General features: G+C 48.6%; 2 protein-coding genes across 3 annotated transcripts; both read left to right on the forward strand.

The window, feature by feature from the left end:
- The first annotated feature begins 1,832 nt into the window (after positions 1-1,832).
- Positions 1,833-28,449, forward strand: KCNJ5 (potassium inwardly rectifying channel subfamily J member 5). 2 transcript variants are annotated; one of them, XM_040483523.1, is made up of 4 exons: positions 1,833-2,061; positions 18,677-18,760; positions 23,084-24,022; positions 27,126-28,449. In XM_040483523.1, the coding sequence occupies exons 3-4, from the start codon at positions 23,086-23,088 to the stop codon at positions 27,446-27,448; spliced, it is 1,260 nt and encodes a 419-aa protein (XP_040339457.1). In that variant the 5' UTR covers positions 1,833-2,061; positions 18,677-18,760; positions 23,084-23,085; the 3' UTR covers positions 27,449-28,449. The 2 variants fall into 2 exon arrangements, with proteins under 2 accessions (XP_040339457.1, XP_040339456.1); XM_040483522.1 differs by lacking the exon at positions 18,677-18,760.
- Positions 28,450-51,032: 22,583 nt separating this feature from the next.
- Positions 51,033-54,013, forward strand: LOC121035336 (uncharacterized). Its single transcript, XM_040482857.1, has 5 exons — positions 51,033-51,050; positions 51,603-51,949; positions 52,517-52,671; positions 53,468-53,740; positions 53,946-54,013. The coding sequence occupies exons 1-5, from the start codon at positions 51,033-51,035 to the stop codon at positions 54,011-54,013; spliced, it is 861 nt and encodes a 286-aa protein (XP_040338791.1).
- The last annotated feature ends 16,900 nt before the right edge of the window (positions 54,014-70,913 follow it).

Here is a 70,913-nt window from a genome sequence, read left to right on the forward strand (position 1 = left end):
CCAGTCTCTCCCCATTTGGCAGAAGAAATCCCATAGTTTTTTACGCTGGATCCAAAAGCAACAGTTAGGCTCGTAGGCTCACAGGCTCTCATAGGTTCGGTAAATGTGTATAAAGGATGTCATCCAGGCCACAGGGCTATACAGTCAAGGCTTCTCCCAAGAGCTAGGAAATTAAGGAATTAAGAACTGTCTTCTCAGAGTGTTAAACTATTAGATCAACGTGTAATGAATGAGCAGGAAGACAGGCTAAATCCCCAAGGGGACTTCGAGATATCCTACTCAGTGAGGGTTAATTGCAGCCACACTGAATGACCCCGCTATAGACAGAAAGGAGGGGGGCGTCCAGCATGTAAACCCCGGCAGGGACCCTCCGTGCTCTAACTCTGGGTAGTGGGCCGTGTGCACGCTGGCTGCTGTATGCCACAACAGGAGCCCCCGGGGGGGTTGCCCTCATGGCTCCCAGTGCCATGTTGCTGTCACGTTGCTGTGCTCTCACTGGAGAGGAATGACTTGGTGCACCCCCCCCCCACCCCCGCCCAGTCCCACTAACAACCGATTGTCTCCTTGTGATTTAATAAACCCGCTTTCCTGTTGTTCACAGTGTTCACTTGATACATATTCATTGAGCACTCGTGCTAGGTGCTGGGGACACAGCAGAGAACAAGTCAGTCACAGTCATTGCCCCAGCAGAGGCTACAGTCTCATGGACACCAGTCTCACACCCTTGATCAAGTGTGCCTGCTGGCAGAGAGGAGACAGGCTCAGGGCCTGGAGCAGGTGTGCCGAACCCCATAGGCTGGGCTGCCCCGAATGGACGGTCCTCAGAGAAGCCTGCCGGCGCCTCCCCAGACAGCAGGCCTCTCTGCAGGGGATGATGGCCCATCTGCAGTTGCCTTTCTTGCAGCTCCCACTAACTAAAGAATAAAACATGCAATCAGCCCTCCAGGCAGGGAGAAACCCCAAAGGGCAGGCAGTGGCTCTACTCGGCCTAGGTGTGCATTCAGCTTGGGCTCTAAGTCGGTGGGAGACTTCTCTGAGCGGAGGGAGCATTTCCCCTTTCCCGCTATCCCTACCCAGGCCCAGGTCACATGTCCCCGGAAAGGCTGGTTAGACGGTGAGCAGAGAGCCCTGAGATCAGAGCAGACCTGTTTCCTGTCTCTGGACGGGACCACTGCCCTCCCTGCGCCCACAGGAGCGGTAGGGCGAGGAAGCAACAGCAGCGAGGTGGCTGAGCAGCCCGTCCGGGGCTCTGATCCAAGATTTCTGCCCTTCTAGTTTCTTCCTTTCCTCTGCTCCACCGCACCCACTCAGCACGCGCGCGCTCACACACACGCACAGGCGCGCTCACACACAGGCACACGCGGCGCTCACACATGCACATGCAGGCGAGCTCACGCACATGCACACGCGGGAGGGCGCGCGCGCGCGCGCACACACACACACACACACACACACACACAGGCTTGCACAAGATCTCCATCCTTTGCCTCTCTGCACGGCCAGAAGCACCCCTAGTACCACCAGCCCGGACGCGGCAGGGAGGGAGCGCGAGGGAGGGGACAGCTGCCCGCCCCCTCTCCTCGGGTGCTCTCCGCACCTCCCAGATCCGATTCATTCAGAACCGCTGCGCCCCGGGCCGCCCGGGAACCCCGCCCCACCCTCCCGCCCCTCCCGCCTTTGCCTGGGGCCCTTTAAGTCGGTTATTACACGTTGTTACACAGAGTCCTCCGTCCTGGGGCAGAAGGGGAGGAGAAGCGGGGGAGAGAAGCGGGCGGAGGTAGGAGAGGGGGGAGAGACGGAGGGGAGGGGGGAGCGCGCGCGAGAGAGCGAGAGCGTGAGCAGAGCCTCTGGCTGCCGGAGGAAGGGAGTGACTGAGGGGCTGGCGCGGGAAGGGACAGGATGGCTTAGCCTCTGGCCACAGGACCCCACGCCAGGGAGAAGCTCTAGGCGGACTCCGAGGCTGTGGTAATGGCTGGGGCTGGAGGGTCCCCGCGAGGGCCCTGAGCGCCCCTGCACCCAGAAGTTAGCATCAGTGGGACTTGGAAGCTCCCATCTCAACAAGTAAGTTGCCTTCTTTTCCTTCTGCATTTTTAACCCCCGCCACTGGTTCTGGAAGGCGGGATGGGTACCCTCAAGGTGCCCCTTGCCCCTGGCGGTTAGCTTTTGCCAGGCATCTGCCACTTTGGGAGCCCACGGGGACAGTGGAGGGCTGAGGGCCGGTTTAAAGTTCAACCAGGAAATCCGAGCTCCCCAGAGCCGGCAGGTGCCCCAGGCATTGGGAGTTCAGTCTTCAGAGGGTTGTAAACATCTCAGTGCAGGTGCTGCAACAGGGTTACCTGGGGAGGGGGAGGGGGAGGGTCCCCAAACCCCACCCCCCACCCCCCTGCAGTGGAATGAGAAGCCAAGGCAGGGTGGGGGCATCATCTACCCCCCACCCCCTCCCCGGGGTGAGGGTTCTGCCTTCATACCCGGGTGTAGAGGGCTGGGGGGAGGCGGCCAGCTCCCTCAGCTTTTGACTCTCAGCTGACTCTTGCTTTCTTTTAAGTCTGGCCACATTGGAAACGTGGCCTTGCTCTTTCTGCTCTCCTTGCCACCTGGTCACTTCCTGGAAGCTGGCAGGGATGGCTCCTGGGACCAGGTCTGGTCCCCAAAGTTCCAGGGCCTACTCTAAACACCAGGTCGGGGAAGGCTAGCCCAGCACCTGTTCTGAGAGCCCTCTGGAACACCAGAAGATCAACAGGCACATGACTGTTTGCTCTGTGTCAGAATGGGCCAAGCGCTTTGCTCTCTTTTGATCCTTTTAATGGAACCAATATTCACATCTGCCTTCTCGGGCTGAGAAGCTGCAGCTACGTGGGGCTGTGTAACTCGCGGGAGGTACCCAGCTCACAAGTGAGATTCTCACCTGGCCCTGACTCCAAAATGTACCTTTTTCTCACCGCTAAGCTAACCACATCATAGGGCTTTCTGGTTCACAAAGCACTTTTCCCAGTGGGAGAGAAGCAGTGAAAAAAAAAAGCTAATATTTATGGAACCAAGTACTGAGCCAGACACATTCACATGAGTTCATCTGGATGCCTGTCCCGCGGGGTGGAGGTCATTCGCCGGCTTTACAGATGAGACCACAGCTTTAGAGTTCTGAGCGGGAATAATGGCAGAGCTATTATCCCCTAAACCCTTGTCCTCCGACTTCAAAGCCAGACTCTTTCCACTATTAAACAGTAACCCCGAAAGGTACGCTGGCCTTCCCAATCCGTACCTTTTCCTCAAAGCCGGGCGTAAATCCTATCAGCTGGCTGATGAGGCTCTGGGGCGCCCTAGAATCTGGTGGAAGAACCAAGCAGGGTGTGGATGGTGTGGAAGTTAGGGGGAGGAGGCCTTCGTTTGGGCTCTGGCACGAAAAGCTTTGTCACCTTGCCTGGGATTTTAAACTATTGATCTGACCCTAGATGGCCTCACGCACTCAGGGTGCATGCTTCTTGGCCGTAATATTAAGGAATTGTCGTTTATTGAACGCTGACTACGTGACACTGGGCATTTTGTGTATGCGATGGGATTGTCTCTTCTTCCATCGGCTGTTTCTCCTACTTTCCCCTTCTCACCTCTTCCCATCCCCTGTACCATTCTGGACCCAGACAATCTGAAACGGAGTTCACAGAGTAGAGACTTACAGCCCGAGGCTGGAAAAAGACAACCTTTTTTTACCTTGGAAGGAGTATGTTGGGCCATTTGTTATGTGTTTATTACTTGTCAGGCTCTGCATATTAATTATGAGATTGATATTATGTTATTACAGCAGCCTAAATTATCAGAACAGCACCAGGGTCACCACCGAAGGGGGAAACATCACATAGAGAGCGTGTCTGCACATTCCACAGTCCTCCCTATCTCCCCGAGCCGTGTTCTAGATACACTATCTAGCTCTCTGGCTGAAAGGGGACCACTCACACAGACTTCTGTCCTCTCCAAAAGCCACTACAGTCTGCCAGTACTCCTCGCAGGCAACATGTCTTATTGAAGTAGCACGCCTGCATTAGACACGGGATGAATGAACTAACTCCATCCAGCAAGCAGTGGGGACAGGATAAGCGATAAGCGTGAGCAAGGAGAAAGGGCTGGTCCGAAAACTCTGCTGCCTTCTCTGGGGATGCAGGCAGATCTCAGCGGGATTTCCCAACATGGGCACCCCTGAGTCTGCGGGCACATGCTGAGCAGAGCCCAGCTCTCCCACTGTGGAAACATCAGCATGGCTCTGTCACAGACATTCTCTCTGCCCCAGTGTCCCCGGCCGGCTGAGTGGCAGCATCCCTTTGGGGCTTCCTGCAAATGCCTGCCGGGGTTTCCTGTCCAGAAATTCAGGAGACTCCAACACTGCCGTAGTCCCCTGTGATGGAGTTAACCCCACAGCAGGGAAGAGACAACCAGATCGTCCATTCTCCACTTAGCATTTGCTCTGAAAGTGACCTAGTTCCCCATGCCTTCTGTGGGCAAAGCCACAAATAGGTGTGCTGGGCGCTCACGTACTTGAAAATGGCATCTACTTCAGCTTCTTGTTTTTAAATCAGTTCAACAACCATTTATTTGATCACTTAGCATGTGCCAGGAACAATTAACCTTTGAGAGCCTTGGAACGTGGTCCTTCAGGCAGGGTTATGCCTTCCACGTCGGAGCATGAGAGCAAAAGCTTGCATTTTCTGGGCAATACTGATTGAGTATTTCGGCTGGGGGTGGGAGTACCCTGGGGAGAAGGGAGGAGTCCATTCGGTGGTTTGAAGGAGCCATGTTTAGATTCAAATTTTCACTGTGTCTGAGCTACAGGCAGGCCATTGAGAGCTGGCAGCGTTTCTAAGAGAGGGGCCATCATCAGATGTCTCCTGAGACAGCTGTCAGCCATGGAGGAATTTTTCTCTTTTTCCTAAAGAAAAGATAAGAAGCATGGGAGATCAAACACAAAGGAGTGTAGTGAGGCATTTGGAACAAACAAACAAACAAACAAACAAAAACCACCTGAATGTATTTCTCTAAGAGACTTGTGGGTGGCTTTCTCTGGGATTATTTGGAAACGGAGGGGACGGCTCCCCCTTCCTGAGACCCTGGCTGCTGAGGAACGGGGCCATGTCCCTGCCAGTGCAGCAAGCTTATCTAGTTCCTCCTACCTTGACATTCTGATAAGTGAGCTATTCTAGTCAACAGAGCCCCGGATGGCAGCAAGCCTTGCCAACAACCGTGTTAACTTAAATGTCAGAGCCAAACCTTTAACACATGACCCTGGAGATCCTGGCTGGTGCGCAAATGTTAAGCTCCGTTATCATTCCAGGCCAGAGCACGCTGAGGGGCAAAGGTCAGGGATAACCCGACCAGTCGGTCAGGTGGCAACAGCGCTTCCGGGTCACCGAGGGTCAACCCATATGGCGGCCAGAGAGGCTGGTGGCCGGGGGTGGAGAAATAAATGCAGAAGGAGGGAAGGAGAGCCCACGAAGGGCTTTCAAACTCTCATTCTCCCCAAACTCTCATCCTCAAACTTGGTTGTTTGAGGCTGGGTGTGCTGTCCGCCTCTTTGTCCTGTCCCACATCTCAGGCTTCTTACTGTAATATGAGGTAGGCCCTAATGCCATCTTCCTACATTATTTCTTGCTGCTCAAAACGAACAGTGAGGAAGTAGGGCAGAGAAGTACCATCAGGGGGTTGAACCCGTGTCCTGTGTGTTTTGCCCTCCGAGTCTGTCCCTCCCAAGATCGTGCTGTTGAGCACTGGATGCCCAGAGTCTGGCCGGGAGGAGAGTCATAAGAGCAACAGAGACTAGGTCCTGCCTCCTTTCCAGGAAGCTGGCCATCCAGCAGCGATAACAGACCCTACAGGTGCCCAGGTTTATAAGAGCCCCTTACGAACCAAAGTTATGCCAGTCAGCTAACCTGGACTATCACAGAGCAACCCCACTGGACAGTAAGGTATGTAGGCCTTACAGCGCCAGTCAGGGTGCCTGAGTCACTTTGGAAAGTGTCTTTTATTGGACGAACTTAAATGTCACTCACGTATTCCTTTAAAAATGCATATGGAGGAGCCCCTGGGTATCTCAGTTGGTTAAGCGTCCCACTCTTGGTTTCGGCTCAGGTCATGATCTCGCAGTTTCGTGAGTTTGAGCCCCGTGTAGGGCTCTGTGCCGACAGTGCGGAGCCTGCTTGGGATTTTTTTCTCTCTCTCTCTTTCTCTCTCTCTCTGCCCTTCCCCTGCTCACGCTATCTCTGTTTCTCTCAAACTAAATAAATAAACTTAAAAATATAATAAAGATATAAAAATAAAAATGTGTATGGAGCTCCTACCACAGGCCAGACCCTGTGTAGAAACCTTCGCTACAAGATTGGGTCATTGACACACCCTGCCTGCCCGACCTCTGTTGACTACCCGAGGAAAGCAGACGTGTCCATGAATACCTCGCGGCATCAGAGCAAAGAGCCATCACAGTGAGGCAAAAGGGCCTAGGGAAGGCCAGGGAGAAGCAGGAAAGCTTTCCAAGGGGGCTCAAAAATTCAGTGAGGTGGAAGAGAGGAGGGAGCCCAAGGAAGGAGCCCAGTTCCAGAGGCCCTGAGACTGACCTGGAGGGGGGCAGGGTGGGGAGGGGCGGGGCTTGCATTTGCACTGGTCCTTCTTCTCATCCATTCAGATTCCCCCTGAATCTTTACCTTAAATGTTCACTCACTCAACAAAACAACATTTCCCTCACAGCCAAGATCTCTCATGCTGCCCCTTTTTATAGCCACGCCTACTTCCCTCCGGTCCCACCTCTTCCTCACCCCCTGGCAGCCATTAACTTGCCCTCATTTCTAGTTTTTTTTTTTATTTTTTTTATTTTTTTTTAATTTTTTTTTAACGTTTATTTATTTTTGAGAGAGAGACAGAGCATGAACAGGGGAGGGGCAGAGAGAGAGGGAGATACAGAATCGGAAACAGGCTCCAGGCTCTGAGCTGTCAGCACAGAGCCCGACGTGGGGCTCGAACTCACGGATGGTGAGATCATGACCTGAGCCGAAGTCGGACGCCTAACCGACCGAGCCACCCAGGCGCCCCTCATTTCTAGTTTTTATCAGCTCAAGAATGTTATATAAATTTAGTCATACAGTATATAGCCGTTTGGTTTTTCTTTTTTAAAATATTTTTTAATGTTTATTTATTTTTGAGAGAGAAAGAGACAGAGAGCACTAGAGCATGAGAGGGGGAGGGGCAGAGAGAGAGGAGGACAGAGGATCTGAAGCAGGCTCTGCCCTGACAGCAGGGAGCCTGATTCTGGACTTGAACCCATGAACTGCGAGATCATGACCTGAGCCGAAGTCAGATGCTTGACCAACTGAGCCACCCAGGTGACCCTACCTTTTGGCTTTTCAATCAGTATAATTCTCTGGAGATTGATCCAGGGATATGTGTGTGTGTGTGTGTGTGTGTGTGTGTGTGTGCATGAGTATATGGGCTGTGTCATATCTCAGTGTGGATGTGGAAGTCATTCAAACATTCACCCCTCGAAGGATATCTGGCTTGTTTCCAGTTTGAGGCTATTATGAATAAAGCTGCTATAAATATTTGTATACAGGTTTTTGCATGAACATAAGTTTACATTACTTTGGGATAAGTGCCCAGAAGTGCAATTGATGGTTCACATGGTAATTATATGTTTAGTTTTTCAAGAAACTGTCAAATTGTTTTCCATAGTGGCTGTACCATTTTACATTCCCATCCACAGCGTAGGAGGAGTGATCCGTTTTCTCCACATCCTTGCCACTATGTGGTGGTGTCACTATTTTTTATTTTAGCCATCCTCATAGGTGTGCGATGATATCTCACTGTGGTTTTGCATTTCCCTAATGGCTAATGATATTGGCCATCTCTTCATGTGTTTGTTTGCTCCCCATATGTTCTCTTTAGGAAAATGTCCTTTCGTGTCTTAGACCCATTTTCTAATTAGATTGTTTGCTTTACTGTTGGATCTCGAGAGTCCTGTATGCATGCCAGGTACTAACCCTTGCCATATACATGGTTTGCAAACATTTTCTCCTACTCTGGAGCATGTCTTTTCATCTTAACAAGGTCTTTTTCAGCAAAACGTAAACTTTTTAATTCCGACAAGGTCCAGTTTATAGGTGTTTCCTTTTATGGATGAGGTTTTCTGTGTCAAGTCGAAGAATTCTCTGCCTGCTGTAGATCTTGAAGGTTTCCGCAGGTTTTCTTTTGTTTCCTAAAAGTTGTACAGCTGTCTCGTTTATACTTTGTGCGTGATTCATTTTGAGTTACTTTCTGTATAAGGTCTGAGACTCAGTCACGTTCATCTTTCTGTCTGTGGCTATTGTTCTGATACCATTTGTTGTAAAGACAGTCTTTCCTCCATTGAATCCGGTTTGTGCTTTTGTCAAAAACCAGTGGGGTATATTTGTGAAGGTCTATTTCTGGGTTCCGGGTTCTGTTCTATTGATCTATGTGTCTGTCTCTCCTCCGGTTCCACTTAGACTTGATCACTTAGCTAGACAATAAGTTTTAAAATGCACTAGACTGATTTCTTCCACTTTATTCTTTTTCAAACTGTTTTACAAGGATAGTCTAGTTCCTTTACCTTTCCATAGAAATTTTAGCATAATCTCTCTACCTATGAAAAATCTGGTGGGATTTTGATAGGAATTGCATTAAGCCTGCACATCAGTCTGGGGAGGATTGACATCTTTACTGTTATTGAGTCTTCCAGTCTATGAACACAGTATATTTCTTCCTTATTTAGATATTCTTTAATGTCTTTCATTGACACTTTTTTTTTAAAGTTTATTTGAGAGAGACAGTGAGAAGAGAGAGCGAGGGAGGGGCAGAGAGAGGGAGAGACAGAATCCCAAGCAGGCTCTGTGCTGTCAGCACAGAGCCCGACACAGGGCTCGAACTCAAGGAACTGTGAGATTGCGACTTAAGCTGAAACCAAGAGGAAGGCGCTTAACCGACTGAGCCACCCAGGTGCCCCTCATTGATATTTTGTAATCAACAAAATGTCTGATCTCCCATAAACCAACTGTGTGACCTTGTGTATATCACTTCTCAGACCTTCACTTTGCCTTCTGTAAAATGGGTATAGTAACACCTACCTTGACATAGCATGGAAAAACAAGATAGCAAAGGAAAAGCATCGGACAATAAGCACTTGATGACTTATTCCCCTTGACTGATCATCTCTGTTCTTTCTTTTCTTCTTCTTGCCTGTATTCACTTTCACTGTTTTGTCTTTTCATCCTTTGTTTCTTAACCTACTTTCACTCTCAAGTCTTTTATTCTTAGGCTTTCATCTTTGTCATTTTCTCGCTGACTTCTCCTGTCTATTCTCCCTTAATATTTGTCATTCCTCTCATTTGGGGCATTCCCTGTTTTTTGTCCTTGGACTCTGAGAATGAGCCTAGAGCCAGTTAGCCTGGGTTTCAGTCCACACAAACACTAGCTTCGGGGCAGTTGGCTTACCCTGCCTTGTGCCTCAGTTTCTTCATCTGTAAAATGGGGGAAACAGTATCTATCTCACACCTGTTCTGAAATGATTACGAGTTAACACATGTAAAGCATTTAGAGTCCAATGTGGGGTATGGTGAGCCCCCAGTAGGTTTCAACTATAACTTTTGGGATTTTACCTGTCTGGTCTTTTCTCCCCATTCAGTTACCTGTCATCATCGTCCCTTCTTTTTTCCTCGCATATCAGTACGTTCATATTCACATGACTCTGCTTTCTCGTGGTTGTCTTCTCTGCGCCCCTCCTGCCTCCTAGTCTCTAATCATCATTGATAAATTGGCACCAGCCCAGGAAATCTGTCCCTTGGGCTGTAGACAGGAAACAAGTGGTTTTTCATTTTGATTTAATTATTAATCTCCTTTATTATTTAATGCAGAATGCATACAGTGCAGGGTTACGATGAGGAGAATGTATTATAACCGTGCTGCTCGCTTTCAAAGGGACAGCAGGCTTAAAAAGGAAAAGTACTGGATAGACAGATACAAATGTGGGGGAAATGGAAAATGAATTAATTTGATTTTCATGCCCTTTTATTCATGATTTTTCATACATCATCTGCAGGGGGGCTGGGTGGGTGAATCCGCATTGTGGCCGGTAAGCCACGGCTAAGTATTAGGAAAAATAGACAGAAGGGCCCCTCGAGTGGCCCACAGCAGCCTGCCGAGAAAGGCAATGAGATATTCCATCTTAAGCAAATGAGGGCCAAACGAGTTGGGAACCTCAGTCACAGGCTTCCAGGCCTGCTCCATAGAGGCACTGCTCGATAATTAGGGACATATGAAATGTTCAATTGCTTGAAAAGTACTCACACCGTGATTAAGACTTTCAAATCTATATTCCATACCTTGAAATAAGCCTAATATTGACCTTTTAAAAATTGCCGGGTGTATTTGGACTCAAATCTACTCAAGGAAACCTTCTCAATACCATCAAAATGATCTTTTTGTCTCTGTATTTTCTCCAAAGAATTGAACTCCACCAGCAAGTGCCAGATCTGCCTGCTCCCGTTTCGGACAAGAACTGTGTCTTCCAAAACAAAACAAAACAAAACAAAACAAAACCTTGGGTGAAACACCCTTTAATCCTCCTCTCCTTGCTTTTTATCTTTATGGTGAAGTGTCAGTATTTTTGTTTCTTTAATGACAAGTAACGGGATTAGTCCACAGCACTTCTCATAGAGTACATGTTTCTCTCCAGATACCATAAACTAACGCACAAGTTTGTATTACTTCCTTAGAATGTTGGTGCCAAAGTCTCCAAAGATGCGGTTTGAAAGACAGCTAATTATCTTCCCTTGTCTGGGCTGCCCACGGCTCCGAAGGCCCCAGACTCAACCTTCTGGTGCCCCTTGTGGCATTGACTGGCCCCCTTCACCAGAAGTGCAGCCAGAAGTCAAAGCCACCTGTTAAGCCTTTGTTACATTTTTCAGTGTTTATATGACATAAAACTTCACACTCAGTGTTGCTGTGTCTACAGTGTCATCATCTCGGGACGGAGTTAACCAGCAGTTGTGTGCCCTGTGTAAGCCACAACTATGCAACTAGCAAGTGAGGTTAATATTATAGGATTCTCATGAGCCAATCCAAGAGTTCTGAGAGACCCCCAACAGAGATGCCAATTACTATTATTATTCCATCCTGATGACATATACCGATAATAGTGGTATTATTTCATAACTTCGTGCCTGCTCTTAGCCTGTAACAATTCAGGTTAGGGAACAAAGTATATTATACTATTATCTGGTAGTGTAGAATTTCCCTGAAACAATGGCAGCTATTTCATTACCATTATGATTCCCTTGGATATTTCCATTTCTTACATAGGAAAGAGACCCCAGATAGGGAGCTATGCAGTAATGTGTAATTCAGAGCCAGATATGCGGCCAGGAAAGTCAGGATTATAATTCAGAACCAAGATCGCACTCTGTTTAGTGCTCTGGACTTGGATGGGCTTCACGTGGGAGAGCAGGAGAGCACCAGCTCTGCAATTCGGCCACGGTCAGTTCAAAACCGGGTTCTGCTGTTTAGGAGCCACGTGACCGTCGGCAACTTCTTTACCTTCTCTGACTCTCAGCCTCCTTGTTTGTCTAACAGACACAGTCCTTCGCTCTAAAATGTTGTTGGGATGGTTAAGTGAGCTGATTTACACAAGGCACCTATTCGGAGTAGCATATGCATGCACATTTCACTCCGACGGCTGTTCTGCGAAGAAAAACAAGAAGTCAGCGTCACCAGCTACAGGAAATAAATCCAGCACACGTTTTAAACGATAGCAGAACGAGAGGAAAGGGCAGAGGGAAGGTGGGGTGCAGACGGAATAGATGCTCTGAGTGGAAACGAGGCACAGCTGAGTTATTCTAGGAGCAGCCTCAGACCTTGACTTGGCTGTAGATAATAATCACACTCGTGCCGGGGGGCCAGATTCAAGGGCTCCCCTTCCTTGGAAGGGAGAGAGGCTGCCCCAGGATGGAGGCCTGGGATGCCTGGGCAGGGGGAGATGTGTGAGTCTGTGACCGCTCTCCAGGAAGGGGCAGCCTGAGCCAGGCCGATGCCGTCGGGAGGTGGGGGGGCGGGGCCCTCGTCGTCTGAGGCCTCCTCACCTGCCTTCCCCAGTGGCTCCCTCGCAGTGGCCTTGGCAGCCGAGCTATCAGGAACAGGGTGTGCCAGAACATCTGCAGTGATGAAGTGTCCTGACACAGGCGGTTCCTCCCACCACATTGTCCCCGGCTCCGTGTTTCAATGAAAGCCCTTGACTCTGCTCCTTCCACATGCAGCCCCCACCCACCCACAAAGCCATGGGAGACCTCTGCACTCCAGAGAGAGGGGTGCCCAAGTTCACTCTGGCAATGGCAGATCTTGGCAGAACCCCCTTTACCGGGCACTCTGCTCGGAGCAGAACCAACAGTAGGCGCTCCCCAAGCCCTTGCGGGCCCACGAGAGCGAGGAGCAGCCTGGGCCTCAGACCAGCACAGGTGGTCAAACCCTACCCGCGTCAGAGCCTCGCGGTCCCATTGTTCTAGGGTACTGTCATCGCTGGTGATCAGTATCCATTACCTGGGAGCCAGAAACGAGCTCGGGAGTTGACCTGCCCCATGCTCCTGTCCTTACAGCCCCCCTCTGGAGAGGGAGCTCCCTCCACCTTCTCTGAGGCATTTATAGACATTATAGAATTTTCTCCCCGCTGAGAACCACGTCCACCGTGACTGAGATGGCGGGCTGCGATGCTTGTCCGAGATTCTGCTCGTGACGGCGTACTTGCAAAGGGTGCAATTGGAGAGGGAAAGGCAGCTAGACAGAAGATTCACTGTAGGAAGGCGGAGGGGTCGCGACAGTCGCCTGCACAGTGGAGGAGACTGGGGAGGACAAGGCTGTCGGTGAGGAGACAGGGCTTGTTAGGACCATAGGAACCGGACCAGTGGGCAGGGAAGGACAACCCATTTACCCCTCTCCTTGCTGTGATGTGAGTCCCAGATGGGCCTTCTGGCTTCCCGTGTACTGAGGGCTGACAGGCCGTGTTCACAGAAGACCTGTTAGGGAGAATTTTCTGGTGCCACCACAACTCTTAACGCCATGCTCAGCATAACTCAAAGTACAATCCAACGCGCCCATGTGAGGAAAAAGCCTCTCTCCGACTCAGGAGCCCAGGAGTATAAATTGGCAGCTGACAGACTGAATCTGACTCATGGATCTATTTTCTTTGGTTAGCTTGCTGTTTCAAAAATGGTCGAATTCGTTGTCAACGTTGAAAAAAAAAAAATCCCTGTTTAAAAGTCTTCATCTAAAAAAAAAAAAAAGTCTTCATCTCTTGCTTTTCTGAAAAAAGAAAGTGGAAGGTCTTACGGCACCAGCTCCACAGTCTGGCATGGTAACAACCAGCAGCGGCTGAATAACAGTTGTTCCCGTTACGATTGTGTGTGTGTCCTCACCTCACTCCCCACCGCTCCGTATTGTGCTCCCGAAACCCAGAGCAAGTTTTGGTTGCACTTATGTAGTCATATCATTGCTTTTCCCAGGATAAAGAGAATTAAATCTTTTAAAATCCTTGTCTCTATCAAAAACATGAAAGTGAAGGCCTCGGGGCGCCTGGGTGGCGCAGTCGGTTAAGTGTCCGACTTCAGCCAGGTCACGATCTCGCGGTCCGTGAGTTCGAGCCCCGCGTCGGGCTCTGGGCTGATGGCTCGGAGCCTGGAACCTGTTTCCGATTCTGTGTCTCCCTCTCTCTCTGCCCCTCCCCCGTTCATGCTCGGTCTCTCTCTGTCCCAAAAATAAATAAACGTTAAAAAAAAAAATTTAAAAAAAGAAAGTGAAGGCCTAAAGAGAGCTTCTATTCAAATGCAAAATGGCAGAAAGTATATTATCTGTACGTGGCCAGTGAGCTCAGAAAGAATTCAGCCGAGCACCTCCGCTCACTGAGCTCCGTGGACCGCGGAGTCTGGCACCAGCCTCATGGGTTCTGGTTACTGCAGGCTGCACGCCCCACTCAGCTAAGAAATTCAGGAATGGTGGGGCGCCTGGGTGGTTCAGTCGGTTGGGCGGCCGACTTCGGCTCAGGTCATGATCTCACAGTCCGTGAGTTCGAGCCCCGCGTCGGGCTCTGTGCTGACAGCTCGGAGCCTGGAGCCTGTTTCAGATTCTGTGTCTCCCTCTCTCTGACCCTCCCCCGTTCATGCTCTGTCTCTCTCTGTCTCAAAAATAAATAAACGTAAAAAAAAAAAAAAAAGAAATTCAGGAATGGCAAGGTATTCACCCCACTCCTGGCAGAAATAGACACACCTTAGAGGCAGGAGACTTACTCTTAGAGGAATCGGTGACTGCCGGGAAGTTGTGTCTTCCCTGTATGGGGCCATGTTGTGCAAACCCTGACATTTCTGGGAGTGGAAGGGGCGCTCGGTGATTATACCTGAACAGGTGTCAGCTGGGACACACGGACCCCCCCTCCCCCCGTCTCTTTGGAACAGTTAGGGACCTGTGGGGGCAAGTGTTGCCGTTGTTAGAAAAAGTCAAGGAGCAGCTGTAAGCCTGAGCAGGGGGCCTCTGAGGGCAAGTAGGAGGGTGGATGGAAGGTACAGTCCCCTCGGGGGGGAAAGGAAGGTGGCTCCGGGCAGCCTGGGGACGTGGGGCTGCCCAGCAGCAGATCCTGAAGTGGTTGCATGGCACAGACCAGGCGCGTGTCCATCTGGCAGTCTCCTGGGCCAGATATTTCAGGGTCGGGTCCCCCCTGAGGCTCAGAGCCACTGAGAGCCTGGTCAAACCCCGAGGGCCGAGGCCGAGTAACCTCAGAGGCAGCGGCAGCCGCTTTTAGAGGTTTTAGAATCAGACACACGCGGTCCAGCCGCTTAAGAGCTCAGTGACGTTCAGCAAGTTACTAAATCATCTGTAAATTAAGGCAGGCTTAATAGATCTATGAATATGAAATGAGACAGTGTGTAAACATCACCTGGCACAGAGATGGCTCATGACAGGTGCTTAGCCCACCAGCGTCTCATGGCGAGCAGCTCACTCCACCTCACTTGCCGGGTACCTTCCTCACCAAGTCGTTCCTGGCCCTTCCTCACTCACCCTGGCCAAGCCAAATTAAGACCTGTCTCTTGGTCTGGCCATCACTCTCTGCTACCCTGACTGTTTGCCGTGTGTTCCCCAGCAGGCCGTGACTCCTAGAGGGCAGAAAAGACACTAGTGGTCCTCAATCTTGGTTGCTGTTAGAATCCCCTGGGGTCAGGTTCTCTGGGGGCGGGACGTAGGCATCAGCCTGGTGTCCAGCTCCGGGCTGATTACAATGTGCGCCTGCAGGGAAGTCTTGCAACTCCAAGAGGACCAGCAGGGGGCGCATGGGTGGCTCAGCTGGGGAGGCGACCACCCAAGAACAAGGGACTCTGGATACCCGCTTAGGTTAGGATCTCAGGGTTCCTGAGACCAAGCCCTGAGTCGGGCTCTGCGCTGACAGCATGGAGCTTTGCTTGGAATTCTCACTCTCTCTCACTCTCTCTGACCCTCACTCACGTGCCCTCTCTCTCTCTCTCTCTCTCTCTCTCAAAATAAATAAACATTAAAAAGAGAGAGAGAGAGAGGGGCGCCTGGGTGGCTCAGTCAGTTAAGCGTCCAACTTCAGCTCAGGTCATGATCTCACGGTTCATGAGTTCCAGCCCCATGCCGGGCTCTGTGCTGACAGCTCAGAACCTGGAGCCTGCATCGGATTCTGTTTCCCCTCTCTCTTTGTCCTTCCCCTGCTGACACTCTGTCTGTCTCTCTCTCTCCCTCTCAAAAATAAAATAAACATTAAAAAAAGGTTTTTTTTAAAAAAAGAGAGGATCAGCAGCATTAACATGACTGGAAGCTCCTTGATAAAATGCAGACTCTGGGAACCCCAGACCAGCCGAATCAGAATCTGCATGTTAACAAGATCTCTGGGACTAGAAAGCACAAGAAAGGTGGTAAAGTGCTCATCTACCTCCTCCTACCCCCAGGGCCCAGCACAGTTAAAGCCTGCAGGGGGGTCAGTGGAGGTCTCACGGATTGGATGAATGACTGAATCTGCGCATTACAGTTTTCAATGGGCTTGTACGCCTAGTCTCACACGTGCTATCACCCAGATCGTTTTTGAACTTAGGTTCAAAAAATAAAACCACAACACACTAAATTAAAGAATAGGTTTCCATCTGAGTGAACAAGAACAAATAGCTGCAAAATGATTGCGCTTTAAAATAAAATACCTGATGGGTTTTTAAAGATGTATTACTACTGTGCTCTTTTGCCATTAAACCACAGAATGCGCTGAAGTTTTTCTTTTTTTCTTTTTTTTTTTTTAAGGATGGTTATTTTGAAAGCTGGGAGAGCGGGACTGGCCCCCTGGCAGCAGCCAGCCCATCAGTGTGGTTTGGACACAGGCTCTGGGGGTTTGGGGCCGCTGACCCCCTCCTTGGGGAAGCAGGGCTCAGACATGGATTTCTTGGGCCAGCCCCACCCATCCAGGGGCCGGGGCCGGTCTTGCTCTCCCCTGCCCCCCCCCCAAGCTTCTCCAGCTGCTTGTGCGTCGGTCAGGAAGGGCAGCCCGGGGTGGCCCCGAGGGAGCTATAAAGGCAGAGGCCAGAACTGCAGTTTCCAACCTTTTGTCCTCTGGCAGCCTGCTGAGAAAAGAAGGGTCATGGAAAGCCCCCTGCGTCTCATTCCAAGAGACCAGCAACGGGAGAGTGGCCGGGGTCATGCTGGACACGCCAGGGGACCCCGACCCCATGCTCCAGGCCCCCCCTCTAGGGATTCCCAGATCCCCGCCATGCTCGTGCTTGGGGCTCCCCTGTCCTGGTCACCTCCCCTCCCCCTCTTTGTCCCGCTCTTGCCCCAGGAGGGCAGCTCACCGGGACCCAGGAAGAGAGGAGCAGAAGAGTGAGCCACCCATATCTGAGCCCCAGAACAGCCTCTGCCTCTACGTGCAAGGGCCACGGGCGAGAGAGTTCTTAGAAAGTTCTTCAGGCCTAGCCGCTTGGGGACCCCAGAGAGACGGGAGCGAGGTGAGAGCTCCTTTCCAAGCAGCAATGACTCATCCAGCACAACTACTGTGGGTTCTAGAGAGCTTCTCCACAGTTGCTGTGTGACTGGGCAAGTTATTCACGCTCCCCCCCCAGTGTCCCTCTTTGGAAAATAAAGACCGTGCCTCCCTGTGGAGTGAAAGAAGCTGCTGGAAGCATGATGCTGACACCCAGTAGACACTAGGGGCTGTTGGCTCTTTCTTCTCCTGAATTGTTTGAAGCCCTCCTGCCCCACCCCCCCAACTCTACCCTGGATGGAAAATAAGTACTGGTCTCAACCTTTATTCAGTCTTCACGGCAGCCCTCCCTGGTTGGTCCCCTCATCATCCCCATTTTGCAGAAAAAGTAACTGAGGCTCAGAGCAGTAACTTCCCCCAAAGTCCCTCAGCTCCAGGTCAGATCAGAAGCTGGGTAATCTGATGCCAGGGTCAGCTTTCCTAACTACTTACTACCTGGTTCCCCCTTCTAGTCTGTGTTAGTGGGTTTTTTTGGTTTTGTTTATTTTTGTTTTGTTTTGTTTTGTCTTATTTTTTTCTGCACAACAAACGACTGTAGACTAAATGGCTTAAAACAACAGCCAGTTTTAGGCTTAGGGTTAAGTAAGAGGTCCAAGCATGACATGACTGTGTTCTTCGCTCTGAGTCTAAGAAGACTGAAATCCACGTGTCAGCAAGCTACGCACTCCTTTGGAACTCAAGCTCCTCTGGTTGTGGCAGAACTTAGTTCTTGGTGGTTATTAGGACCGAGGTCCCTGTTTCTTTGCTGGCTGTCACGAGGGGCTGCTGTCAGCTCCCAGAGGTCACTACTTTCCTTGCCACTGGGCCCCCTCCATGTTCACAGCTAGCCAAGAGCCTCTCCCTCTCATCTAATTCTGCTCATGCCTCTAAGCTTCTGCTTCAGAAAAAGCCCCAGTCCCTTTACAGGCTTACCTGATTAGGTCTGGCTCACCCCAGGTGGTCTCCCTTTCTTAAAGTCAGCTGTGGCGTGTCATGGGAGAGAGTATCCCTTCCCCAGATCTGGGGGAATTACAGGGAGTTTCTATGGGGGGGGGCAGGAATAATGGGAGCATCTTAGAATTCTGCCCGCCTGCATGTGCCTTCTCTATACCCAGCACATACTCCATTGGTAACACCTTTAATGCTCCCTGCTAATCTTTCTCTCTTTTTTTGGATGTTTATTTATTTTTGAGAGAAAGAGAGACAGAGCACAAGTGGGGCAGGGGCAAAGAGAGTGTAGGCACAGAATCTGAAGCAGGCCCCAGGCTCTGAGCAGTCAGCACAGAGCCCGACGTGGGGCTTGAACCCACGAACCTTGAGATTATGACCTGAGCTGAAGTCGACACTTAACCGACTGAGCCACCCAGGGCCCCTACTCCCTGCTAATCTTGAAGGTCCTCAAGAGCATTGGGACAGCCTATTCATCAACCATTTGGAGCATTTTCATATTTCAGTAATAGCCACAGAGATTCATGTAGAACAGTATACAAATATTTAGCCTGAAGTAGGAGTATGTTCTTCATGATCCCTCCTCCAGCCTCATCCCATATCTCAAATCTCCGGGAAGACACTGACTCAGCATATGTAAGAGAGAAAGGAAGAAATCGTGAAGGATATCTGCTCTTCTCCTTTTCACAGTAGGGAACCAGTCTGAAACAAGACTCCCAGCCTAGTGCTCCCTTCCGGAAACCCTGACGACTTCCAAGTGCAGCTTGTACCGAGGTACTGTGTCCACGGCTCCTGACTTTGTAGAAAAAGCATCCCCATGACACAGGACTTTGTTTACCGTGTGTGTCCAGTGGGGGAGGGGTGGGAATTCTTAATACAGAGGCCCCTTTAAAAGAATGTCAGATTCACTCAGGCATCATCTAAACTCACAGTTTGTGAGTTCGAGTCCCGCATTGGGCTCTGTGTTGACAGCTCGGAGCCTGGCGCCTGTTTCGGATTCTGTGTCTCCCTCTCTCTCTGCCCCTCCCCCCCTCGCACTCTGTCTGTTTCTCTCTCAAAAATAAATGTTAAAAAAAAAATTTTTTTTTAAGTACAACTTCCTTTGATTGTGCCTCCTTTCATTCTTTCTCCGTTTGTGCTTTTATATCAAAGAGTTTTCACCACTTTGCTGGACTTCAGGCTCTGTCTTTCCCAAGAGTTTTAATCATGTCTGGGCACAGCTTCCTACTCACAGACACAGGAAAGGATTACAGATGAGTAGCGGCACCAGGCCTGATGGGGTTTAATGGGATTTGCTCAAGTCAGTGCCTTTCCTGGTCCTGCAGAGAGCAGCTCTCTTACTGGCTTGCCTCCTCCAGTCCAAAGCCTCTCCCCGGCCCGGACCCCTGGGTTCAAAGGGGGCAGTGCTAGACTCTAAAGGGCATGGAGGCTGGGTCTGTATCACCTCATTCACTACTTACTCTCCAGCTCTTAGCACAAAAGCTGGACTGGTTCCTCCACTAACGCTTGCTGAATGGGTGCATGAGTTAATAGAATAGATCTTGAAAATCTGATTCAAAAAGCTCATCTCCATCATCCCTAAAAATTCTTTTCATGTTATGGGCCCATAGCATTGGAGGCCAAGATTTCCAGAATGGGCATTTCACTTACTCTTAGGAAGAAATCCGGGTAGGAGAGGTTCTATACCTGTGAGCGTGGTGCCTTGCCCAGCAGATGGCCCACCGGGGCCCTCCGGCCCTTGACTTAGATGCTCTGTGTCTCTTTCTTCATCCTTCAAGTGAGGGTTAATGGGACATTGAATTAAATTTCAATTCAAGGAGAGTTTATGGACCTATATTTATATTCACACTTCTGTTTGTTTTCATATAGTCTTTCCCTAGATCCCCATAATGGCCCCCAGAGCTGGAATGGTGGAAAATATTATCTGGGGTTCATAGCAGAGTAAACTGAGGCAAAGAAAGTTAACACTGTTTTTCCTTGGGTCACAGAACAAGTTTCTTGGAAGCTGGGCTAGAACCCAGATCTCAACCTGGGCTGAGCAAGAAAATGATTCTGGCAGATGATTTTAGTACACTTGGAGAACGGATGCCAATATCAAGTAAACCCTTTCCCTGTCTGCTGAGCACAACGAATTCTCAGATCTTGACTGAGGGGTCCTAGAAAATCTTTCTCTGTTTCTAGTACAGAGCAAGGCTTTCTCCTACAAGAACATACAAAAGTATGTTTCAAAGTAAAGAAGGAAACAGTGCAGAAAATCAGCAGAAAAGCTGTTTCTCCGGAAGAGCTGGGGCAGGAGAAGGTGCTTCCCCAGGTGCCCTAGCCAGTGACTCATTCTTGCCAGCACTGCACCTGCCCTTGCCCAGAGTCAGTGGCATGGGGAGTCCATGGACAGCCCTCCTATTAGACCCCTCTCTGGGTTCCAACAGCTGGAGTCCCCAGGAGCACACAAGGCATTGGAATTAGCAGCAATTCTCATTGTTTCTGGGTATCTCTGAGTGAGTCGTCAGTAAACAGTCTCCTACCAAGGGGCAGAGTGACATCACGCTTGGGATTCTGCAAAGCAGCACCAAGCACTTCGCTCCTGGTTTCATTTATCTTTGTAACTGCCATGTGAGGGAGCAGGGAGCAGGTGGCCCTCTGCAGAATGGGAAATGGCCAACGGATGTCTGAGACAAACAGCCTTCCTGATGACCCTTCAATGTGATATTTTAAAGGTTACCTTGAAATTGCTGCAACCACCAAGGCAGCAGAGAAAAAGGTCTGCCAGGATCATCTGACTTTTTTTGTGATGGGTGAACTCTTCCTCCATGGTTTATAGAACACGCATCTGGGATTTGCTACCAGGGACCCTGCTTCCTCGGAATGGTGGGGAGCACCTGTGAAATCAGACAAGTTTACTTGTAAAGGTGAAGGGCTGAGTAACAGCATCTCCTGAGGTGAATTCCCCCAGGATCAGAAGCTCATAGAACTTTCCAGACTAGGCAGCTCATTAGTTGAAGCAGGAGCCATAGAACATCAATGTCTAGAAGCCATTGTATGGTGGGTCCTGTGAGACCCCAGGCTGGAGCTAAATAAACCAAGATTCAAATCCTAACACAGCCACTTAACTGAGTTTCATTGTCCTTGCCTGAAAATTGGGGGGATAATAACAGTTCCTGTCTAATAGCTTTGTTGTGAGAAATGAGCTAATGGATGTAAATTTCTTAGCACATGGCCTGGTTCATGAATGCTCAGAAATTTAAGCTGTGATTATTAACTGTAGAGATTCTCATGGTCGTTCCTAGTTTCAGCAGAGTCTTAAAGTAGTTGTTTTTTTTTTTAAGTTTATTTTTTTATTTTGAGAGAGAGAGAGGCAGAGAGAGAGAGACAGAGAGAGAGAGAGAAAGAGGGAGCTGGGGAGGAGCAGGGAGAGGGGGAAAGAGAATCCCAAGAAAGCTTCATGTCGTCAGCAACAGAGCCTGATGTGGGGCCCAAACTCACAAACCATGAGATCATGACCTGAGCCAAAACCAAGAGTCAGACGCTTAACTGTGCCACCCAGATGCCCCTTAAAGTATTTTAAATGCAAGGGGGCAGAATATCCGAAAAATAGCGGACTATTACAGGTATCTAGATGTTTCTTTAAAGTATGGCATATCCTCCAAAAACATTTCACAGCCCTTTCTGAGAGTTATTTTTTGAGATATTTGAGTAAAATATTGAGATATTTTACTGAGATAATTGGCATGTAACGTTGTATTCGTTTCAGGTGTATAACACAATGGTTTGATAGATGCATACATTGCAAAACGATCACCACAATTACTTAACATCCATCACCACATGTAGTTACAATTGTTTTTCTTGTGACAAAGACTTTGAAGACTCGCCCCCTTAGCATCTTTCTGTTAACTGTAACCGCCGTGCTGTACATTACATCCCCAGGACTTATTTTCCAACCAGAAGTTTGTACCTTTTGACCACCTCACCCATTTCGCTGCCCCTGTATCTGTTCTCTGTATCTGTGAGTTTGGTTTTCATGCATTCTTTTTTGATTCCACATAAAAGTTTGCAGCCCTTCTGAAAACCTTAGGGGCATTAATGTCCTGTCCATTTCAGTTTTTTGGAGGCCACAGAATTACTGTGTCAAGATTTTTAATGGTGGGTCTACACTTCAATTTGTCATATTACTAAGTGCTCAGGCAGCACTCCCCACTCAGACGGGAGGAGTGACCACATGGTGAATCCGACACCCACTGCCTTTTCCTTTCTGTCTGCTGCTGAGATCTGAGACAAAAAGAGAGGAGACAGGGAGATAAAAAGAAAAAAACACAGACTTTGGGCCCAGTGATCAAGAATCCAGATTATCAGCTCCCGTACATACATGTTTGGTGGCCCAGGTAGCACTTAATCACTTACTGCTTTGGGACTCTATTTTCTTATTTATTTATTCATTTATCCAATAAGTACTTTTTGAGGATACAGTATGTTCTGGGCTAGCCTCTGGGTATTTGGAATGTATGAGGGAACAAAACAGACACAACTGTGCCCATGCGGAGCTTACATTCTAATGGGGGGGGGTACTATTAGAAATAAATAGACGCTTAAGCAAACGGTGAGACCCCACGCTCCAACTCCAACCAGTTGTCGTGATAACAAGTGACGGTCCATGTGTAATGCATGGACTGTAGCAGGCACTTAATAAATTGTTGTGATTTTATTTTTTAAATTGCTCCCACATATCTTTAAATCCCTTCAACACGATGTGCGGTTTGCACCTGCATACTTACTCATCCAACAAACAACTATTCCTTCCTCCCTCCCTCCCACTTCCCTCGCTTACTCCCTTCCTTCCTTCCTTCCTTCCATCCTTCCTTCAGCAAGCAACTATTGAGCTGCTACTATATGCTAGAACCTGTAGTGGGATCCAGGGATACAAGCAGGTAATATAAGAAAACATGGTCCCTGCCCTTGAGAACGCCACAGTAGGGTCTACTGTATACCAGATGAGGGGCCTTTGAGAACCCAGAAGCAAGGGTGACCTTGAAGGCCTGTGTTTCTGTGAATCAGAATAGTCCACCTCACTGATGATATCTTTTTTAACTCCACGCATCCCAGCTATGGCTGGCGATTCTAGGAATGCTATGAACCAGGATATGGAGATTGGAGTCACTCCCAGGGACCCTAAGAAGATTCCCAAACAGGCCCGGGATTACATCCCCATTGCCACAGACCGCACCCGTCTGCTGGCAGAAGGCAAGAAGCCCCGCCAGCGCTACATGGAAAAGAGTGGCAAGTGCAACGTCCACCATGGCAACGTCCAAGAAACCTATAGGTACCTGAGCGACCTCTTCACCACCCTGGTGGACCTCAAATGGCGCTTCAACCTGCTTGTCTTCACGATGGTCTACACCATCACTTGGCTGTTCTTTGGTTTCATTTGGTGGCTGATTGCCTACATCCGAGGTGATCTGGACCACGTTGGTGACCAAGATTGGATTCCTTGTGTTGAAAACCTCAGTGGCTTTGTGTCTGCCTTCCTGTTCTCCATTGAGACTGAAACCACCATCGGGTATGGCTTTCGGGTGATCACAGAGAAGTGTCCAGAGGGGATCATACTCCTCTTGGTCCAGGCCATCCTTGGCTCCATCGTCAATGCATTCATGGTGGGGTGCATGTTTGTCAAGATCAGTCAGCCAAAGAAGAGAGCAGAGACCCTCATGTTTTCCAACAACGCGGTCATCTCCATGCGGGACGAGAAGCTCTGCCTCATGTTCCGGGTGGGTGACCTTCGCAACTCCCACATTGTGGAGGCCTCCATCCGCGCCAAACTCATCAAGTCCCGGCAGACCAAAGAAGGGGAGTTCATCCCCCTGAACCAGACGGACATTAACGTGGGCTTCGACACTGGGGATGACCGTCTCTTCCTGGTGTCTCCGCTCATCATCTCCCACGAGATAAATGAGAAGAGCCCTTTCTGGGAGATGTCTCGGGCCCAGCTGGATCAGGAGGAGTTTGAAGTCGTGGTCATTCTAGAAGGGATGGTGGAAGCAACAGGTAAGACACTTTATCTTCCTCGGCCACAGAACCTTCCAACGTGCCTGGGAGCTTAGGTCACCAGGACTAGAAGGTGGAGGTTGGTGCCTAAGAATCCTGGGATGGCACACTCAGCCAGCCCAGTCTCTAACGGTGTGACCTGAGGGGTGTATTCAAGAGGGAGTAACAACAGCTAATGTTCACTGAACCCTCCGATTGCCCCACGCAGTTCTAAACTTTCAACGTATCATATTGCCTTTAATGCCCTCCCACCTCCTGTGAGATGATGGTCCTTAAGTTACAGATAAAGAAACAGAGGCACAGACAGGCAGGCTATTGGTCTACTTTTTGTCCAAGAGCCAGTCAAAGAGCCAGGATGCCTCAAAGCTGGCCCTCGCTTTCAGCAGGCCACGCTGCCCCACCCCATCCTGGAGCACATGCCTACCCAAACAGAGTTCTGTGACCAGAGAACTTGGAGAAATACAGTCAAACAGGGTGCCCTGGCTTCTTTACAGCAGGACTTGACGGTGTCTCCCCGTGCTGCGGGTCGCTCTGCGAGAAGAGGCTCCGGTGTGGCATTTCCCAAACACAAGGATTCCCAAAGTCACAGGATCCTGTTTTGGGAGAGAGGCCCATGCCCCAGGCCCATGGGAGCAGCTCTTCTGGCTGGCCCCCCTCTGGAGAAGCCTGTCCATAAGCTTCCCTGCGGAAGGCCAGCTGAGTGAACACAGGGCGAGCCGAAAACAGGGTATCTACACCCCACGCAAACGCCCTCTTCGTGGCCAGTCTGGCACCTCCCTGCTCAGCTGTGAACCCTCACAGGCAGCTGGTAGCCCTTCCTCAAAGGCCAAGGCCTCTGTGCGGGGGCTCCAGGGAGCACGAGCCCCCACTCCCACCACCCCTGCCACACCTCCTGGTGGAGGAGCCCTCCGGCAGAACCCTGCACCCTGCTTCTTCTTTCTTTTCCTCTCCTTGCCTTCTTTTCTCTTCTTTTCACCCAGTAGACGGAGCACTCGGAGAAAACGCACTCAGGCTCGGAATGATAAGTAGTTTTCTAATAGTCGCAACAGCACCCCAGGGTCACTCCAGTCCCGTCTAGCAGACGTTGATGCTGCATCGCACAGCTTCGTGCAGACAGAAGGTGTTCATAGTCAGGTGTTCCACTTACAGATCCAGAGTTTTGTCTGCCGCACCACACCGCCTCCCAGAATTTCAGCGGCCTGTCACAAAGATGGCCAAACAAGCCTTCCTCACCTTTCGGAGGCTGGTGGCTGGGTGGGAAACTCAGACGGGGCATTCACAAACCTTCCCGTTTGGACGGAGCCTGGGGAAGCTGGCTGGGGGTGCAAACAGGCTCCAGGGACGGGCGCGGGGGTGCTGCTCGGCCATCTGCTGGGGGCTGGAGCCTGGCCAGACAGCATATGGTGGCAGCCGAGGGAGCCCCTGGGGCCAAGGACAGTCAGGACGCAGGAAGCCTGCAGCAGAGCAGGGGGAGGGGGGCTTGCAGGCCACACCGCCCTCGGTGCTGGGTTGGGGATCCGAACAGGGGCTGAGCTTCTGGAGGAGGAGCTCCACTCTGGGACCACAAAGGAGGGGCCAGGTCAGAGAGGTGGAGACACATTGGACAGTTATGCCCTACACTGCCCTCACGCCTTTGCTCCCACCTGCCATGGAGGGATCAAGTGTCGACCCAGCCAAACTGGCTCTCCACCCCTCGGGTATCCTTCAGAGTCAGTGGCCTGCAGGTGACCTGCCCGACCTGGTTGACCCCCTCCCCTCCCATGAGCACAGGGAGTCCCCGGGAGACCAGGGGAGGACAGCTCCCACCCACACCTGTTCTCCTCTCCGTGACTTTAACGTCTTAGTCGCCACACTCTCGGAGCCAGGCACGGGCCGTGGATTCAGGCGGGTTTTTGACTGGCACAGCTCTGCCACAACCAGCCTGCGTGAGTGTGGGCAAGTTGTTAACTTGTCAGCAAAACGAGTGCCATCCGTCTCACAGGGTGGCCGGGGGGGATGAAGTGATTACACGAGTGTCCTATGTACAGCACCGTGTCTGGCACCTAGAAGGGCGTCTTTTCCTTGCAGATGAGGGACACAGGTGGGCTCTCTAGCTGCAGGGTGGCCCCCGCCACATCCCAAGGGGAGGGCCCCAGGAGATGCGGCCCAAAGGCCCCCGTGGACGTCCTGTACCGCTGTCTTCTCCAAGGCCCCCGAGCCTGCGGACATCTGGCCCGGGTCTAGGCTGGTCAGTGCCCAGCTCAGGCCTCTGCCCCTCTTCTGGGCCGTGACAGGGGAGGACAGAATGGAAAGGCCCGGCCCAGGCAGCACCCCAGGAGCAGAGAGCGGGCTGCAAGCCCACGGTGTGTGGGGTGCACTGGGGGTACCCAGCACTGGAGTACAAATGGGTGGGAAGCGGCCTTTCGCTTGGGTTAGGTGTGCATGAGACCCCGTGAGCTGGAGAGGGTTTCTCCTTCAGTTAAGAGCGCAAGCCACCGGAACATTAAATATCAGAAAGCTGCTTTCCTGTGACCCCAAACACAGAGGCTTCCTCATCCATAAACAAAGCTGCTCTCCTCCCTGGAGAAAAAGCGACACCTAAAAATAACATAAGCATGCAAGGGCTGAGCAGACAGGGAATGGAGGCATTGGAGCATGCCAGTCGAGGAGCCAAGGTGTGTGAGTGTGTGTGCGTGAGTGAGAGAGAGAGAGAGAGAGAGAGAGGCTTCTGCCCATATGTGTCTACCCCCAAACAATCCCTGTGTGTCCTACTTGCCTGTCAGTCTCTCAACATTCACTCACTCTGTATTTATCTTTGTTCAGACGTTTTTCCTGCCTCTTTTGTAGCTCAGTCTTCTAGACCTTAATGCATGTCACTGGCTCTGTCTGTTCCAGCATTTTCTGCCCCAGTCTCTAGGAACCTACTGCAGAATCTTGCATGTTGGTTTCTACTTTTCTGCCTCCCCCCCCCCCCCCCCCGGAGAGCTCTCCTAAGGCGAGGGCTGTGCCTTCTTCGGCTTTACATCTCCAACGTGCTCAGCACAAGTAGAGGTGCACAAATGCTGGCTGGACGATGGATGATGGATGTGGCTAGTCCTCACACCTGTGCCCTCTGTCCCCCCAGGTATGACTTGCCAGGCACGGAGCTCCTACATGGATACAGAGGTGCTCTGGGGCCACCGATTCACACCAGTCCTCACCTTGGAAAAGGGCTTCTACGAGGTGGACTACAACACCTTCCATGACACCTACGAGACCAACACGCCCAGCTGCTGTGCCAAGGAGCTGGCAGAAATGAGGCGGGAAGGCCGGCTCCTCCAGTATCTCCCTAGCCCACCCCTGCCGGGGGGCTGTGCTGAAACGGAGCTCGATACAGAGGCCGAGCAGGAGGGAGAGGACGGGCCCGAGGGCCTGGGTGGGTCCCGGGAGAACACGGGTTCAGTGTGAGGACGGTACTGTCCCCACGACCTCCCCTCGCTGGCCTCTAGGGGCACAGCACCTGCCACAGAGCCGGGGGAGGAGGAGGAATGATGTGACTGCGCTGTTTGGGGGGCCCCGGGGCCATCAAGGCTCCATGGGGAGGAACAGTATGTCCAGTCCCGGCATCTCCCAGCTCAGCCCTTCCTGAGTAGGGGGCCTGTGGCCTGGGCCCCTGTGGCAATGCTGCCTCTTCCCTCCCGGCCTCTGCCAGCCCTGGCGGCAGGATGGGTTTCCCCACAATGATAGTTACAGAGGGCCCTCTGTCTTCACACACACTTCTCTCTGCCGGCTGGCCGGGATCACCCCCCTCTTTGGATCTCACAGACCACCCAGCAGCTCCCCTCCAAGGGCCAGCACCCCTCGCCCCTCCTCCTTACCACCCTGAGGCTTGTTGTGGATTCTGGGCGGGGAGATTCTGCCCCCCTGGAAGCTCACACCCCTGGTCGTGGGCTAGGCTCACAGACCTCATGGGTTAAGGTCAATCCACATCACGCAGGCGATTCCTCCCAACTCCCAGAGCAGTGTCCACCTTCTGAGAGCTACAGAGGACAAGGTCCTTGATGTTCTGTCCTCCTCTGTGTTTCCTCTGCTGTGTTCTGCGTGTCACATGTAGCCTCCCAGATACCTGGTCTCCTGGAAGTAACTCTCAGAAGCTGGCCTGGGCCACCCAGCGCACCCACGAGCTCATGTACAGCTGTCACGGGCCACTTCCTGGCCATTCCCCATCGTACTGTGCCCCACAGCTCCCGCCCAAGGCAGAACCCAGTGGCTGGTTCTTTTCTCGCACTTTTGGCCCAAGAATCACAAAGTACCTATCACCTTCGCTGTAGTTTTCTTTCACGGTCTCAGCCTGTGGTGAGATCCAGGGAGAGAGTGGAGTTTCCAGCACAAGATGAGCCAGTCAGGACTGAAACCAGGAGGGGGGAGGAAAACCAGAGAGGCAAGCAATTAAAATTTTAAAATGAGAATCAGCGCCAATCACTGCCAAGACACTCTGACCTCGGGCTCAGCGCCCTTACCTGAGGGGAGGCAGTTGTGAAGCACAAAGAGGGGGAACCCAGGAGGCCTCACCTTCCAGCCCAGCTGAGAAGCCCCTGGGCCTCCTCCCCGTAGGCTGGGCCCAGAGAGCAGGAATGAGGCCCAGGGGGCAGACGGGAAGGGAAGGAAACGTGGGGCGAGGGCAACCAGTGGGAGAATCGGGGAGCCGGGGAACCTGAAGAGAGAAAACAGCAGAGAAGGGCCTTCAAAAGGACAACTTCCGGAGGTTTTCTTTTCCAGTTTAGCGGCACAGGAAGAGGGCGGGCAGACGGGGCAGATGGTCAGGTCCATGAAGCACAGCTGACACGTGTCGAGGCAGACAGGCTCCTGAGAGGCTGCCCTGGACCTGGAGAGAGATTTCAAATGCTCCCTGGCTGCAGAATTATGATTTTCACAGCCCTCAGCTGCCCTTTGAGAATGGAAGCACGTTCCTGCCCGCTCTGAGGCACCTTCCCTGGAAGAGAGAGGAGCGCCATGGTGAGGCAGAAAGTTAAGGCGGAGCAAAGGGAACGACTTCTGGGCTCTCAGGCCCACACCCCCTCAGGCTGGGCTGGTGTGCGAAGAGGAGGCAGGCAGCCTGGATGGGGAACTGCCTCTTGTGGGGCCGCAATACTCAGAGGAAGGGGATTCTTGTGCTTGGGTATGTGGACTCCATCTTGAGAGCAGGCACAGGGACAGGGCCGGCAAGGCGTTGGGGGCGGCCGGGGGGGGGGGTCTCCCTGCCAGGGGCATGGCGCCGAATCCCGGTTCCAAGCATTTTTCTGTGGTGAGGCAGGTATTGGAGGGAATGGGGGAATGCACTAGAATCCTGCCCCCACGGAAAGGGGAAGCACCCCAGCGGGGAACTGCATGCTATCAGGAATCTAAGGCATGCAATCCGTTACTAAGATGGGATGTCTTGACTCTCGGGTGGGCTCCAGGCCTCACCCCAGGCCTGTCAGGTCCAGGGCTTGCACAGCGGGGCTATTTCCTCAACCCCCCTCGCCAGACCTAAAACTGGCCTTAGTCAATACCCATCAGTGCCTGCGTGTTAGAGCCCTCGGTGAGGCAGCTAAGAAGGGGGGCACCGCAGGTGAAGCTAACGCTGCAGCTGGACTGGAGGGGCCCGCTTCACACCTGCCTCCATCTCCAATTCTAAAACCTCCCCCACCGGGCCGAGTGAGCCAGTCTCCAGCTGGCTAACTCTGCCGTGGCCTCCATGAACCCAGGGCCGTATCATGTCTCAGCCAACTACAGAAGCCGTGGAGGCTGCAGAAGCCAATGAGATCAATGCAGTCCTCTTCCAAAGCTCCCCGATTAGTCAGATACCAATCCCAGTGTGCATATTCGCTGCCTTCTCTCATGAAGATTCAATTGCAGGAAGACTGACTGCCCTTCATATCTCAAGGAAATCCTTCTTCGTGACCACTCGGTATGCCTAAGAAACATTCTTCAAATCATTTTCTGGAAGTTCTCGTGTAAGCGTGCACTTACTAAATGTCGAGTCTGGTGGGGGCCGGACCTTCGGTGGATCACTTTATAAACGTTGCACCTGCACACCAGCCATGTGTGGATCACAGCCCTTAGCTACACGGCTCCGAGCCCGCCCATCACTTCTGAAGGGCCACACAGCTGAGTTAAGCCGGTTTGTCAGGCACGCCCACTGGTCATTCCCATAGGCCTCAGCACCTCCCAAATCGCAGAGCGGTATCCCACAGGTCAGACCCTGAGGCATTGGGAGCTAACTTCTTGCCTTAGCTTCCATGACCTTCCTTTCTGAAATCACCCCTTATAAGGGAGGAGCCCCTGAGAACTCAGAGGACGCTACGTTCCCACTAATTCTCCTCTCCCCATGAATCTGACACCTGATAGGTGTGGACAGCATTGCCCATTGACCCTGTTCTCCGGCCAGGTAGAATGGGTGTTGCCCGTGACCGTTCCCTGCAGATGCCACCCTTGTGCAGTCAAAGCCCACTTCCTGTCATTCCCTTCCGCTGTCTTGAGATCCTGGCCTGGGCAGTTGACCTGGCTGGAGGTGAAGAAGCCCTTGTCTTGCCTGGCAAGAGCCCTCCTTGCTCACCACCTATAGCAACTGGGCACCTAGTTTCACCTTATTTATCCCGCGCCCTGCTTTCCAGCCTGCCTCAACCATGTGTCTCGTGTGAGTTGAGAGCCACAGAAACTTGAAATTTTTGTACTGAAATTGCCAAAAGCAAAAACAAAACAACACACACACACAAACCATCTGCCTGTTGTCTTCTAAGAATATGCCCTGAACGCATCTCTGCACATACACCATTTACTGAGCACCTACTACGCGCCCAGTGGATGAGGCACTTCACCCGGATGATCGCACTTCATTTGCAAACACTGCAGAGAAGCTCTTAGTAACCCCTTGTTACCAATGAGACAAGTGAGGTGCTGACAAGGTTAATTAGTTTGCTCAAGGCCGCAGATAATGATAGGCAGGGGCCTCTGAGCCAAGCCCTCCCAAACACGGAGAGGCCATCATGGTGCGCCTCACCCCCCTCCAGGGCGACTCCTGAGCTGTGGCCACGGCAACAGGAGCATCCCACCTCTTCAGATCACCACTTTTCTGTGCTGTGCTGTAGACCGTCCGCTTCCATCCACCAGCATCGTTCTCCTGTGGCAGGATAATTGGGAGACACCTTTTTCTGATGCCTAGAGAATTAATGAGCTGTGAAAAGAGACTAGACGGGGAATTATTGCTTTCTGGAAGAAGCCACTTAATTCTGCTCGGCTTGTTTTTTGCTAACAACATCTCCTTAAACTGCTGTGTCAAATCTCTTTCCCCCTGTGTAAGATTTGTCAATCTTCTTATTAAAGAGAACACCATTGCACAGCTAAAAATTCATCCAATAAAGTGGATTTGATCTTACAGAGCACTCTTTCCCATTTTAAATAGATGGCCACTGGTTTCCCATTCAAAGTGACTGCCGGTTTAAGCAAACTTGTCCTCTTGTTCTCATCAGTCTAAAAATGCAGCGTCCGTATCCAGCCCAGTGTTGAGGTGAGAATGTGGGCACAGGTGGGGAGGGCACCGGATTGAGGAGAGCCAGACCAGGAGTCAGGGCTGAGCCTGTAGGCAAAGTGCAGAGCAGGGAACCTAAGCAGTGTGGGTTCTCCGATCATTCATTCCCTCTCCCCAAATAATCGTCACACCTGCTTTAATGTTAAATATTCAGACTCTGCATTACCTAAATAATGAGCATCTTTTATAATATCCACTTTAGGGGCATCTGAGTGGCTCGGTCTGTTAAGCGTTCAACTTCGGCTCAGGTCATGATCTCATGATGCGTGAGTTCGAGCCCGGCGGCGGGCTCTGTGCTGACACCTCAGAGCCTGGAACCTGCTTCAGATTCTGTGTCTCCCTCTCTCTCTGCCACTCCCCTGCTCGCTCGCTCTCTCTCTCTCAAAAATAAATAAACATCAAAAGAAAAATAAGAGAACAAGAAGCAATATGTTCACTTGTGAAAGGCAATGCAGTCCTGGTATGTGTGGGAGCTTCTCCCATGTCTGGCTCAGTGGCCGGCCCATGATTAACCAGCTACGTCTTAGTCTGTCCAGGCTGCTATACCAAAAATAATAAAGACTGAGGCTTAAATAACAAACATTTATTTCTACCGTTCTGGAGTCTAGAAGGTCCAAGATCAAGGCTCTGGCAGATTTGGGGTGTCCCGCGAGGGTCCCATGTCCTAGTTCATAGATGCCTAATCACCTTCAAAGCCCCACCTCCTAACATGATCGCGTCAGGGGTTAGGATTCCAACATGTGAATTTTGGAAGGGACACAAACATTCGCTCTATAGCAAGGTATAAGAAGATCAGTGCGTGTGACCTAGGCCGAGGCAAGAGTGGGGCCTCTACATCAGCACAGGGCCAAAGCACCTGCCAATGTGGAGGGTGACATTGCCTTCGTGGTGGTGAGGGAAAATAAAAACCATGTGCAAAGGTCAGGACACTCTGAGAATGGCTGCCTGTTTGCCTGCAGGAATGCCTCCCGGCTGGGGATTGCACTACCCATACTGTTCAGTATCAGAAGGGAGACACAAGGTCCGGGGGGGAATTGGACCCCTCAATGGGCAATTTGCCATCCAAGCCTAGATGTCCATTTGGGGAAGGAGAACCATACACCCATTGCAGGGATAAAGCAAAAATCTGAATGTTGCCCTCGGAAGACCCACTTTGGCCCAGAAGGTCCAGTCTTGGCTTGTGCTAGGCGAAAGACCAACACGTGCCACATGTGTCCCTGACCATCCCTTTAGACCCTGTTAGATCCCAGCCATAAGGCATGTTGACTTCTCTCTGGCAAATAAGTGTCCAGGGAGGAGTTTCGGAAACAGGAGGGTTGTTTGTTCTCTAAGAGGCTACTTTTACTCAGAAGCTGCTACTAAAGTAACCTCGATTTCTCCCCAAATCACAGGGAGGAATTAATGAGAATTTGGGCACACCAGCGTGTGCTTTGAGCTTCCCTCTTTACCAAGTGGCAATAGCGTAGGTGGAAAAATCTAGGGCGGAGCGGGGTAAGGCTGCTAGTAGTAAGAAAGGAGGTGGCATACACGCTGAATGTCATTGTCACGTTCCAAATCACGTCTTAAATAGACCTGTTCATGGGAGACACTGCAGTCGGACCTGGGGGATTTGAACTCTTGCATGGCAACTGCTTTGTCCCCTAACCCGCAGGAGCGCTCAGCCATGGTCATTCAGGCATTCACCCACCACCTGTTCCCCTCACAGAGGTCGGCTGGGTGTGCACATGGAGACAGGAAAGAGAGGAAGGGTGTTAGTGGGACCCAGATTGCTCCCCGATGGATAGAGGCATGGGTGTCCAAGCCACCCCCCACCCTCCTTCCTTTTCAGATTAAGCTTCAGACTAGAATTCTGCCCAATGCACACACCCCATCTTCAGGGCCCTCACAGTCTTTTCATATGCAAGGAGAAAATCCTGAGGGTGGGGCGGGAGGGATCTGTTCCTCTTTCTGTGGGTCCCAGAATGCCAGTGGGGCCACATTGGCAGGAGAGCCTGGACCTTACTCCTGACCATCCCTTCCCTCCAGGCTTGGTGGAGTGCTGTTAGCCATTTCGACGGCCGTCTCGTGGCAGAAAACATGGGGCCGACTCTGCACAATGTCCAAAGGGTCTCTCACTTTCCATCGCTTCGATTTGCCTACACATCCCGTCACGCAACAAAAATTTATGGAGCACCTTCTGTGTGTCAGGAGCAGGAACAGGCACCATGGATTCAGCAGCAGTCAAGACGGACCTGATCCTCTACCCCGGGGAACTTACCATCTGGCAGGGAGCAAGAGAGAGACAGAAAGGGACACAAACAAAAGAAAGACTTAGCTTGCGGTAAGGAAAGAGCAAACTGAAGTCAAGCACAGCGCAGGTGCACCTGGGGAAGGATACAGGGACCCACCTCCGAGGAGGCGTCCTGGAGCTGAGACTTGCATATGAGGAGGAATGAATTCATCAGGCAAAGTGGTGGGAGTGTCTGATTCTGGACAGAGGTTAGAGCATGTGCGTGAGTCCTGGAGTGGAAGAATCTGAGGGCAAAGACCAGGGAGGCTGTGGCACCGTGCTGGGGAGCGGGGGGGGGGGGGGGGGTGTTGGGAAGCAGAGGTCAGACCCTGCCGGCTGGGAGACAGGGCTGTGAGCGTGGGCTTTATTCCAAGGACAGTGGAGAAGAGCAGAAAGGGTTTTGTCAGAGGGGCTACCCGACAGGAAGCGATTCTATTTCGAGATGGCGTGGGCTCGGTTGTGTGGGCTTTCGTTCCCCAGCGGGGCCTCAGGTTATCAGCCACGAGGGGCCGCTTTCTGAGCTGCTCCGTCTGGCTGTACTCAAAAGCCACAGCTGACTTGAAACACTTTATAAACATTTCCAGGTTGTAAATTCTGTGCTATTTCTGAGCCGTTCCGAACAAATTCATCCCAAATATTATTGCACATCCCCTGCGTGTGAGATGCTGATTGGATCGGGTCAGGGCCCCTTAATGCCACAAGCCACGCCCATGTCCACCTGCTGCATTTGCCACCTACGCTGGTTTTCAAGCCGCGTTCCGGCTACTTAAGAATATCGAGAAAGCCTTCCTACTGTATAGCACTGACCTTGACAGCTCATCCCACATTCACTTCAAGTAGATGGCAGGCTCTTTTCATTGCAACACTGCCAGGCAGCATCTGGAAGAGAAAACTGGTCGCTTTTCAAAGGCTTTAAAGTTTTCGCTTTAGAAAAAGGAAATTTCATTCTGTAAGGCACTATGCATGTGTATGACATGTGTGTAACATCTTGAAAATTGGTATTGCTTTGTGTGACACTCAAAGAAATCCAGTGCTCCTGCTGCTCCCAACCCCCTTGCCCCTTATGACCTCTCTTCCCCCTTCAATCATGGACCCTTTGACTCTCTTGCTCCCCCCACCCCCCCCCCCCCGCCCACTCCACCTTCCACTGCAAGATGCCTTGTTGCTAGCCAAAGTTTCCCTGCACACACTCTTCCAAGGATATTGGCCCCCAGCCAGGTTCAACTTACCATTTTTCTTCCCCCTCTGTATATGAAAATAAGATCGCTTTTAAAAACAAAACAAGGGGAGCCTGGGTGGCTCAGTTGGTGAAGCATCCAACTTAGGCTCAGATCACGATCCCACAATTCATAGGTTTGAGCCCCACATGGGCTCTCTGCAGTCAGCACAGAGCCTGCTTCAGATCCTCTGTCCCCCCCCGCCACCCCACCATACCTCCCAGCTCATTCTCTCTCTCTCAGAAATAAACAGTTAACAAAACAAAACAAAAAACAAAATTCACAACATTTTTAAGTGGAAGGGTTCAGTGGAAGGATTTTTACAGAGGAATTAGGTTGTTCCGGAAGTCACTCTAGGCCATTCCTTTAGGCCAGGCTTAACTTGTAATCACTCACTCACATATTCAGCAAATTTCAATGAGCAACCTTCTGTGTTCTGAACATCCTGCCAGGAGCTGGGGGAAGAGAATCGAATAAGACACGGCCCCTGCCCATTGGGAGCCCACAGCCAAGTTGGACAAGGGTTTCAAACTGATGGCTCTGATTTGTCTCATTGACCAACCATCTTAATCTGCTTTATAGACACAGACAAATGCCCATGTTGTTGGTTACCAGAAGACCAGATAAAAATACAAGGATATTTTCATTAAAAAATTAGTGAACGAAAAGACTCAAAATGCAGGTTTTGTCTATAAAGTCAATGATTTGCCATTAAATCAGTAGTAATGATTTATACATTTAAGACACACCATTAAAAGACAATGACAATTCCAGGAAAAACCTTCAGACCCTCCACTTTCAACTCATTTGCAAACTCTTCGGCTTAATCTATGGAAAATGGGTCAACCAGCAAATAGTTATTCCAGTTTCCAGGATTTTTTTCATGCTCCACCTTAAAAAAAAAAAAAAAAAGGAACACAGCTGTTCATCACGGACTTGGAAAATTCTGCCCATCCTGACCCTGACAGGGCCCTGCAGGTCCCCCACGGCCCTCTCCTGTCCATGCAGGTGACCAGGGGGAGGCAGCATTTTCCAACTGGAAACTTGGTCCACAGAGGGAGATTTTGCGGAAGCTGCACTCCAGGCCTCCCATACACCCATCCCTGACCCACCACTGAGCAAACCTCAGCAGAGAGCCCTTGCCAGGGGGTGGGGACACGGTGGCCCTGGCACTGGACTTGGGATGGGAGTTTCAACAACTGGCAAAAGAGATGCCTCTTGTCTTGGAGGAGCTTAGATTCCAGTGGGGAGGCAATCATTCATGAAGTAAATTCACACATCGTGCAAACTTAGGCTTTGGCCAGCCGTGTCAATGAGAGTTACATGAGGCAATGAAGAATCTACAAAGCACAGAACAGCAGATCTTACCTGGTCTGGAGTCGTGGCATTTGAGCTGAGGTCTGAAGCACGAGAAGGGCTTAGTCAGGAGACGGGGTGAAGAAAACCCTCCCAGTGTGGGCACTGCGGGCGAGGGAGAATGATGTTCTGGACGACAGAGAAATAGCCAGGCTGAGGGGGAAAGTGCCGGAGGCGGGGGCTGGAGGACAGCAGGGTGCCAGGGCTACCTCGGTGGCACAGATTTTGACTCTTAGCTTAAGAGCAATGGAGCACCACCAAAAGATGTACAGTTTTTAGAATACCTCTTTGGTTAAGAGTAGAGAATGGATGGGATGCTTGGGTGGCTCTGTCGGTTGCCCGTCCGACTCCGGCTCGGGTCCCGGTCTCGTGGTTCGTGAGTTCAAGCCCCTGCGTCGGGCTCTGTGTTGACAGTGCAGAGCCTGGAGCCTGTTTCGGGGTTCTGTGTCCCCCTCTTTCTCTGTTCCTCCACCGCTCATGCTCTGTGTCTCTCTCAAAAATAAATAAGCATTAATAAAAACAAAAGATTCTCTCTCTCTCTCTCTCTCTCTCTCTCTCTCCAACCCCCTCTCCTCACTCTCTAAATAAATAAATAAAGAGTAGGGAATGGATTGGAAAGGGCCAGAGAATGCTTTGGGGAAGCTAGTTGGGTGAGAAATGTTGGTAACTTGGACTAAGGAGGCAGCAGTGGAGTTGAAGAGATATAGGCAGGTTTGGGAAAATGCAAGATGAGTTTTAGCAGAATGATGGGATCCTGGGGGTGTCACGGAGGACATTCAGCCCTCTGGCTTCCAGAAGCAGACAGGCAGCTGGGTCATCACCTGAGCCTCGCTGCACTGGAGCAGAGGCCAGTTTTGGTGGTGGGGGTAGAGAGGAGACTGGTACGGGTGTGGTTTCACCAAATCTCTGCATTTGCATGGTTGCGCGTGAGGTATGTCCGAGGACACTCAGTAACCATTTGAACATAGAAGTCTGGGGCTCAGAGACTGAGAACAGGAAAAGTCCTGAGTTTGAGCGTCATCAGCGGACAAGTGGAAGATGGAGGTGAGTCTGCGGATGAGATCGTCCTTGAAGAAAGCATGGAGGGTGAAGCAGGGACAGGACTGCTTCTTCATTTGGTAGGCAGGCTGGATAGGAGGGGCCTGCAAAGGGGCTCACAAAGGCCCCCCTGCCTTCCAGGACTCTGCGGGATGCTACGTTCGGGGAGACCCTCCCAGAGACAAGCACAACGACTTCTCCTAGAGCCTGTGGGATCCTGAGGAGATGCCGAACGAGGAGCCCGTGGAAGAGTCATGAGGTGAAAACAGCAGGACTGGGCAGCACGAGGCAGCACTCACTGACCTGCCCCAAGCAGAGCGCACCCTTCAAAGTCCCCCTGCACCAGCCGGCTCACTTCCAAGCACCCCAGCCCCAAGATGGCCAAACAAGAGGGCCCATCCTCAAACAAGAGGGTTCGAGGGTTTCCCTCCAATAACCATCTCCTCTACCTCCTGAATGTGGCCTATTTTTCTCTCCTTCTCACATGCCACATGATCTACATTGCTCTGAATCTCTCTCCTAATTAGTTCTTTTGACTTTGTAGCTTCGCGCTGTCTTTTGACTTCCACTGCCCATCTAAACGCCTTACGTTCACTTTTGAAGCATTCTTTAAAGTTGATGTCATCTTGTTGGTTTCTATTGGGATGTCTGACATGTAGCTAGCTTAAAAGAGTGAATTTCCATATTCTCCTTACAGATTTGCATTTTCATATCCGTTGGAGGAAAGGCAGTCGGCTCCTATGACACAGCTGGTGGGCAGAAAGGTATACGGAATGAAGCCACTGGCTTCTTGTCAATGTGAGGTCCCAGGGAGGAAAACTGAAGAAATTACCCAAGGGAGGAGAACTTTGTCACTAGTTAATAGAGTTGATGCCTCCATGACTGCCCCTCACGTCACCCCAGCCCCATGTAATCGATAGAACCTGTGCCTGGGATAGGCTCTTCTGAAAGATAATCCAGAAGCAGCCACCTCAGCTGCAATCCCAACGAAATGTCCCGGATGTTTCCACTGTATTCATTTTACTCACTTAAAGATGGTCTTCGTGTGTCATGAGTTAGTGCCTCTCATTCATTTGCAGGGTGTTTATCCAGCCCAACTGTTTCATTCTTAGGAAGCTATGCTTCAAGTTTCCACAGCAGAATCCTTCAGCCAAGACTCATGAAAAAAATCCAAAATATGGTAATGTTTTCACTCACACGTTTACATCACAAACATACAAGATACACACACCCTTCCAGGATCCGCACTGAGCATTAATTCATAATTCTGGGTTTTAGTTCCAGTAAGTCTTCTGGCCTTTTCTCTCTCTCTTCTTCTGGGACACCTATGCACTTGATGTCATGATATTCTTTTTTCTTCTTTTTCAATTGAAGTGTAATTACCATAGAGTGTTATATTAGTTTCAGGTGTACAAGATAGTGATTCAACAATTCTCTTTTTTTAATTTTATTTTTTATTTTTTAAAGTGATTCAACAATTCTGTACATTACTTAGCGCTCATCATGATAAGTGTGGTCTGAATCCCCTTTACCTGTTTCACCCATTTCCTCACCCACCTCCTCTCTGGCAACCACCAGTTTGTTCTCTGTATTTAAGAGTATTTTGGGGGGGGGTCGCTCTTTTATTCTTTGTTTGTTCGTTTGTTTTGTTTCTTAAATTACACATATGAGTGAAATCACATGGTATTTGTCTTTCTCTGACTTATTTCACTTAGTATTACACCCTATAGGCCCATCCTTGTTGTCGCAAATGGCAAGATATCATTCTTTTTTATGGCTGAGTAATATTCCATTATACATACATATTTTTCCCCACGCCTTCTTTATCCATTCATCTATGGATGGACATTTGGGTTGCTTCCATATCTCCGCATCTTTGGGTAAATAAATACCCAGTAGAGGAATTACTGGATCATATAGTAATCCCATTTTTAATTTTTTGGGGGAAACTCCATACTGTTTCCACAGTGGCTATCTCTTTACTGACCTTTGAATTGGTCATAATAACCGTTGCCTTACCCACTAATTTACAACAAGAGTTATAAATTGAAAACCATGTGCAAACTTTAATGTCCCACAATTGACGTTTCACCATCATCTTCACCATTATCTACCCCACACAGGTAAAGAGCCAGAAGTGCTAGTGCAAGAAGTAACTCCATCTGAACTTGGAGTATCCATACCACCTTGGAAAGAGAAGAGCCCCTCGGTCAGAAAGACCCAGGTTCAACCTCTGAGTCTCTTTTTCTGCTGTAGAACAGTGATAACTACCTCATGGAATGCCATAAAATTAAATGGGATTTCATGGGAAGGCCCCATTCAAGGTGGCATCTCTGTAAATATGGCCTCCTCTCCCTTGTCTTGGCTAACAGGTGACTCCTGTGCACAGGAGGACAGATGAGAGAAAGGGAGTCAGGTGTCACGTGTCAGAAGTCATCGAGAGGCCAAGGTTCCACCAGATCACTCTGATCTTTTTGCCTGCTCAGCTGTCACCATCTGTTGACCATGGTTGAGGGACGGGGACCCTGCCCTACTACACAGACAGGAAGGACATCAACTGGGCATAGGGTGCAGCCGCAGAACTGGAAACTCAGCTCTGGTCCAAAAGGGAGTGGCCAGGAGCAACATGGTGGCCTGGCTCTGGGAACACAGTGCACCTCTGGGGCAAGGGAGATGGGAAGATGGCACACAGGGGCTGCTGCAGCACTGGGGACCTGGACTCTTTTGAATTGACTGTGGCCACTGATATGAGCATAGGAATTGGGAAAGACCACACTGGGCTCACAGAGCTCTCACATGGTCCTGGTGCAGATGGCTTCTGGTTGCCCATTGCAGGTCCATTCTGGCGCTGACATCTCCTGTGGTTCTCGTCAACCATAGGAGTCAACCTGGCCCCTTTAGGCCATTGGCATTGTCCCAGGGGAAGCTAAGAACTCAAGTATATCCTAACTTCTGCCATTAACAAAAACCCAATCTCATTCTGGTTGCTCATCGTGCCCTCCAATCAAGCCCTGGATCCATAGCTTGCCCCATGACCTAGTGCCCATTAGCCTCCTCTGCAAAGGTAGATAACGATTTCTCTTGGTGACACAGCCAGCCACAGGAATGCAATTGACTGACAGCCACCAGCAGCGGGTGACTTCGGGCTCTGCCTCAGCCTTCAAAAGCCATTTGTCTTTTACTCTCTATTAATCACATGTCTAACTACGTCTTAGCATATTCTTCCTGGAAGACCCAAATGGCTCACAATTGACCCACCAATGGAAGCTGGAGAATTTACATACCAACTCTTCCCTCCTCAGCTGAGGGTTGCCCTGGAGTTTTTAAATCCCTCAAATTTCAGGGTTGAGCTGCCTTGAACACTGGCTGAGCAAGCTCTCACTGCACGGAGAAAAAGCTCTCAGGTGCGTGAAGTGAGAACCTGTCAGCAGGATTGGGGACTGTCCACTGCCCCTGTGGGAAACTGAAAGGTAGGCCAAAGGGGTGGCATGCGACCCCAACATCATCTTCTATGAAGAACACCAAACTTGCACTTCTCGAACCCGGGTATTTACATTCCCAGAAGCACATGGTGGTCATGACAGGAGGGCCCCACAGGCATTATGAGCTTGGAGCATCAGTTTTGTGTGTGTGCATTTTGTGGGGAAGCATGATTTCTATTTTTAGCAAATGGATATTAGAGCTTGGAGTGCAGACTTCACATGAGTTTTTAAAAGACAACGTGAAATGTCAGAAAAACGCCATGCTTGACATTGGCTGCTTTGAGTAACCTCCTGGACCTCCTTCACTCAAGTGGAAAAGATTGACAGAGCTGTGGGCCACTTGGAGCCACTGAAGAGCTTTAAGAAAGTGAGACAGCCAGATTGGTGGCTCCGTGGGGGAAGCCAGCAGCAGGGAGGTTGGGGTGCTTGGGGGATTACTGAGGTCCCAGTGGGCACAGCACATGCCAGGGCACCACAGGCGCAGCAGATGAACAGAAACCCTCGTTCTGGGGTGCAGGGGGGAGGTACCTCAAAACTAATTCTACAATTAATGTTGAATTCGCATTTTGATATCTGCTCTGAACACAGTGCCCCCAAAGAGAACAAGAACTAGGTAAAGGTTTAGCAGGAAAATGTCCTAGACATAGGGAAGGGCTTGGGAAAAAGCCAGGAAGAGGGCATGAGCTTGGGGTGTGGGAGGAAGTGACAGGGCCCACGGGTGAGGGGTGAATGGGGTGGGGAGAAGACGACGTGACATGTGCCTGGTGGGGTTTTCAGGAGTCAGTCCAGGCGGGCCCCCAGGCCACGGGAAGGACTCTGGTCTGCAGCAAAAAGAGGCTACTGGCAGGTTTTAAATAGAGCAGCTGCAAAATGATATTTGCAATTTTCTAAAAGATCAGTGTAGCTGCGATGTGGAGAATAAGGTGGAAGAAGGTCAGGGACAGATGTGGGGAAACTGGTTAGAAGTGAGTTACTAGTCCGGGGAAGGGATGCTGGCAGCTTGGGCTAGGAGAGTAGAAGTAGATATATGGTAGGTAGATAGATGAGAGAGAGAGAGAGAGAGAGAGAGAGAGAGAGAGAGAGAGAGGGAGAGAATAGATAGATAGATGATGGTAGATAGATGGTAGATAGATAGATAGATAGATAGAAGATAATAGATAATAGATAGATACATATAGATGATAGATAAATGGTAGATGATAGAGTGATAGATAAATGATAGATGATATATATATATAGATAGAGAGAGATAATAGATAGAGAGTAGATAGATAATGATAGATAGATGATAGATAGATAGATAGATAGGTGATGGTAAATAGATATATAGTAAATAGATATATAGTAGAGATATAGATAGTAGATAGATAATAGATAGATAGATAATAAATAGATGGTAAATAGATATATAAATAATAGATGATGGTACATAGATGGTAGATAGATAGATGATAGATAATAGATAGATAGATGATGGTAGATAGATAGATATATAGATAATAGATAGATAATAGATCATGGTAAATAGATAGATATATAGATAATAGATGATGGTAGATAGATGGTAGATAAATAGTAGATAGATAATAGATAGATAGATAGATATAAATGATAGATAAGTAGTAGATGATAGATAGATATAGATGATAGATATATAATAGGTGATAGATAGATGATGGTACATAGATGGTAGATAGATAGATAGTAGATAGATAATAGATAATGGTAGATAGATGATTGATAGATATAGTAGACAGATAGATAAATAATAGATAATAGATAGACATAGATGATAGATAAATGGTAGATGATAGATAGATAGATAGACAGATGATAGATGATAGAGAGATAGATAGATAAATGATAGATGATAGATAGATAGATAGATAGATAGATAGATAGATAGATATAAATAATCAGGGATCTCCAGAGAAACAGAACTTGTAAGATAGATATAGATATATGTATATGTGAATGTGTATGTATGCATGTATACATTATATATAATATGTTGTATTTTATACATATATAAAAGAGAGAAAGAGAGAGATTTAGTATAGGAATTGTCTCACCCAACTACAGAGATGGAGAGGTCCCACAATGTGCCATCTGCATGCTAGAGACCCAGGAAAGCCAGTGGTCTAATTTAGTCTGAGTCCAAACACTTGCAAACAGGGGGAGCCAGTGGTATAAATCCCAGTCTGAAAGCAGGAGGAAACGAGATGAGATGTTCAGCTCAACAGTGAGGTAGGAAAAAGAGGGGCAAATACCTCCTTCCTCTGCCTTTTGTTCCATTCAGGCCAGCCATGGATTGGATGATGCGGGGGCCCCACCCACATTGGAGAAGGCAACCTACTTTATGAAGTTCACTGATTCAAATGCTAACTTCACACCCAGAAACAACGTGTCCTCTGAGCCAGTCGAGTTGACACACAAAATTCACTGGTGACATTCAAGAGGGAAAGTGAACAGGACCTGGTAATAGAAAAAGAATGAGGGAAGTGGACAGAGTATGTAAAAGGATATAAAGACTGAACCCCTTGTTTCGGGCTTGGGCAACTGGATGTACAGTGATCCCATTGACGAAAACAAAGCTAGTGGAGAACGATCAGGATCGGAAAAAGAATGAGTTTTCTTTTTCACGTGTTGCACGTGAAGGGCCCATGATACGTGCAAGTGGGACGTGCCGGGTGGGAAAGAAGCCTGGATGGGACAGTCAGAAAGGGGACGAACCAGTAGTACCTGTCTGGGACCCCTGGGGACAAAGGCAAGGGCACTTCAACAAGAAGCGAGTGGTGAATATGGTCACGTGCTGCTAAGAACCAGACAATAGTAAAGACTGACACAGTGTCCCTTAGCAAGAGCTGTCGCAGGAGACTGTGTATGCAGAGGGAGGCCAGCTTGGAGGGACCGAGGGGCATGTGAGGCAGAAGACCTAGGCACATCTCCTTCTGGACTATTGGCTTTGAAGTGGAGAAGCAGGGCGGTGGGTGTCTGGAGGGACACTCTGTTAGAGCTTCGACTGGGCACTGTCATTTGAGGACGCTGGAGGCTTAGCAAGGTGAAATGCTGGTAGGAAATGCCTCCCAGAGAAGAGACAGCAGCAGGTGCACGACAGGTCTGGGGGCATCGGCAAATGATCCCCAAGAAAACGGGAGCAGTGGGATCCGGAGCATGCTGACAAGACCACAGTGGAGAATCCCCACTCTGTGGGATGTTCGCCCCTCCCTTGTTGTCCCCAGTGCCTTTCTTCTCCCTTCCCTTTGCTCTTTTAAAGTCCTAAAAGCCCGGGGGGCTCAGTCGGTTGAGCGTCCGATGTTTGGCTCAGGTCATGATCCCACAGTTTCATGAGTTCAAATCCCACATTGGGCTCTACGCTGGCATCACAGAGGCTGCTTGGGATTCTCTCTCTCCCTCTCTCTCTGCCCCTCCCCAACTCGCACTGTCCCTGTCCTTCTCAAAATAAATATATGACTTTAAGGTTCTACTTATCCTTCATTACCCAGATGAAGTCAACACCCCTTTTTCCTTCTTAGCCAAACCAAGCCTCCGTGTTCCTTGTCCCCCCCCCCCCGAATGTACAGTCTTTGTAGCATTCACTGCTCACACCAAATGATGACCCGTGTCCTCTAGATGTGCCATCTAGTCAATCAAGGTGACATCTTCTTTCTTTTAATGCGCCTCCCTCAGCACCAGCACTGGCCTGACGTGAAAGAGAAAAGGGCTTTTACTACAAAGTTATCTCTATCAGGAGTCTGGGTGAGGACAGAGACCTTCCAGCAGCCCTGTGCTCACAGGACTTCAACCCTTGAGTGAACGCTCAGAGACAGACAGATGTCCTGCTAACGAGGTTCACATTTCTCCCGAGGATGGCAGGTCTGAGCTACTGGCAATTAACAAAAGGTGCAAAATGAGAGTGTAGGAGGGTGGATGTAGGAGAGCCTGGGGTGTTGACAGCATCCCTGGTTCCTGTGTGTCCTGTCCCCCTGTCCTCCCTGTCCTCATCAGACGTGTCAAACTAAGAGAGGAGATAATCTCAGAAGCAATTAGAAGGTGCTAAGAACTGATGAGATGTGAACACCACGGAGTGGGCATGTCCACCCTGAGCAGGAATTAATCAGTTGCTCAGTAAAAATAGCAGGGGAGAGGACTGGCAGGACTGCCCAGAGCCCTGGGGTGGGGGGCCAGCCCCAGCGATGTGGACACAGGCACGTCACACTTTCAAGTGACTTGTTTATCACATCTGTCTTCAGAAGGCTGGGGGATGGTTAGGATAGCGAGTTAATTTTTAAAAGTTAGTATATGTAAAGTGCTTCGAACAGTGCCTGAAATACAGTACATCTAAGTCAAATACAATAAAACAATATCAACAACGATCATTCGGATCCTTGACAAGCAAGAGCTAATGACAAATGAAGCTGGATTTGAGTAATGCATCCACTAGTTGGCCAGAGATAGCTACTAATAAATCATTTAAATTCTGATTTTTGTTTCTTCATTTGAGAAATAAAGATATTCCTGCCTAATGTGCAGGGTTGTTGGGGGATAGTAGAAGATACAATTGTAGGGTCTAGCCCAGACCATCAGAAATTCACAGTGGAGTGGGGGTGGTCTCCCCAAGGCAAGAACGGAACACCTTTACTCCAGGCATCTTCTCCACAAGTCACTGTGATGGTGAATTTTTGTGACAACTTAGTTGGGCCAAGATGCCCAGATATTTGGCCAAACATTATTTTAGATGTTTCTGTGACAGTATTTTGAATGGGATGAACATTTAAGTTAGTAGACTTTGAGTAGAGCAGATTGCCTGCCATAGTGTGGGTGGGCCTCACCTAGTCAGTTGAACACCTGCCTAGAACAAAAGATTGACCTCCCCTGAGCATGAAAGAATTCTGCAGCAAACGGTCTTACAGATTTGAACTGCGACACTAGCTCCCTCTTAAGTGTCCAGCCTGCTAACCTATTCTGTAGGTTTTGGACTGCCAATCATATAATTACATGAGTCAATTCTTTTTATATATATAGTACTTATCCTCTCATCTCTGTTTCTCTGGAGAACTCTCACCAGTGAAGACACAAAACTCCCTCTGATTGTCAGCATGATGCAAAATGAGGCAACGTACCCACCCAACACTGAAAACCCAGCTAAAACATCTGGCTTGATGGCTAAGGAGAAGAAAATGAGATGATCACATATCTAGAATCTGCAGTTCTGGTCTGCATGACAGAACTTCTATTCTGATCATAATTGAACCCACACTGATGATCACACTGGCAAACCTTTAAGCACTCTGATTCCAGGAGGGGAAGGCCTGAAGAGACACCTGGGAGGGCCAAGTGTCCAGAGAATGTGGTTTTTCCTAAAGTGTATGGAGTCCTCGTTATTTACCAGATACTGTGCTAGAGACTGGAGATCATTACAACAACAATAATGAATTTAACTGAACCTAAAATACAATCTACTGTTGGGCACACCATATGTTATATACCAAGAAGACAGAAAAAAAATCTTCAGATTTCAGAGATGTGTCTCAGAATGAATAAAACAGGATAAGGATGGTAATAATAAGACTTCTAGAATTTATTATGGGTAGGTATTTTCTGGGCACTTTTAATACATTCATTCAATACTCACTGCAAGTCTATGAGATAGAGTCTGTTATCATCCTATTTTATGGATGAGGACACTGAGACTCAGACAGGCAAAGTTCCCTGGTCAGGGTCACACAGCTCCGTCTGTAAGTGGCAGAGCTGGGATCTGAGCCAGGCACCCTGGCTCCAGAGTCTGTGCTCTCACCAGGAGACTGCTTACCCCAAATCTGTCTTCTTGTCCAGGGTCCTGCTGAGCGGGCCCCAGCCCATTCCAGAAAGTTCCATGGCTGTCAATCAGCTTGGCTGTAGGTGACCACTTGTAAGTGTACCATTAGCTTTTTGGAGAAGTTGAAATAAAATGCATCTAGAGCAGTTCATGACTCCCTCATGAAGTCATTTTGTCAGGTGGCAAATCTGGGGAGAGGCCAGGACTCAAGGAGCCCTGTGTTGTTATCTGGATTTATTGAGAGGACATCACATTACTTCATGTGCCCACAGCCACCCCGCTCACAAATCCCTCCGTAAATAATTATCACGCCAACCAGGCACAAGGCATTGCTGAGGACCAAAGATCCAGACGGAGTGGAACCGAGAGCCTCTTCCCCTGCAGCCTCCATGGGCTAACTTAACCCAAACTAAACTAAACACCTACAACCCAGGCGAAAGCAGAAGCAGAATGTAAGCAAGCACCCTTCACCCGTTGGGATGAACACTGGGCGTTGTACGGAAACCAATTTGACAATAAATTATATATAAAAATAAAAATAATGAAAACCAAATATGGAAGCGCCCTGAAGGGTAATTTCTGAGATGGTTTATCCTTCTCTGCTAGTCTCTCCCCTAGGTGTTCCTGGCATCCTGGGGGCACAGCACCTCTGCCGAGAGATGAGGCTGCCACTCCGGTTCCCATGGAAACCGAACTGGGACAGGAGGAACAAAAGGTTCTTCAAGGTCATCAGAGCGAAGGAGAGCAGAGACAGAGATGGCAAATAACGGGGCTCTGCCTCCCCTTCTCGTTGCCACAGCACGTGGCCTCCAGCAGCCTGACCAGCCCAGCCCCCACCCCGCGGGGTCTGTGCCCTCCCCACGCCCCCGGGGGACAGACCGGGGTGCGCCCGGCTCCTCGGCCGCCAAGGCCCCAGCCCTGCAGTCCGGCGCCCAGGAGACACGAATAAGGGGAAAGCCCGGTGTGACCCTTCCCCTGCTCGGAGCCGCAAAGCTTCCAAGTGCCTTGTGTCCTCCCCTGTCTGGGGAAAAGGCCTCCTGGAGTCAAGGACTGCTGCTCTGCGGGCCACCTGATCGCCAGCTGAGCTGTGACCGAGACCCGGCTCTGGGGACAGATGCCGAGCCCTTCCCCCCCCCCCCCCCCCGCCCACGTTCTCCTGGGGGGCCCTCTCCCCATCGCCGCTCTCCCCTGCACGTCAGTCCGTCTGCTGTGTAGCTTTCCCTCCGGGTAGCTCTTCCTTGCTCCGTGCCCAGCCATGAACTTCTTCCTTCCCAAAGCCCAGGCGGCTTCTCAAGAAAAGACCTTTGCACCTTGCAGCCACCCAGGTCCGAGAGGCGGCCAGCCCTTCCCTTGGAGCTGTTTACCCGGCCTGCCCTCTCTAGTCCCCAGAGCTGGAAACGGGTCACCCAAACCTCGAGGACCAGCGCCTGAGTCACAGCGAGGCTGGGAGTCCAGCTACGGGATTCAGGAACAGACCAACTTCCATGAGAACAAAGCCTCCTGCGAAGCTGGCGGGGACAAGTCACAGTCTCTTCCGGTTTGATTAAGACCCACGACGCGCGGGGCTTTCGTCCAGCCGGCAGCGGCACCTGGGGCCCTGCTCCTTCTGAGGTGTCCCCGCAGGGCTCTGGGTGTCCCGCCAGCCCAGGCCCTGCCTTCTGGACCCACTGTCGGAAGCTGGAGCACATCTGAGCTCACGGCTGCAGAGAGGCTGTCTGCGGAAAACGGGGAACCGGCTTGTTATTAGGGCCAGTGCTTAAGAGAATTAAAAAAAAAAGTGCAGGATAGAAAACAAAATGGTAGCAGCAGCAGAACTGGAATAATAATAATAATAATAATAATATAAATTATAATAAATTATTATATAATAAATATTATATATAACAAATAATTACAATAAATTATGAAATAATAGATTATTATTATTATTATTGCCAGGATGTATTTATTCCTATTCTAGTTTTCCTGACATCACCAAAGGAGCGGTCTACCAACTCAGAGTGAAATAGTCGGGCTGGGCTATAATCACAACACCTTAGAGATGCTTTTACAAACTCAAACAGAAAGCCCGGGCGGGTGGGGAGGGGTGGGGGGAGGGACATCGTAAGCAACCAGTCATGTGACTCTGGGGAAGGCAACAAGCCCTCTGTTTCCACAACAGTCAAGTGTGGGACAGGGAGCTTCTCCGAGGGGTGCGTCTAGCTGTAAGATCTACGGATTCTCGGGGGGAAAAATCATGTTAATGACTACCTTCACTTATTCACCAGGGCCCGGACATTGAGCTGGGGGCTGCCTGCCTGACTCTGAACTCCCTGCACATCTGCCCGGAGACTAAGTGCCAGCTGCCCAAATGGAGGCTTTCTCCCCACCCCACCTCCTGGAGGTGAAGGCCTTGGTGGAGCTGGGTACAGAAGAGGCAAGCAGGGGGGCGAAGCAGAGCTGTAGTTCAGGTTCATTGAGCCAGGTCTTCGCCAGCATTTGGCACATGCCCCCACATTTAGCTCCTGTGACAAGCCACCGAGGACATAAGGTTATTGTGCCCATTTCACATGCAGGGAAAGTGAGGCTTGGGGAAGTGGCATCTTGTGCCCAGAGTCACAGCTGGGGGTGCGGGTGAAGAGATGATTCTGACGCCAACAGTCTGGCTTCAGAGTCCATACTTGAAAGAGGGACTGGACCCAAGAAGCCCCTGCGAATTTTGGAGAAAGTTCACCCAGTTATTAGCCTTGGTCCCAGCTGGAAGAGGGATTTTAATGTAAGACCTATTAGCAAAGGTGGGGGCTGATTTTAGGGGAAGCCACAGGGAGGACGCAGTCTCTGGGACTGAGGAGCCAAGGCGAGGGAAAATTACCTGAGCCGGGGCAGACAGCGAGATGGAGAGAGAAGTCCACCAGCCAGGAGCTATGGCCTCTAGGGGACACAGCCCACCCAAGCCCACAAGCAGGGAGCCCAGCAAACAACTACCATGATCTCATTCTACCCCTACCTTCTGGCCTCCTGCCGCTCCTCCCGCGGACCGGACCCCGCTGCTGCTGCCCTGTGTGAGGTCACGTCCTTGGGCACTGAGCTGGAAGAAGTCACCAGTCAGGCAGCTTCCCCAAAGCGCTCCTCACGCGGGGGCATCCAGCCCTGCACCTGGCACCCTGCACCAGCGTGGGGTGCTCGCGAGGGGGAGCGGCTGATGTCTCTCTTTTTGGGAGCTCCACGGCGGGCCCAGCAGCAGCAGTGACAGGCGCCACGGGCGAAATTAGGGGAGCCACGTGACAAGGAAGGGCATGCACAGTCCAAACTGTGCAAATCATTTGCTTGAAGACAGTCCCCCTGTCCCTAACACCAGGGCTGAAAACACTCCTTGAAGTCCAATAGCGCAGCAGCGCTCCCGGCCCTGCTTGTGCCTGCGTCCCCTGACCTCCAGAGGGCGCCCAGGAGCAAGCAGCGCTTCACAGGCAGACTGAGAGAAGAGTCCACCGATGGCCCGCGGGTTGGACAAAAGCAGCTTCCAGCACAGAAGCTGAAACCAGTAGAATCAGACACCTCGGGTTCAAAAGAACATAGAGGTCATCACCTCCAACCCTCCCTGTTTCCCGTCAAATATGTCAATTCAGCCAATTGGGCGAACACTGCAAGTACTATGCATCTATTATTTCTTAAAATCCTTCCTGCAGTCTTCTGAAGTTCTTCCCCAGTTGTCTCAAGGAATAACCAAACTCACCAGGAGCTTATGCAATTCCACACGTCAGGAAAATGTGAGAGAGCAGGTGTTCGATGCTAGCACTGAGCTCTTTCCTCGAGGGTCCCTCTCCCTCCTGTTTTGGGGGGAGGTACAGCAGCTCTCAACAGTCCCTACACCCTGGGACTTCTGGAGCTCGGCAACCATAAGAAATTCACGTTCCAAAGAGGGCCAGGCCAGTGGCACCTGCCGCCAGGGCCTCACTCCCTGCCGAGGGTGGTGCAGCCACCCCTCCTCCCTGGGTCCACACAGAAGGCCCAGACTGGCCCACCATGATCTGCAGGATAGCAGCTGGGGAGCTAAGATTTTGAGCTGGTGCCTCCATCCCTAGCTTCCGACCACCGAGAACAAGAGTCTCCAGTGTTCATTTTGATTTGCCTGGTTCTCCTCCCGACATTTTGTCAGGTTTCAGCCCGCCAAGACGACCTGGCTCAGGGACCACCACCACCCCCCCTCCCCGCTGATGTGCTTCTTCAGCATCTGGACCCAACTTAGAGGATTCACTTTCCTATCCTGAACTGTCCAGTTCCCTAAGGGGTCCTGCCACAACCCATCCTGCTTCAAGAGGGACAATGAGGCAGACACCCAGGGTAACCTTTCGGACACACGATGCCTCGGTGCAGAGGAAAAGCAGCTGCTTCTTTTTAGCCATTGGGCTGTTCCTACCGAGAGCTGGGTGCACAGGTGGTGTTTCCAGCACCTACTCTCACGTACAAATTATAGCTCTTGTGTCAAAACAAGCTTTATTCTTCTATTTCCTGTTTGAAAAGTGAGATTACAGTTCAGAAGGAGGGGTCCCTGCTGTGCTGGCGGTGGGATTGGGCCACACTGGTTTCCCAGGAGATTTGCAGAGGCGCCACCTCCGTTTGTCATGTGTAATTTATCAGGGTGCTGCTCCTCCCCTGTTCTGGACCTGCCCAGAGGATCCTCAAACATCTGGAGGGCAGTGAAATGATACCCATTTGCCATCCCTGGTCTATTATCATAACGAACCTCGGAGCCTTCTGGAAGGGAACTCATGCTTAACAGGGTGCAAGGGCTACATTTTGGTTAAGAACCTGAGCTGGTGTTGGAGGGAGACGTGACCCTGCTCCCAGGGCCAGGGAGAGCAAGCTGTTTAGGGTCCCCAGTCTCTGCTGCAGACATCAGCCCCTGCCTCAGGCAGAAGCAGCCCTGGACAGGGTGTCAGTGGACACCAGCACCTGCTCGGGCAACAATGGTGGCCACCTTCGGCGTGTTTGCACTGGGGCCCTACACAGCAGGCCTCTGGAGCTTTGGCACAGACCTTGTTGGGCACTTGCCGAAGTGGGGGTGCCTCTGGTGGGTGTGGCATTGGCAGCATCAGAAGATTCATCTACAATGAACTACAGCAAGAGAGGAGGGAAGTAGTGGAAAGAATCACCTCTTATGAAGCCCCTGATCTCATCCTAGAGACTCCAAAGACTACTGGGGAGAAATGTGAAAGAACGGCATTCTCAAAAGGAAGGAGGTGGAGCCAGGAGGGGGCGTGGCTAGAAGAGGTGGAGCTAGGAGGGGTGGGGCTAGAAGAGGTGGAGCTAGGAGGGGTGGGGCTAGAAGAGGTGGAACTAGGTGGGTGGGGCTAGAAGAGGTGGAGCTGGGAGGAGTGGGGCTAGAAGAGGTGGAGCTGGGAGGGGTGGGGCTAGAAGAGGTAGAACTAGGAGGGTGGGGCTAGAAGAGGTGGGGCTGGGAGGTGTGGGGCTTGAAGAGGTGGAGCTAGGAGGGGTGGGGTTGGGGGGCGGGACTAAGAGGGTGGGGTTGGGGCGGGGCTAGGGAGTGGGGTTGGGGCGGGGCTAGGAGGGGCAAGTCTAGGAGGAAAGGCAGGAAGTAGGGTGGAAAGGTCTGTAGGGAGGGGAGATGGAGGAGGGCAGGTGACAAAAGGAGCTGCTCCCTCACATCCATTTTGGTTCAGGGAAGTGAAGTTCTTTGCTTAACTAGCATTTGTTCTTGGGAGGATGAAAAGCTCAATATCTGCCCTTCTCTCTACCCAATGGCTCCTTGGGAAAGTTCATGGTCTTCTCCCCCTATGTGCCTTCAGGAAAACAATTCTTTCTGCCTGCACTGCCTTTCCTGTCTTTCCTCCAGCCAATTTCCATGACGGAATGGAAAGTATTTCAAGGACAACTCCGCTAACCACCCACCGACGTGGGCGAATGCCTCTCTCAGGGCCACCTTGCTTCTGGATTCCAAAAGGTCATTCACACTGTAGTTTAAGTTCGTGGATCCCTGGTGGGTACAGTTATCAATTTCTTGCTTCTCAATGCACCTTTCAATGCCTTACTTCCAGATAATGACACTGGACTCTGTGAACGTTTCTCCTTTGCCATCTGGCACGATGTTAAGCTTGTGTGGAGGGTATGGAAGAGACGCTGCAGGAGGAAGGGCCTCTCTCCCTGGTCTGTGCTTTTGTTTCTGCTTCCCCGTGGCTGCCTGGAGCACGTGTGCTGAACCCCCAGTAGTGCTTACCCTCCAGCACGTGTTGTTGCCAGTCCCAGCCTGGATTCCTGGCCCGCTGGCACCCCAGGAAGGTCTGCTGGTCCTGGCCCAGGATTCCCTGTCCACTGGCCTTGGCCTACTTGTGACCCAGCGGGAAGCTTACAGCAGGCCCGTCCCCATCTGAGTTTCTTTGCTCTCCAACCATAGTCTCCACCTGTAGACCCACTGGGGCCCATAGCAGCCCAGTCAGCCCCCTCCCCATCCAGCGGGCCCCCTGGGACTAATTTACTGCAGCCTTGGGATGTCCTTGAGAGTTGTTTTATTCTCTGAGTGTTTAATCTCCTAGAAATACTTAATACTATTTTAAATTAAACTGTCCCTGTAAAAACATGTGAGGTTTCTGCTTCTGATGGAACCCCAACTGGTATACCTCCAGTAGTTTTGCCCCAAAAGTAGAGCGGAGAGGAGGAGGCGGGGCCGTTTCTGTAATATGACCAGACCCCCTCACCCCAGAAGATGTGTGAAACAGAAGCCCTGCCTGCCTCTCTTCCAGATTCAGGTGGACCTGCACGCATCCCTCTGCCGCGCACTTCTCCCAGATCGGTAGCTGTTTACTGTCTGGGACCCCACGAGACTGTGGACACCTCTGTGTCTCAAAGTGTGGACCCCGGACCACCAGCAGCAGCAGCACCTGAGAACGGGTTGGAAATGCAAATTCTTGAGCCCCATCCCAGATCCATTAAATCAGAAACTCAGCATTCTGTGTGGTCACAATCCCTTCGGGGGAGTCTCATATATGCAAAGGTTCGAGAACCATTGATGAGGGGTAAAGTAACTTAACTTCTCCGAGCCTCATCTGCAAACAGTAGTAATTATATCTTCCTCACGTTAATTGTTGTGAGTATTTGATAAGACAGCACAAAGAGTGAAATAATGGTGGCTAGGGACAGATCTATTGATACAGAAATATAGTTATAATAAAAAGCATCAGGGCTACTCCATTCCCTTCTCTTCTCTCCTCTCCTTCCTAGAATTTGGGGGAACCATGGAACTAGCCTCCTGCACACTGCCCCTGGGGGTGCTAAATGTGCCAGGGTGACCAGGGTAGGTGACCAGGGTTCAGTGTCTCCAGAAATGACTTACAGGCTCTGGAACTCTCCCTAGAGGTGCCTGTGGGCCCTTCACCGAAATGGCCGAGTTGAAGCCTGTTGTTGGCAAGCTGGCAGTGGTGGGGGCTGGCTTAGGCACGCAGGTCCCCCAGTCACAGTACTGTGGGGTGGGAGCAATGGTGGGTGAACAGGGAAAAGCGTGTTCATTGGCAGGAGGTCTGAAGCCTCGGTCATTCCAGACCATCTGGGCCAGGTTTTCCTGATGCACACATGGTCTTCACGGGTATAATGGAAGTTTCTGGAGTTTCTCCAGAAACTTGATTTTAGCCTTCCTCTGTCTTCTTCCTTAGCTCGAGGGACAAGACGGCACTCCAAAAACTTAAGGCTCATGAAGGCACATGAAGACTAGGCAAGGCAGGTTTCCAATCAGCCTCTGGAATGTGCCTTTAACATATTTACTTGGCCAGTTGGATTTCCAAACTTTTCATGTTCTGCCTTAAACTCTGGCCTTCCTTGGGAGCTGATACCCACCTCTGGCACCCACCATGGGGTTGGTCTCACCCCAATCACCAGGCCTGGCCAAGAGCCACAACTCCCATCCCAGGTAAAATGAAACATGGAAAGATGGCACAATTAAAGGTGAAAAGAGTGTTCTCTGAGAATGGGCTGCCTTGCGTTCATCTGAAGTTTGGGTCGCCTTGAATGGACTTAATGGTTACTGGTGAGTGTCCAGCTTCTACCTGGAAGGGAGATAGGTCTGATTTTGAAGGAAGCGTTATGCACTAAAGATATTACCACAGGCAGAATTTGAATCTTTACCCCTATTCCACATTTCCAACTTTCAAATATACACCTCTTTTTCATACCTCCAAGTTCTCTGGAAGAATCTAGAGCTCTTTATTCTCAGGACTGGATAAATTTTCACTGGCTGCATTTTTATTTTAGAGAAAAGGAAATCTGATGTGATCAATGCTCCCTGAATAGGATTCCTGGGGCTCTTAATTAAGCCAGATAAGGTATCTCACACTGAGAAACACTCCCATTTGCTTCTTGAAAACTCATTTGTATTCTCTAAGAGATGTAATTTGTGTTTCCTTATCTCATTCCCGAATCAAAAGTTACAATTTTGCAAAGAATAATTTTTGCCCAAATATATTTTCTTTCTAGTATTCCAAAGAGTCCGTGATGGCAAGGGGTGTAGAGCTCTGTCCTTGAGTGGCTCTGACTCTGTCCTTCCTCCGGCAGTCCAGGAGCAACAAGTGTCCACTGTCTTCCCAGGCTTCCAGCCTCCACCCAACAGTCTACCTCCCAAGACCCCTCCCCTAAAATAAGGGAAGAGAAATTAGTCTCATTTTACAGTGAGCAGTTACTGTGGCTTAAAGATTGTTAGCCATGCATGGTACCTCTCTTAAATTTTGTCCTCCCATGAAATAAGCACACTTTTACCTCTGTCTCCTTAGACGGACTCCACCGACCCTTGTTCCCTGCTCCCAGGTCTCCTGCCTGGCCATAGACCAGCTGTTGATCATCAGTTGGGCAAGTGAACTCAGGCCTGGCTTTGTAGATGTGGACACTCTTGGTCCAAGGGCGGTGTCTTGCTTCCTTCTCTTTATCCTATGCTCAGCCATGTTTAGCATTCCAGTTTTTATAAGATGACCATGAACTCAAGGGTATCGGGCATAGTCTGAGCTATTAACAAGATGGCGTTTTTCTCACTTCTGTTATAGTCTGGGGGTAGACCTCCTTCAGGGAGATCTTCGAAGTAAACATGAGTGAGTGGCAGGTCAAGATGCAGGCATTCCCAGGCTCCTGGTCCTTGGCCTGCGTGCTGGATTTTAGGACACGAAGGGGGGAATAGACAGAGATGAGGTTAGAGAGGTGAGTACATGCCGAAAACCATGGGCATGTGTGCTATCCCCAGGGCGCCGAATTGTCCTGCAGTGCAGTCCTTCTCAGAATGGGATCCAGCTGCCCATGTCAGAGCTTTGACACGTTTCTTAAAAATGCTGATGCCTGGGGTGCTTGGGTGGCTCAGTTAGTTAAATGTCCGACTCTTGATTTCAGCTCAGGTCATGATCTCACAGTTGTGAGATCAAGCCCCACATCGGGCTCCATGCTGAGCATGGGGCCAGCTTGGGATCCTCTCTCTCCTTCTCGCTCTGCCCCTCTCTTCCACTCACACACTCTCTCTCAAAATAAATAAATTGACATTTGAAAAACAATGTTGATTTTTGAGCTCCATTCCCAGATCTACTGAATCAGAATTTTTGTAGCCCAGGACCCCACAGATTTACAAGATGCCTAGGTAATGCTTATGCACCCTTTAGTTGGAAAATACTGGCACCATTGACTGAGAGGTTAATTCAAGAACCTAAGCAGAGATATAGCATAATTATATTGGTCACTTTGGTTGCACTTTATCGTTAGTTGCTTTAGACATATTGAGGTTGAGGCGTCTCTGGGATATCCAGATGGGAGCTGTCCAGGAGGAAGTCGGATCGATCTTCAGAACTGTGCAAATTCTGTGCAAAATTCTGTGCAAAAGATACAAAGTGGTAGGGAAGGAAATCCTTAACATGGATGTGATTTCAAAAAGAAATGGGAGAGCAAAGAAAAAGCCCTTAGGTCTTAAGAATACCAACATTAGGTGGGGCGCCTGGGTGGCGCAGTCGGTTAAGCGTCCGACTTCAGCCAGGTCACGATCTCGCGGTCCGTGAGTTCGAGCCCCGCGTCGGGCTCTGGGCTGATGGCTCAGAGCCTGGAGCCTGCTTCCCATTCTGTGTCTGCCTCTCTCTCTGCCCCTTCCCCGTTCATGCTCTGTCTCTCTCTGTCCCCAAAATAAATAAACGTTGAAAAAAAAATTTAAAAAAAAAAAAAAAAGAATACCAACATTAGGGGCACCTAAGTGGCTCAGTCTGTTGAGTGTCTGGCTTTGGATTTCAGCTCAGGTCATGCATGGACTCACAGTTTGTGGGTTCAAGCCTTGCATCGGGCTCTGCACTGGCAGGACAGAACTGCTTGAGATGATTCTCTCTCTCCCTCTCTCTCTGCCCCTCTCCCACTTGTGTGTGCATACGTGCTCTCTCTCTCAAAATAAATAAATAAACGTTATTTAAAAAAAGAAAAGAAGAATACAAACATTAAAAGGCTATGAAGAAGAAAAGTTGTCCAATGAATGGGGCTTTTTATTAGAGAAAGTATATTTTTACTGTTTCAGGTCAATTTAAATTTTAACAAGACAGAATGTTCTCGTGGGTAGTAATTGGTAAATACAGTGCTATTCAAGTTCTCTCCCAGGCTTTTAAGAAAGGTACTTGATAATCAAGATTATAGTAATACAATAGCCAAAGTCAAAAGTTTGATTTAGAGGCAAAGAGGAGAGAGGATTGAGTTGGGTAGGAGAACAGCTATATTATCAATGAGAGTGTAGGTAATGAGGACATAAGTGAACCGTCTTTACTGAGGCTCCGGTCCCTGCACAATGAGGAAGTAAATATTCTTTCAGTAAAATTGCCTCCAGTAAGAAAAGTCGCTAGCCAATTCTTTCAGGTGTGAGGATAAGAAAAATCAAAAAGATATTCTGGAAGGACAAAGTTAAAACTGCTTTTGTACCACACACATTTGAGCGGGGACAGGAAAGATATTTGTTTAAAAGTTTCTTGCCTGGGAACAAAATGGATTTTCCCTTTTCCCTCTTGATTGTGGATGTTGTTCCTAATAATTCACAAAGTATTTTCTAAGTTATTCTTCAATTCCCCCAAGTAGATGTTTAACCATGATTGCACCTGAAGAAAAAAAAAAAAAAAAAAGAATTTACATTGAGTATTTTCTCAGGCCCTACTACTTGTTCTAAGTGCAAGATTGATTTCAGCTCCTTTGTTCTGCACAAACATGTTACAAAGTAGGTGCCCTCATCCTTATTTTACAGAAGAGTAAACAGAAGGGGATGGAAGTTAAATGACCCCATCAAGGTCACCCAACTCGTAAGAATTCATGCCCCCGCAGTCTAACTCCTGCATCTGCCCCCTTGCCTATTCTTTTATACTACTTTTTAGTGTATAAGTTTTAGGGGCTATTAACAAATGAAGCTTTTTAGATTACACAGGTATTTTTGAATTTCTCAGGGGAAGCCAAAAGTAGTCAACAACTATGAACTGCCATGAGGGTTTATGATAAATGATCAGTGAAGCAGAATAATTCATAAATGTTCATTCTTGGAATTAGGTTCTGTAATATATGTACATTTCATTATAAGATCTTATGCATATTTATCACTTTAGATGGTTTTCACCTGTCTGGTTTTAGCTAGATTATACATTCTCCAAGGCTGAGAAGTACATACTCCCAATGTTTGGGGCCCTAGCATAGGAAAACAGGGAAAGTCCAATGATGCATTTTAAATGAATGAGTCAGGTAATGATGGGGAGCTCAGAAAAGCTTCTTTAAGTCACAAAAATATTTTCCGGTTATTTTCCAAATTTCCTGAGATGGGAAATCTAAATCTAAAATACATTTTAGGGTTTGGTATGTATTTCTTTTTTAGGAGATATTTTAAAGATAGTTTTATAACTTCCAGAGAAACATATCTATATAGACATGATTCGTTTTGAAAGGATCCTATGGGTTCTACGGCATTAAGAGCTTTTTTTTTTCTTAATTAAAGAAAAGAACAAAATATCTTGGCCAAGCCAATCTCTGAAACAAAGGGCTTCAAATGGAGCCTGACTGTGGTCCAAAATTAGCCCACACTCTTATGCTACCGTATTATGTTTCTCTCTCTCTCTTTCTCTCTCCAAAGTTATTCTCAGATACAACTCCTGCTACTGGACAATGCCTGATATTAAATGTTAAAGAGTAACATGGTGGGCAGAGCCCCTCTCCTGAAGAGGACTTCTTGCTCTCAGTGATGGGAGCGCAGTAATTTAGAACAACCTTCCTCGGGGCACCTGGGTGGCTCAGTCAGTTGGGCATCCGACTTCTGCTCAGGTCATGATCTCGCTGTCCGTGAGTTCGAGCCCCGCATCCGGCTCTGTGCTAACAGCTCAGAGCCTGGAGCTTGCTTTGGATCTTGTGTCTCCCTCTTTCTCTGCCCCTTCCCTGCTCACATTCTCTCTCTCTCTCTCCCTCTCTCTCTCTCTTTTGTAGGGCGTGGTGTGCCAGGAGAGGAGTGCAGAGCTCACTAACATAGCAGTGAGCTGGTGTACAGGGGTGGCCGGATGAACCCACTTCCTTTTGGGTTGGGGTCACAGAAAGGCTGTACCCTAAAACTGAACAGCTGCAAATTGCTCTCAAGGAGGCTGCAATTCAGCTCGAAGCTCTCTTAGTGTCGAACCGGATCAGGTAACTCCAAGTGCTGGCAATCCTACATGCACAGCAGAAGCAAGCATATGTCCTATATGTTATTCTAGTCCTCAATTCTTTCAGCAAACAATTTTTCAAAACTAATGTTCAGCACACAATAAGAAATAACAAGCACACAAGAAGAAAAGAAACTAAAAGAAAAAGTAGGCAACAGAAACAGACTTCCAGAGATTACAGAAGAGTTACTGCACATGAACTTTAAAATATTGATGCATGTGGGGCACCTGGGTGGCTCAGTCGGTTAAGCCTCCGACTTCAGCTCAGGTCATGGTCTCAGGGTGTGTGAGTTCAAGCCCCGCATCAGGCTCTGTGCTGACAGAGCCTGGAGCCTGCTTTGGTTTTTGTGTCTCCCTCTCTCTCTGCCCCTCCCCTGCTCGCTCTCTCTCTCTCTCTCTCTCTCTCAAAAAGAAATAAACATTAAAAAAAATTTAAAATATTGATGCATGTATGTTTAAGATGACCAAAACCAATATGGAGAATTTTGGCAGAGGAGAACTATTTTTTAAAAAAGAATATTCCAGAACTGAAAAATACAAAAGCCTGTTTTTAAAACTCAATGGATGTGATTAATAGTAGATTAAATTAGGGGCACCTGGGTGGCTCAGTTGGTGAGCCTCCAACTCTTGATTTTGGCTCAGGTCAGGATCTCACAGTTCATGAGTTAGAGTTCAGCTTTGGGCTCTGAGCTGACAGTGTGGTGCCTGCTTGGGATTCTCTCTCTCCCTCTCTATCTCTCTGTCTCTCTCAAAATAAGTAAGTAAACTTTAAAAAAAATAATAAATAATAGGGGCGCCTGGGTGGCTCAGTCAGTTAGTGTCTGACTTCAGCTCAGGTCATGATCTCACAGTCCATGAGTTCGAGCCCCGCGTCAGGCTCTGTGCTGACAGCTTGGAGCTTGGAGCCCGGAGCCTGCTTTGGATTCTGTGTCTCCCTCTCTGTCTGCCCCTCCCCTGCTCATGCTCTGTCTCTCTCTGTCTCAAAAATAAAAATAAAAACATTTTTAAAAAATTAAAAAAAAATAATAAATAATAGATTAAATTAATCTGTAAAGGTAATTATTGAATTTATGAACTGGTGAAAATGTCCAGAATGAAGCATGGAGAGACAAAATGATGGAAAACAGGAGAGTAAGAAACAGAAGGTCTGACATACATACACTTGGCATGTCAAGAGAACTGAGTGAAAATCAGGCAGACAATATTTAGAAATAAAACAGCTGAGAACTTTACAAAAATGCTGAAAAATATTAAGCCCTAGATTTAAAATGTCCTACACCCATAAGCCAAATGCATTAAGAAATATTTGTGTTATATGCACTTTATATTTTTGTATATGTGTGTGTTTCTATCTACACACACATCACGTCCACACCTAAGCACACTATAGTGGAAATACTTGCAAAATAAATAAAGACAAAATGCAGATTTTTTTTGAGAGAGAGAGAGCTTGCACAAGCATGGTGGGGGAGGGGCAGAGGGAGAGCTTGAGAGAGAGAGAGAGAGAGAGAGAGAGAGAGAGAGAGAGAGAATCTTAAGCAGGCTCTACGCCCAGCACAGATCTCACAACCTCGAGATCATGACCTGAGCCGAAATCAAGAGTCAAACTCTTACTTAACTGAGTGAGCCACCCACGTGCCCCAAAATGCAGATCTTAAATGCTGTCAGAAGGGGTGAAAAAACAGATTACCTTCTCAGGAGTAGCAATTGAACTTAAAGTGGATTTCTTCATAAAAAACAACAGAGTTAAGTAGTTAATAAAAAGAAAATAAAAGCCAGCCTATATCCAAGGAAAATGTCCTTTAAGAATGCAGGTGAAATGAAAATATTTTGAAATAAAAACTAAGAGAATTAATTAATTAACTAATTAAGAGAATTTATTAATTAATCCAGGCAGAAAAAAGATCCCACATGGAAGTTCAAAGATACAGAAAGAAATGAAGAACAATGAAAATGATAAATTTTGAGTGACTCCAATATCTAAACATTTGATTTATAAAAAATAGGGCATTGATTGACTTTAGGAAAAGGAAACTTCTCAGTAATTGGTGTCAATTATATATCCACATGGAAAAATAACTAAACTTGATCTCATCTTAAACTACATGGAATAATCAATTCCAGGTAGATTGTAGACCAAAGTGTAAAAGATAAAACAAATGTGGGAATGCAGAGTGGTGCAACCACTGTGGGAAACAGCCAGGAGTTCCTCAAAAAGTTAAAAATAGAACCACCTTACAATCCAGCAATTACACAACTAGGTATTTATCCAAAGGATACTAATTCAAAGGGATACATGCTCCCCGATGTTTATAGCAGCATTATCAACAATAGCCAAATTATGGAAAGAGCCCAAATGTCCAACTGATGACTAGACAAAGAAGATGCGGTGTATATACACAATGGAACATTACTCAGCCATAGAAAAAGAATGAAATCTTGCCATTTGCAATGACACGGATGGAGCTAGAATGTATTATGCCAAGCGACATAAGTCAGTCAGAGAAAGACACATACCATATGATCTCACTCAAATGTGAAATTTAAGAAACAAAACAAATGAACAAAAGGAAAAAGAGAAAGAGAGAGAAAGACGCAAACCAAAACACAGACTCTTAATTGTAGAGAACAAACTGATGATGACCAGAGGGGAGGTGGGTGAGGAGATGGGTGAAATAAGTGATGGGGACTAAGGAGGGCACTTGTGATGGGCACCGGGTGATGTATGGAAGTGCTGAATCACTAAATTGTACACACGAAACTAATATTTCACCTAAAACTAACATTATGTTAACTAACTGGAATTTATATAAAAACCTTAAAAGAAGAAAAAGAAGGTAAAACAATAACGCTTCTATATTCATGACCTCATAGTAGGGAATGACTTTTTAAATAGGATATGAAATTCACCAAGTAGAAAAAAATGATAAATTGGACTACAGTAGAATGAAGACTTTGCTCATCAAATGGTATCATGAAGAGAGTGAAAAGATGAGCCATGTAACATGGCCCTTGGCCGTGATCTAGCTGGGCTTGACCACCCCATCTCCACCCGAACTAGTATGAATAATTAAGGAGACTGCACACGGGTCAATTCTAAAATGTCCTTGCTTTTTCCTTCAGAGATAGGGAAGACCTGAGGCAAATCATGACAAAAAAAAAAAAAATAGTGGAAAAAGGAGCCAGGTGTGTTCAGGATTGGGTTAGGAAACCCCAAATTCCTGTCCAAGTGAATGCCCTTGGTACTCTTGAGAAGACAGTGGAATTCTCCAGATGGATATAATAGGTGCCATAAATTGAGCTGAACTCCAGAGACCTCTTGTTCCTCCCCTGATGGCAAGTCTCGAAGACATTTTCCTGGCAACTTTAACTCTCTGCTTCCTTAGCTGTAATGTCTGTGGGTACCCCAACTAAGTGGGTGGGTCTTTATATCAGTTTTCTATGGCTGCTATAACAAATTACCAAAAATTTAGTGGCTTCAAAAACACATAGTTATTGTCTTGCAGTTCTAAAGTTAAGTCCTACGTGGGTCTCACTGGACTGAAATCAAGTTGTCAAGCAGGGGGGCGGGTTCCTTTCTGGAGGCTCCAGGGGAGAATCCATTTTCTTGCTGGTTCCAGCTTTTAGAGGGTTCCTGCATCCCTTGGCTCATGGCTCCTCATGACTCCATCATCAAAGCAGCAATGGTTGGGACACCTGGGTGGCTCAGTTGGTGAAGCATCAGACTTCAGCTCAGGTCATCATCTCACAGTTCGTGAGTTCAAGCCCCGCATCAGGCTCTGTGCTGACAGCTCAGAGCTGGAGCCTGCTTCAGATTCTGTGTCTTCCCCCTCTCTCTGCCCCCCACCCAAATAAATAAACATTAAAAAAAATTTAAACAGCAGCAATGGGGAGTGGCGTCCTTGTCACATGACATCCCTCCAACCTGGCTTTCATTGTCACATCTTTGCCCCTGACTCTCTTCTTCTGCCCCCACCTTCCACTTTAAGGTTCTTGTGATTACATTGGGGCCACAGAGAATGTATCTTGAGTTCAGCTGATTTGCAACCTTTAATTCCTCTTTGCCATGTAACCTAACACATTCCCAAGTTCCAAGGAATAGAAAACAGACATCTTTGGGCGGGGAGCATTATTCTTCCAATTGCATTGCTTCACTAGCCAACCAGCCCCGCCTCCTCACACAACTGCCAATCAGCGTGTGTGTGCAAGGTGCCTGCGCAGGTTCCATTCAGATTTGCATTGGTAACCGCCCATTGTCAGAAATGTGAGGAAAGTTTCTAACACAAGGGACAGAAACAAAACCAAACAGATGAAAGAAAATTAAGGGGGAAAGAAATGGAGGTGACAGAAGAAAAATAATAAAAACTCATTTAGTAATTTCAGGGAGCTAGGTCTTGCCGGGATCCACTAATAAGAACAAAAAGATATAAATGAGAACAAAGAAAAAGAAAGAACTCTTAGGGGAAAAAATATGGAGGTATAAAAATTCAATGCAAGGATTATTTTTTTTAATTTTTTAAAATGTTTTTGTTTATTTTTGAGAGACAGACAGAGCATGAGTGGGGGAGGGGCAGAGAGAGAGGGAGCTACAGAATCCGAAGCAGGCTCCAGGCTCTGAGCTGTCAGCACAGAGCCTGACACAGGGCTCGAACTCACAAACTGCAAGATCATGACTTGAGCTGAAGTAGGACACTTAACTGACTGAGCCATCCAGGTGCCCTATAATTTTAGTAAGGATTCATTTTTAAATGGGTAAATGTCCCACAAAGTAAGACAAAATGTCACAGATGGACAATAGGAGAACAAAGATAAGAGAAATCAAATCGAAGACCAATCCAGATGTTCCAATATCCAAATCACAGGTGTTTGGAAAATAGCAGAGAAGAAAATAGAAAATATTTTAGATCCCCAGAACTGAAGACCATATATTTCCTATTTGAAAGGGCCACTGAATGCCTAGCAGAATTAGTTTAAAAAGACACCAAGGTACATCATCATTAAAATTCAGGAAAAAGGGGATCCTAAAATCTTCCAAAGAGGAAAATAGTTCACCTATAAGGATCAAGAAACAGAATGGCATCAGATTTCTCAACAGCTAGACTTACCAAAGACAAAAAAAAAAAAAAAAAAAAAAAAAAGATGATATTCAAAATATAAGGGCAATTGATTTTCAGTCTAGAAGTCTATATTGATCCAAATCATCAAAAAGGGTAATGGTAGGGAAAAAATATTTTTTTCATACATGCAAAGTTACAAAAAATTATTTCCCTTGCACCTTTCTCCATCACAAAGAGGGAATCAAATAAGACAGGAAGGTGGGATTCAGGAAAGAAGGGATTCCCCACAGAGAGAAGTCAAGGGTATTCCCACAGCAGTCACAGCTGTGAAGCAGGCCCAGAGAAACACCTTCTAGGTTTGAGTGGGAATAGGAAGGGCTCCGGGGGATACCTCTTTATTCCCAACCTCCGAAAAGAAGAACACACAGCAACTGAGAGTATCTGATGTGTCGACCCAAACTGAGAGGAAATTTACAGTTCCACAGCAGAGGCTGAGGGTGGGTTAATCAGTACATAGAAAATATTGGCTATTGGTGAAAGGACTCTGTACATAACTAGAATTAAAAATGTAGATGGAATGTGTACATGTGTGTTGTTGGGGCAGGGGTGGGGCAGTAACCAGGCACGGTACCAGCCAAAGATCACCCTCATACTCCTTAGTGGGAAGTTAATACATGACGTTTAAAATTGAAAAATCAATGGGAATGCAAGCTGGTGCAGCCACTCTGGAAAATAGTATGGAGGTTCCTCAGAAAACTAAAAATAGAACTGCCCTACAACCCAGCAACTGCACTACTAGGTATTTATCCAAGGGATACAGGTGTGCTGTTTCGAAGGGACACATGCACCCCCATGTTTATAGCAGCACTATCAACAATAGCCAAAGTATGGAAAGATCCCAAATGTCCATCGATGGATGAATGGATAAAGAAGATGTGGTATATATATACAATGGAGTATTACTTGGCAATCAAAAAGAATAAAATCTTGCCATTTGCAACTACGTGGATGGAACTGGAGGGTATTACGCTAAGTGAAATTAGTCAAGAGAAAGACAAAAATCATATGACTTCACTCATATGAGGACTTTAAGAGACAAAACAGATGAACATAAGGGAAGGGAAACAAAAATAATATAAAAACCAGGAGGGGGACAAAACAGAAGAGACTCATAAATATGGAGAACAAACTGAGGGTTACGGGAGGGGTTGTAGGAGGGGGGATGGGCTAAATGGGTAAGGGACACTAGGGAATCTACTCCTGAAATCATTGTTGCACTATATGCTAACTAATTTGGATGTAAATATTTAAAAATACAATTAAAAAATAAATAAATGTGAAAAAAAGAAAAAGAAAAAAAAAACCCAAAACTATTCACTTAAAAATTTTTTTAAAAAATTGAAAAACCAAGAAATAGCACATTATTTAGAAACTGGGTGGTACATAGGAAGAGACACCTAAAAGTTGAAAAAGGCAGTAGAACCTGGAAAGTAAATGAGAACTGATGTGTTATTCTAAGGCTTTTGATTTTACTTGCATTTTAAAACTAAATCACTTTTGGGGCGCCTGGGTGGCTTGGTTGGTTAAGCATCCGACTTTGGCTCAGGTCATAATCTCACGGTCCGTGAGTTCGAGCCCCGCGTCGGGCTCTGTGCTGACAGCTCAGAGCCTGGAGCCTGTTTCAGATTCTGTGTCTCCCTCTCTCTCTGCTCCTCCCCTGTTCATGCTCTGTCTCTCTCTGTCTCAAAAATAAATAAACATTAAAAAAAATTAAAACTAAATCACTTTAAAACTAATCATTGCAACAAAGTTGTTACAGAGGATAGCTGTTATAGTAAATATTTACAAATTTATATGCTAGCGTGAAAACCTGCAGCTCTAGGGAGGCTTTGGACTAATTCTCACATCCCCCTTGACACATCTCCAATACCTCACTCTTTTAGGAGCATTTTCTCACATATCACTTTGTCCCTCAACACTTCTGAAGCAGTTACTAGCCCATTTTACAGAGAAGGCAATGGAGGCTTCAAACGATGGGATAACTTAGCAAAGTCCCCGGCCAGTTCTTCATATGTGCTGTGGAATCAGGTGGGCATAAACAAAGTAGTCACGTTGTTATTCGTCAAGAAGCTGTGACCAAAACCAAAAATTCCTGACACCTAGTCCAGATCCTAATCAACTAGACCATGTTTCCTGTGTCCTGAAGAAATGTTCTGTGAATAAAATGTATCTGTGACCCGACATTAATACCCCTCTTAGAGGCTTTAATGTATTAACGGTATGGTGTGGATCTAGGGAATTCTACAGCAAAAAGCCCAAACAAATCTATTTGATTTATTATTTGACAACCTTGGGATCATGTGATCTTTTGGGGCTGAGGGCTGGGGAGACTCCCATTAACAATGAAGATCCTGATACAAAACTTGGGTGACACTGGCCTGGGGCCCGGTTAAGCCCAGATAAGCAGAGGAGTGATGGGCAGGACTGGTAGGTTCTAGAAGGGGAACTGGAGGGATGGTTGCTCTTCAGGAACAAGGGCTCCCAAATTACAGATGACACTGAATTTTCTGGAGAGTTCTTTGTGAAAGTACAAGTTCTCTGGCCATCAGAGAGACACCTAATTGAGTGGCAGACAGAAATCTGTATTTAAAAAAATTTTTTTTTAATGTGTATTTATTTTTGAGAGAGAGAGAGAGAGTCAGAGAGTGTGAGCAGTGGAGGGGCAGAGAGAAAGACACAGAATCTGAAGCAGGCTCTAGGCTCTGAGCTGTTAGCACAGAGCCAGGCATGAGATCATGACCTGAGCCAAAGTCTGACACTTAACTGACGGAGCCACCCAGGCACCCCATAGAAATCTGTATTTTAAAAAAGCTCTGCAGGGAATGCCTATGTGCATCCAGGTTTGGAAACTCTTGAGATTCAGAAGCTTTGCCTGGATTTAGCAGATGAGCACAGAGAAGCCAGGCTCTATGTGGTTTATGCCATTTCCTGAAAATATTTGAAAATTTCAAATCATAAGATCATCCTTACAAATTATGGAATCCATCATGAAGGCAGACTCCCACTCGAGTTCTTTGGGCAGATGACATTTTTATCCAAGTCTTGTGTGGCAAGTTCAAATGTTATCCTTCTTTTTCACTGCTGGCTCCAAACAAGCAGGTCCTCGAATCGGCTCCCGGTATTTGCTGCTGGTCGCTGTCCTTACACTGCTCTTGTAAAAGTGGGGCGGAAAGCGATGCGGAAGAAAGCAGCAGCCTATTGAATCACTTTGGTAGGACTGGGGGACCCTTCAAGAACTGGCAACACTTGTGAATCAAAAGTGTGCCAATGGCACCATCTGGTGGCCTCTTTAATTTCTGGGCAGTAGGCGTGTCAAGGCTCAACAGCACGGAAAGAGACTCCTTGTGGTTACAAAAGACAGTCGGCTCCTGTGGGGCTGAGCTTGGGCAAAATATCAAAGTTTTCTGAAATTGTTTGCATGACCCCTTTCTTTTTAAACGTCATTCAATCATTTGTTCATTCGACAAACCTATTTGCATATATACTGTGTGCTAAGTGCTCATGAAGCTTACAAATTAGTGATGAGATAATTAATAGATAAATCATTAATTACAAATAATTTCTTTTTAAAGATTTTTTAATGTTTATTTATTTTTGAGGGAGACAGAGAGAGACAGAGCATGAGTGGGGGAGGTGCAGAGAGAGAGGGAGACACAGAATCGGAAACAGGCTCCAGGCTCTGAGCTATCGGCACAGAGCCCATCACGGGGCTCAGACCCACCAACTGTGAGATCATGACCTGAGCCGGAGTCGGACACTTAACCGAATGAGCCACCCAGGTGACCCACAGATAATTTCTGAGTGATAAGTGCTACTTAGAGAATTAAGAGGGTGATGTGATCAAGTGGCTACCTCACATTGGGACATTGAGGAAGACCTCTCTGATGACGTGAGATCTCAGTGAAGTGGCCTTCCATTAGAAGAACATTCCAGGTAGAGAGAAGAGCATGTACAAGGAACCTGGGGCAGGAAGGGGCTGGCTACGGGAACTTTAAAAGAGGCCAGTGCCTAATTGTAATGAGAGAGAGAGAGAGAGGCAGAAAAGTCAGAACACCAGATTGTATAGGCCAGAACGGATAGGTTGGATCGAGGTGCTATTGGAAGTCTTTGAGGGAGCAGACGCCAAGCAGAGGGAGAGGGGAGAAGAGCAGTCCAGGTAGAGACCAGTGCACTCACTGGGCAGCAGAGCGGGCAGCCCACAAACAACCTCCAGGTGGCACAAATACCACAGAGCCTCAGGGTTGGGAAGGGCTCCAAAGGTGCTCCAATTACTGGCCTAATGTTTCTGTCCCTCCTACAACATCCTTGCTCAATGGTTATCCATTTCCGATTGCTTCTGCCACCTAGGGTCAATCTGAACAAGTGTAAACCCTTTTCTTCTGAGAGGTGTGCCTACACTTAGGTGGACCCTTATGCTTGTAAGTCTCCCCTCTTTCGCCGTAATGTTGGGTTGCAGGTTCATTGAACATGTAGCTGAGGACCTCAGGAGGAGCCAAGGCAGGTGATCAGGTACCTTCCTGGACAATGAGGTCTTTGGACAAATGTCACATTTTCTAAAATAGGGGACAAAAGGTGCCCATTTGTGTAAGGTGGAAACATCCCAGAAAGCCAAGGTTACCTTAAAGTGGAAGAGTGATGGTATCAGTACCCTGTCCTGGAATACTCATTTGTTATTAGTGTAGCCAAGGACATTTTGAGTCCAACATTGGGTGCTTTTGCTTAATGCCAAGGAAGGTTTACCTACATGTTTTAGGTTTGACTTTTTAAGTTTATTTATTTATTTAGAGAGAGAAAGAGAGAGAGAGAGAGCCCCTCCAACCATGGAGGGGCAGAGTGAGGGAGAGACAGAATCCCAAGCAGGCTCCGGCAATGTCAGAGCAGAGCCCAATGCCCAGACTTGAACTCACAAACTGTGTGACCTGAGCCGAGATCAGGAGTCAGATGCTTAACTGACTGAGTCACCAGGGTGCCCCTGGGTTGTTGTTGTTGTTCTTATTGCTGTTGTTGTTGTTTTAAAGAAAACAACCATAAAAATAAAAAAAGTCACGATAGCCTTTGACACCCTGATAATCTTAAGCTCTGGTAGGAAGAGAACCACTTCCCACCATAATCAGTGTCATACACTTGCCAAGTGGCATTGAGAGGACGGCTGAGGGAAGGGGTAGCTTCTATATCAGGAGGGGCCACGCAACAGTGAAATCTAGAGTCCATGGCAACTACTTTCAGAGAGTTCTTGAGGATTCTGAGGCCTCTAAGTCCCAGTAACCTTATCCTGTAGGATCTAGGAAACAATGAGATGTTTTACCTGTTCCCTTTAAAACTCATGTAGCTTAGAGAAGGAGGTCATTCAAGGACTAACTCATTTATCTTTCCCTAGATTCTACCACCCCTTGGCACATAGGTTACTACAGAGGCTTGTTGAAAACTGTCCAAGTCTCAATTTTCCCTTCTCTTCCAAGGTTGTCTGGGTTCATTACATCTTCTCGAGCCCTCACCCTACAGCAGATGTGAGTATGGGAAGACAGCGCCCCTGGACACTCAGAACATCTCCATTCTTCTCCTCCACATAGCTTCCCTTCAAAACTTTCCAAATGATTTTCAAAACTGACCTCCATTAAACGTATTTTCTGATTAGTTCTTGTTCTAGAGTCTAGTCACCCTGGCAGTTTGAGATCATCTAAACCTCCTTGCTTTCCTTTAGGGGCCATCAGCCCACAACAGTAGTGCAAACGTGCGTGTAGCATATGAAAGTCAACCAAACAAGTGATGTTGGGTTCATTCTTGCTGTTGAGGAAAGACAACCTGTTTTATTCCAGTACCCAAACAAAGGGTTTCTGAGCCCCCGCCTTCCGTTACATTACGGTGGGAAACAGAGACCCATCGTTCAGCAAATAGTGATGCACATATGGCTGTAGTACTGTTTCCAGCACTAGGACGTAATAGTGAACAAGACAAAGTTCTCGTGTTCTTGGTGTTCACAGTCTGGAGGAGGTGCAGCTATCACATAGGTACTACGGGAAAGCAGAATAAGTGGATTGAGATTAATTGGGGACGCTGCGTTACGTAGGGTGGTCAAGGGAAGTCTTTTCCAAGGTGGTGATGAACGGGGCAAGACTTAAAGTGAAGGAACAAGTCACATAAATACCTGGGATCTGAGGGTTGCTGGGGGAACAATGTCAGTCTGAGATGGAAGTGAACCTGGCAAGTTTGTGTTAGGAGGAGGGGGGTCAGCGAAGCCAGTGAGAGAGTAGTGGAGGAAACACAACTGGTGGTCATATCTGACTCTCACACAGCATCCACAGAGCACAACGCTCCCCTTTGCAAGCCTTCCTCCGTTCCTCTGGGACTGGGGCGAGACACTGCATCTCTTTACTTCCAGAAGCTTGTCTCCACTATGATCAGAAACCTGTGGCTGC

This window comes from Herpailurus yagouaroundi, unplaced genomic scaffold (assembly GCF_014898765.1).
Source record: "Herpailurus yagouaroundi ecotype Mexico unplaced genomic scaffold, PumYag 161, whole genome shotgun sequence".
Classification (NCBI taxonomy): domain Eukaryota; kingdom Metazoa; phylum Chordata; class Mammalia; order Carnivora; family Felidae; genus Herpailurus; species Herpailurus yagouaroundi.

What these genes read in the sequence shown, in the direction of transcription:
- KCNJ5 (XM_040483523.1), top strand. Translation starts at nt 23,086, where the DNA reads ATGGCTGGCGATTCTAGGAATGCTATGAACCAGGATATGGAGATTGGA. An exon ending in AGGGATGGTGGAAGCAACAG is followed by an intron (nt 24,023 to 27,125) that starts GTAAGACACTTT and finishes CTGTCCCCCCAG; the next exon opens with GTATGACTTGCCAGGCACGG.
- LOC121035336 (XM_040482857.1), top strand. An exon ending in GCATTCTCAAAAGGAAGGAG is followed by an intron (nt 51,950 to 52,516) that starts GTGGAGCCAGGA and finishes ATGTGCCTTCAG; the next exon opens with GAAAACAATTCTTTCTGCCT. An exon ending in TTGCTTCTGGATTCCAAAAG is followed by an intron (nt 52,672 to 53,467) that starts GTCATTCACACT and finishes CCTCTCTTCCAG; the next exon opens with ATTCAGGTGGACCTGCACGC.